General features: G+C 47.4%; 1 protein-coding gene across 1 annotated transcript; it reads right to left on the minus strand.

Annotated features, from left to right (window-relative positions):
* Positions 1–23,287: 23,287 nt before the first annotated feature.
* On the minus strand, positions 23,288–31,085 carry LOC142578465 (prolyl 4-hydroxylase subunit alpha-1-like). Its single transcript, XM_075687848.1, has 2 exons — positions 30,078–31,085; positions 23,288–23,782 (listed from the first exon to the last, which is right to left on the minus strand). Exons 1-2 carry the CDS (start codon positions 31,083–31,085, stop codon positions 23,288–23,290), a joined length of 1,503 nt encoding a protein of 500 aa, XP_075543963.1.
* Between the last annotated feature and the right edge of the window lie 41,004 nt (positions 31,086–72,089).

Consider the following 72,089-nt stretch of genomic DNA (forward strand, 5'->3'; position numbering starts at 1 on the left):
TGCTGCGCGTTATGGGAGGCAACGCTGCTGAATTTTAATACGTCTGTCTTTATAGGTGCTATATTGTCCTTACTAACAGCGCATGCACTTTTCTTGGAATAACGAAACTTTAGGGCGACTTGTTAGATATCTGCTTACTTACACGTGACCAGATGGGGGTGACGTCAAGACAAGCTTACTCCTCGGCTCTCTGTGACGAACGAAACGTTTGCGCCTACTTAATGGCTCGGTCGCACGGGGTCGTATTTTTTAGTTCGTAACAGTGAAACTTTTTCCTCCCTTGACTGATTATTTCGCGTGCTAGTAGTGATAACCGTGTCGCGTAAACTTAAGTACGTGTGCTGTTGGCGTTTGCTTTGCGTAACAGCGATTGCTAAAGTAATCGTACGTAAAACTGCCTACGTTCGGAATAATAGAACTTTGTTGGCGTTTGTATCGCGATCTGAGAATTTGCTGCCCGTGATGGCTGGTCGCGCTGCTGAATTTTGCAACGCCTGTATTTACGGCTGGTATTGCTTTTGGCTAACAGTGTCGTGCGCGTTATCGTAATAACGAAACATCTGGGTGACTTGTTAGGTTTCTGCTTATTTACACGTGAACGGATGCATGCTAGTGTGGTGTTAAGGTCAACTTCACATCTCAGCTCTGTAACGACAAAATGTGCGCGCTGGTGAGCTCGTTCGCAGGGTCGCAATTTTATTGTAAGGGTTTGTGAGAGTTGACTCCATCACACGCTTGTAGTGAGTAAGCGTGTCGCTTAAGCTTCATCTGCCATTGCTGTTTTGTTTGCTTAGCGATCGCGATAGCAATCGTAAAAACTGCGTTAGGGTGGATTAACTGAATTTTCTTATTTCAATACTCTGAATGTCTCGCAGGGCGTTACATAGAGGGGTGGGATTCTATGCAATAAGTGGAAATCGTGGTTTTGAAGCATGATGGGACAGCTTGTCGCTGACCTTAGAATGAAGGAATAACCGTGCAGGTTTGTGCGTGAACTTGGGACATGAAATACAGATGTAAGCATCTGTACCACGATCGGAGCACTTGCTGCATGTATGTGATGGCTAATTGGCAGGCCGCACTGCTAAACTTTACCAGGCTTGTGTGTACGGCTGGTATACCAGTCGTAAAGACAAGGGTGGTAAAGTTTATCAGTGCGGCCGGCCAATTAACCATTACGTACAGCATATATATATATATATATATATATATATATATATATATATATATATATATATATATATATATATACATACATACATACACACACGTGCCAAACAGTGGCACGCACATTTTTCGAAATAACGAACTTTTGGGCAGTGGCGTAGCAAGGGGGGGGGGGCGTGCAAGGGGCCAGTGGAGGGGGGTGGGGGTCATTTACTTCTGAAGACACCCTGAAATCGTCTATATCCTCACCTTCCTCGACTACACCCGGGGGGGGGGGGGCAAGGGTGACAGAAGACCTATGGGCCCCGGGTACCCGACGACCTAGCTACGCCACTGCTTTTGGGCGACTTGTTAGGCTGCTGCCTATTTGCGTGTGTGGTCGGATGCATGCTTGTATGAGGGTAATAAGATCAAGCTTTTAAGATTAAGATCAAGTAATAAGATCAAGACATTTACGCTACTTATACTATATAGCTCGTTCGCACGTTGTCGTATTGTTTCGTATTAGCAATGGGGAACGTTTGTCGATCTTCGATGACTGCTAAATTTGCGTCACGCGCCCGCCCTCACCGATTAATCCGTGTCGCTTGAGCTTCGTTTGCCGTTCGAGTTTTTTTTTTTTCGTAACCGCGACTGCGAGAGTGATCGTAAAACGGCGTGCGGTTGAAATAACTAAAAATTTGTGGGCATTTGTATCGCGATCGCAGCACTTGTTGCACGTGATGGTTGACCGGCCGCGCTGCTGAATTTACCGACGCGTTCCTGTCATACAATACCGTACACGTTTGTTTCTGAGAATAACGAAATTTTGGGCGACATATTGGGATCTGCTGCTTATTTACACGTTCTCAGGTGCATGCTAGTATGTTGGTAAGGTCAAGCTTACGTCTCAGATGTCTGTCACGATCGAAACGTTTACGCCTATTAGACTATTGCTCCGAATTCGCACGTTGCCGTATTTTTAGTAATGGAGTCCCGGCCACGGCGCCCGCATTTTGACGAGGGCGAAATGCGAGAACACCCGTGTACTTAGATTTGGGTGCACGTTAAGAACCCCAGGTGGTCCAAATTATTCCGGAATCCCCCACTATGGCGCGCTTCATAATCAAATCGTGGTTTTGGACGTAAAACCCAACAATTTATTTTTTAGTAATGCTGGACGCTTGTCTCTTTTGGTGGTGGTGGTGGTAACAACTTTATTAACAATCCGGCAAATTCGTGGCCTGGGCCTAGGCCGCCCCTGAGGAGGTCCGGAGACCCTGTCTCCTCGCCGCCTCACGGGCTTGCTGGATGGCCCATAGTTGATGTTCGAGGTTTGAGCTGCGCAACGCGGCCGTCCATCGCGCCGCAGCTTCATCTGGGGAAACTGCATTTTCTTCGCATATAACGTCACATTCCCACTGTTAATTAAATTTCTCTCAGGTTGTTTGCCTTGTCGCTTAAGTTTCGTCTACCGTTTGAGTTTTCCTTGCTTAATCGCGTTTGCAATCGCGGAAGTTCCGAATGACGGAACTGTATTGTAGGCTTTTGTATTTGAATGGCAGAACCTCGCACACGGGGCTATTGACCAAACGTGCTGCTCGAGCTTTCTTCTCGCATTTGCTATCATTTGGGCCAGCGTGTATGTGCTTACATGTGTGCGCGACGCGCTGGATAATATTACGAGACTGTTGCATCCCCATAGTGTCATTGTATATTTACTGGAGTTATGTAGTCGACATTCGCCTAATTTTTGTTTATTATTGCGATAGAAATTGTAAGGACACTCCTGACGAAATTCCGCTGACGCAGACGTGCGCTGCGGTGGGCTTCGTGGGCGCTGTTCCCGAAGGTGGCGTAAACTTGGCTCTGGAAACGCATTGTGGCTGAAAGCAGAGAGAAGCGATCGCTTGTCGCTGCTGCCCCGCTTCATCTCGCCAGCGTTCCTACAGCGTGTTACCGTCAGGGAGATGTGTTCATGTTTGGCTTTGCGCAATACACCGTTTGTTAATTTAACAAGGAAGCGAACGTTTACTGTAAATTACAGTGGCGATAATACGTACAGCTGCTTAATTATAAGCGTCTAGTAATTTGCTCTCCCAATCGCTGCTTCGCTTTTCGGACGATACTGCGGCATTATTTACTGTTATCAGGTCGCTTGACATAGCTATGCTGACGTAGAGACCAGGAAAATTCCTTTTATCTTTGTACAGAGTTGAAATCATTACTTCTTTTCTGATAACTGTTAGCTCAACGAGTTTGTATTAGGCCACAAGGAAGCAAAGTTGCTGTCAGAACCTGCAGATTGCTGTTAAGCGTGCACGTTGTTAACATGCACATGGTGGCCGATAACAATTTTCGTACACATTTCTTACACGTTTCTATTGCATACTTTATAGCCATGCTGTGTTCCTGCAATGAGCCTGGTGTCACTTTGGGTCGACATCATTCTTCGTTGATGATCAGCACAGAAACAAGCCCACGGAAATCTGCTAACCTTCTTAGTACCTCTGATCTCAACAATGTATTTTCGTGCCTGCGACCACTGGAACCGATCCTTCAGGATTACTAGTAAATTGTGTAGCGTACCCCGGATATCTTCTGTTCTGCATCAGAAACTATGGACGAAAGACTTCACCCAGCGTGTGGCGACTTACTTATTGGCCGATGTACCTGTGAACTCTGGGTTAATTTTTGTCTCTGGGACAATTCAAGCAAGCCCACAGAAATGCCCCACTAAATTTCTTACTACACGTGAACTGCAGTGTAGTTGTCTTCGACCGCTGAGCCAGCCTGCAGTGAGCCTTAGTGCAATGTTTAGTCGCCAAGATACCTGCGATCTTTTCAGAAGTATTTGTATCTGCTGTCATGGAAGAACAGCCACGCTCTGCCTCTGGTAACTTCCATCGAGGCTGTCTGATACCCGGGAATTTTTAGGATGAAATTGTGTTTATGTGTGGCCGTTGAAGCAAGCCCACTCAAATTCTCTGCTAGCTTTTGGTACGGGTGAACTCATATAATGCATTTTTCTGTCTATGACTGCTGAAGTGAGCATGCTGCAAGCTTTTAGTGAATTGTGTAGTCGCCAAGGTACCCGTGACGGCTTCAGCAATATTTGGCTGTGACCACGGAAAGGTCACATTCAGCTTCTGTTTATACTTGTTTGGAGGCCTTCAAACCTATGAACACTCATGGTGAATTGGTGCTTGTGACCACTCAAGTACAGCAAGTGTCTTGTAACTTCTAGTACCTGTGAAATTAGTTTAATATTTGGGGTTTTACGTGCCAAAACCACTTTCTGATTATGAGGCACGCCGTAGTGGAGGACTCCGGAAATTTTGACCACCTGGGGTTCTTTAACGTGCACCTAAATCTAAGCACACGGGTGTTTTCGCATTTCGCCCCCATCGAAATGCGGCCGCCGTGGCCGGGATTCGATCCCGCGACCTCGTGCTCAGCAGCCCAACACCATAGCCACTGAGCAACCACGGCGGGTAGAAATTAGTTTGGTATTGCGTTGAAGCAAGTGTCTTGTAACTCCTTTGTAATGAAGCAGACGCGCCCCTGTGTATGTGCCGTCTGGAGAGGAAGACGAAGGGCCGTGCCGTGATCTCGAGCGACCCCCGTGCTTCGGAAAGCCCTTGCAGTGCCTTGATTTACCTAGCGTTCCACAGCGTTGTGAACGAGAATAAACCTCATCGCACCTTTTGTATCTAACTCTGCAGTAATGTTCAGATTTGCAACTGCTAAGTGATCCTTCAGTAATTTGAATGCCCATGTGTCTATAAAATATTCAGTACTTTTACTGTGTGCGACCACTGAAGCAGGCCTGCAGAAAGTCTGGAGTAGCTTCCTTCATGGCTAAGACACCTGTGAACTTTCCAGCAAATATTGCATTTATGTGCCTGCGACCGTTAAAGTGAGCCAGCCCACAGTAGCCCTCCTACTAGCTTCCTTTGTACCACCTTCCCCCCCCCCCCCCCTTGCAGAGGGCTTTTAATGTTCTTTTACTGGCCGAGGTGCATGGGCAAATTATTAGCTCAACTGAAATGGTGTCGTCACTACGCGAACGTGTCGATGTTTGCTCTGGTGACCTTTACCAAAACTTTTTATGGATGCATAGCGCATTTGCGCTATAAATGGATGTTCATGCAACTGTCTGTCTATATATGACCGCTGAACTAGTCTCAAGTAATTTTGTTAACGCCTAATGTCGTTGTGACATCTTTAGCATAACTCGTGTTGGTGTTTGTAACTACTGAATATGGCGTAGGGAAAGGCTGTGACAACCTAAAGTGGCTAACATATATGAACTGTTCAGCAAGTTTTGCATTTATGTGCCTGCGACCACGGAGAGCCCACAGCGAGCCTCGTGATAAGTTCCGTAGTGGCCCCACTGCGAATTCTTAAATTTTCTTGCTACCCAAAGTGCATTTGTAAACCGTTTCATTCATGTGCACTTTTACTAACCATGGTGCGGTATAAATAACTCCTAATGGCTGCGCTTGTATGGTGAAATTATTGAGTTTTATTTGTTTGCATTGATGGGCTTTACTGAAAACTGCTGAGTGCATTTAAGAGTTGAACCAGTGGTCTTCCTGCAACTGTTTTATTGAAATAAATGTATTTTTAATGAGATTGTCAAATGATTCAGCAGCCTGCAGAACTTAGTTCTGTAGCTTCGTTCCAGTTAGCACAGAAAAGCATAGCTTGCACGTCTATATGTTTTGAATAATTGCATTTTTATCGAGTTGTATGTAATGTATTTGCTTAGCGTAGCAAGGAACCATGTGTACAATGCTTAGCTGCACTGCAGCCTTCATTTAACGTGCTTTGAGATGCGGTGGGCTATGTTCCTGGCCTGCTTCCTACTTCAGCTTTTCCACGACAAAAAGCATTTGGTTGCCTTATTGGACCACTGGGATGGATCTTCAAGAGCCATGCAGTTCCTTTACATCATTGCCCACAAGCCATCACAAAACCAGGCCAAGCTTACTTTGTTAATGGTATGTAAATTGCAGCAGGCTTGCTGCACTGCTAGGGCCCATACTGAGGAACGTCCCAATTATGGTCATTTATAATCAATATGGACGCCCTGTAGACATCCTAAATCCACAACCAAATGTCCCACAAACGTCCTTTGTACGATTGGAAAAATGTCCCAGAAATGTCCTACATCCCGACAAAAACGTCCTTAGGATGTACTCGGGATTATGCAACAAGAAAACATCTCTTGGATGTCCGAATATCCCAGGGACGTTCGAGTGTCCCGCTTTGTATCTCTGCTGGACGTCTGTAGGACGTTGGTGCTCCAATGAGTTATCTTCAAAGGTCCTGTGGACGTCCGAATATTTGATTTTGATGTACGATGGACCTTCGTTGGATGTTCAATTCTCTTGCGTCGTACGATCCCATGGACATCCATAGCACATCAACGGGACTTCTAGGGATATCTGACGAACGTTAAAATATCCTTTGTGGGACGTCCTTTGGACGTTCACTGGAGATCTGTGGTCCAATGATCGTCGGTTTGGATTACGGCGCTTAGTAAAAACACCGCGCGGCAGCCCTCCTGGACATTTCTATGTGTACTCTCAAAACGAGGCAAGTATTTGACTGTCGATATATTAATCTCGGGAAAACTGAAAGCACAGACTCGTTTACAGATCTGTTTGCCGAATACGCAGTGAACGCCAGTGCGCGCGATCGCCGCGATGGAGTCTCCCGAACCGGCTTCTTGTGTGAAAGGTAGGCAGACGGCTGAGGGCAAACTGTGTGAAATGTGTTCTTATAGTGGGCTGTCTGCATAACCAAACGGGGCATAGCAGAATGAAGCCTCAACGCAGCGATAGCACGGGTTCGCAGCGACCGACTGGGCGTCTGCATGCATGTCCGCGCACAATGTTTCGCTTTCGCTGCGAGCGCGTTGTCGCGCCGTGTCGTGAGCATTAGGCCGCAGAATATGAGCATTTGACAGCACACAAGCCACCATTCTTTTAGTGGACGCTATTCGAGCTGTTCAAAAATAATTTCGTTATAGAGACTTCGACGCCTACGGCGACTGTGATGTGCCGTCGCGACGATTCAATATGTTTTTTTTTTCTAAATTCTTGGACGTTTCGATATTATTTCTCAAGTTGCGTCGCAAAGAATATTTACCGGTATTCTGCGGCGTGCGATTTCCCGCTGCGTCTGTATCGTAATCCAGTGCATTAATTCATAACACGAACATGACCATATGCCATGCTTCTTTTAATGTGCTTTTTACCGCACCTTTCCATTCCCGCTGAACTTGCCAGTATCTAGCATCAACAAGTTCATAGACCAAACTGTTGTGACATTAGCCGGACAGCGAGCGCGGGCGGGCGTCTCACTGGGCGTTTTCTGCTACTCGCAAAACATGGCAGTCCCGGCGCCGTAGTAGAAATCTTCCTCGCGTCTGTGCTTGCTGCATACCCGAGTTGTGGCCGATGGCTGTAGCCGAAGCTTCACGCAGCTTCTTGTCCTGCGGCTATGTGTGAATAAGGCTGACAACGGGCTCGGTTGCGTACGTCCGGCACAGCGGCACCGAACAGCAGCCTACCATGCTGCGCGCTTCCAAAGGCAGCCACTACCGATTATAGTGCTTTCAAATGTCAAGCAGACACCCAAGGCGGGAAAGCTTCCCCACTTAATCAGAACCGCTGGGCAGGCGGGCTATTTGAAACGTTATTTGAATTTGTGTTTATGTCTTGCAACTATGTAAAATATCAAGATGAAGCAGAGACAAAGAATGGGGGGCGCCGCCCCCCCCCCCCCGAAATTAGGACGCATACCTCCCCCCCCCTGCCCCCCTTGCCCGACCACGCCACCAATTCTCACACACATTCCTAAAGCACCGCCAAATCAATGTTGAGACTTGACAGCTCTTCGGCGGTCAACATTTTGCTGCGTTTTTCACTCCTTTTGTATGGCGGTAGTTATCGGCGTCTCCTGGGATGTGAAGGCCACTTTCCTCGTCAATTCGTTGCCCGCGCGCTTAACTCGAGATGCATTCAGTTGTCACCGTCTATTCAACGGTCACGCGCATCATTGTTGCTTCGTTAGTTCAACCTTCTTCGTTTAGTCTGATCCAGGGACCAGGAAAGGGATTTGGTTCGCAGTCAGCTGGTCTTTATGCACGTGGAACGAGTTGAGGCCTGAGAAAATGCCAGTTGTTTTTAACTCTTGTTTTTGTTTCATTATTTACTCGAGTGACGGCTCGCCGCGACGCTGACAGATCCCCGGAACAATATGCCCGTGATATTGGTTAGCTAAGGTGGAAAATAACATAATGCGAAACAGCTTATATCATCAGACCCTGCCATAACCGTTAAAACCAAAAGCAATATGACTGTCACCCGTTACCTCGTCTGGCGTCTCCCCTAATTGCGCAGCACTTTTCGTGCAAAATTGGCAACTGGAAACAAGAGCCGCAAGTATTTGAGAAATTAAGTGATCGTATACTAAGGGAGAGAACCAAAGCAACAGCCAAACAGGAAGGAAAAGCGAAAATTAACAAATTTAACCGTTGTTTAGGAAAATATTTATGAATCAACATCGTTTTATTTAAGAGGGAAGTAGAGAAAACGCCGCCGGAAGTGGAGGACCATTCCGTGTCTTCTGAATGACTCTTCTACAGGTATCATTAGAGCCGCCTAACGTAGCCACTTCTCTGCTGTGCTTATGTAGGTGTATTTCTAACCTTCCGCGGTGGGCGCAGGACGTCTAGAATTGCAGCTTCCTGCGCCATACGCGGTTGTACGCGACTGGCGGTCACGCATCGTTACGTAACTTCCCAAATAACAATACAAGTTGGTTGTGGCATTTGTTAGAGCAGTAAACGAGGGATCAAAAAGAACTGTACGTGATTGTTCCGAAAATATATATATCTGTATAATTCTTCCAGAGCTAATTAAAAAAACGCTGCTATATATAGTCGGATACAACTTAAATCGACACTAAAGAGAAAAATTATTTCTTCTGCATCAGTAGATTGCCTTTCTACAAGATCAAACACACCACTCTTACCACGATAAAACTCTTGGTAAGCCAGAAAAAGCGCATATTATTGGTTATGTCTGTGTTTCTTAATGAGGTTATGCACATGTTGGGTTTATCACATTGTTTATTTGTAATGCCACACATCGCACTTTGCAAGATCACGATCATGGAAAGTGCAATGGGGGGCGGGGGGGAGTGGTTCATTGCGTTAATCCAGCGGGTCCATCAAAGTCTTTCTGAATTATGTTACGCACTTGTGTTTTGTAATGCGTTAATCATAATGTTTATGACTCAGTTATGCACTGTAGTTACCAAGTGACACAACGGGGCTGCACATTTCATTTAATTAAATACAGGGACACATTTTTGAACCTATTGGGAAGTCGGAGAGAGACTGCTGCACGCGCGCGCTGCTGCCAGAGCTGCTGCTGCTACTCGTGAATTCATTAACTATATTGCAACAGAAATACGATGGATAAGAACGAAGTGAACACACAGAGCGCTTCGTTCTTGTCTGTTGTCTATCTGTTTCACTTTAGTTAATAATGAATACACACAAACTCATCTAGTTTTCAGTTATTATGTAAGGCTTATAGCCCTCTTGTGTCCTGGGATATCTGCATGGCTATGTAGCCTGTAATTTAATTTCCGGCCATGTGCTTACAAGTCGCATGTCAATCTCCTGATTTTCCTGACAATCTTGCGTATTGTGCAGACCCAGACAGTTTCTGGTGAATCCATGCAGGGTGTTGTGCAGGGTGTAATCTGCACTACAACTGCTGCTTTGATTGCTTTCAGTTCAGCTTTTCTAGGTGTAGGATGACCTGGAATGGTACTCACTTATATGGGGTTTAGTTTTATGTAGTGTCATACTACTGTTACACTGCTATTGCCATGCCATATGTGCCTTATGTTTGCTTGCATCTTCATGATTAGCAACCTCCTCTGTGTGTTTGGCAGTTGCATATAGTCTCCTGGCCTAATTGTTTGCCCCCATATTTCACGGTATGGGCCAGTTGTGTTTCAAGTTCAGGTACTCTCGAGGTTGTATTTCTGAAGGGAGGGGTAGTCGTCTTTGCATCTCGTATGCTAGCTGGCATAGTATCTTGGAACAAGGTTCTGAGCTCTTGAGACAAAGAATTTGTGCTGCAGGCTGCAACTCTACTCTGTCTAGGTACTTGTTCGTTAGCTCTTTCTCATAGAGGTCTTCAAGCATGGTACAGTTGGAAAGACCTGTTATTACTACCCGATGCCTGTATTTGATGAGTTGTCTTTTTTGTGTGCTGCTGGTAATTCACACCGTACCATACCTTGGACACGAGCACAGCATCTGCGATTTTCTATAGTATCCACTCGTCCACCCCCATTATTTCGAGATTATTCTTTTCACCAGGTGTGGAAGTTGCGTCCAGTCATTGCATAATTGTTTCATCCACGTGCTGGCTCTGCCGTCATGGGCTTACACTAGCTGAGGATTTGTGGATGTTGACTTGTGGGCATATTTGTCCAGCTATGTGGATCACAATGTGCAATCTGGGGTAGTTCTTGATTCTAGTCTTTCTTTTTTTTCCGACGTAGATATGAGCTGACTTATCAGAAAGCGAGAGGCCAGACTGGCCAAGAAAGTCTGCAGTGTTGTCGAGGGCTTGTTGCATCATTCTTGATTTCTGTATAACATAGCTTTCCCATAGACTGTAATACACCATAGGCTGTAGTGTTTCTTGTAGTATGCCCGTGTTGTTGGTGTGTGTGGGCCAAATGTACCTCCTACTCTCACCTGGAATTTTCTGTCTTTCAGAAAGTTACTGTTTAAGTGCTCTACCAGAAATGTTTTTGCTCATCGTTCCTCTTATTAGAGCAGCACGAGGTACTGCTGTTAAAAGCCTCTTCACTCTCATTCTTTCATAAGCGGTACTACACAATGTCCTGCAATAAAGTTTCTGCTGCTTATGGCCCACTCATATCTGCCAGACGGAACAACTCTTGAAAAAGGTTTTCTTTGTGCTATGTGTGCGACGTAGTATGAGCATTCATGCCTTGACATTTATACATCTGTAGAACCAGCTTCCTGACAGAGTACTTGCTATACCTGATCATGCTTATTTGTGCAGAGCTGTTGAACAATACATATTGATGCAATGAATATTTACACACTCGAATTATCACGAAAGATGGTTGTTTGACAATTCTGCCCTTTGCTTTCAATTGGTGTTAGATTTTGCATAAGTATGCCCCCCCTATGCAATAGTATTTGGAAGTTTAAGGGTTCAATAAAAGGTGATGAACTAAATCTAAGTGCAAGAGCTTTTTTTTTACCTATGACTTCCATCGAAATGCGACTTCCATGGCTGGCAAATCAACCCCTCGCCTTGTGTTAGTAGCAGAATGCTATAGCCACAGTGGCAGGTGAACAAATTGAAGAACAATATTTCTGTCTATAATTTTTTTTCTTGCCTGTATGTAAGTAAAGTTTGGAATAAGTTTGTCATTGCAAAAAAAGCCCAGTTTGTGGTCCTTTATTGAATAAACCACATATTGTGTGTAGTTGAAATGCAGAAATTTGTTCTAAAATCCTCGGGTGATATATGAGGAGTTTTTTTTCGCAATGAGCCAAATCCACAAACCGAAACTAGGTCAGATAAAACGGTAATGACAAGAAAATCTAGGCAACTTTCTCATAGAAAAACCGTTGCAACGAAATGGGTCAAATACCGCCAGGCGAACGTGTTCGCAGATCGTATTTCGTATCGAAATTGAGCCAGATCCAGCTGTTGCACGGATCAAAATGAGCCAAATCCATTTGCCCAATAGGAGAGCGCTTTTAGCGTGACGTCATTTAGCCATGGCAGCCTCCTTGTCAGTTCCCGCTATAGTGTACTAGAATTATTCTAGTACACTATAGTTCCCGCCAAGGAGTTGGTTCCCGCCTGACAGCTCAGAGTGTTTCGTTCGTGTTTTCGCGAGTTCTTCGCTTTTCTGATATTGTTGTTCATGGATTCGGATGGCAATGAAGAGATCGGCGAAAGATCTATCCCTAGACGTCGACGACGAAGTGAAAAGAAGCCGCATCACCACCGTAAAAGCAAGAAAGCGCCGTTGCCAAAATGTAAACACGCCAAAAAGACTCTCAGGTGTGCGCTTGTGACAGAAGCATCCACTAAACGTTTCAAGGAGAAGTTTTACGAACTGTGCAGCGCGGAACAAAAGGCGTTCGTTTTGATGTACTGCACGCTATCAGCCGTAAAACGTAGGAGAGGAAAAGAAGCGGAACCTCGTCGGAGCCTGGCTGTTGTTTACAAGGTACGGATAGAAAATGGCCAAGAGATTCGTGTTTGTCGCGATATGTTTTGCGCACTGCTTGATATTAGTCACAGCACAGTTACTCGCTATATAAAGCACAAGCATGAAAAAGGGGAAGTGAAAGCCGACGGTCGTGGAGGTGACCAGAAGATCAAGCGCTACGGTCGAAAGCGATCGGCTGTTGTGGGTTTCATTAAGCGACTTCGGGCAAGAGAGTCGCACTACACCCGGAAGAAGAAAAAAAGTGATACCTTCCAAGTGAGCTGAAGAGCATCCGAAACCTGTGGCAGATTTATAACCAACAAGCACCCGAAGATGTGAGGGTGAAGTATGGCTTCTTTCACCACATTTTTCGAGCGAAGTTCAATCTTTCGTTCAGAACACCCAGGACAGACATTTGCTCTGTATGCCTGAAAAATGCGTATGAGATGAAAACTTGTGGAGATGTTTCACAGAAGCAGCGTGTCATAACCGAGCAACGTGTACACAAGTTGAAGTATAAGGCTTTTTATTCCCTGCTGCGTGAGAAGAGGGAAGACTTGAAAACTTTCTCATTTGATTGCCAACAAAATCAAGTGCTCCCCAATGTTCCGGACCAGGAAGCCTACTACAGCTGCCAGCTCTATCAGTACCGCCTCTGCGTCGTGGAAAACCAGGCAGATGGATCAATGCCCAAAGAAGCCATCCATTCCTACACATGGAGCGAAGATGAAAGCTCCAAAGGAAGCAACCAAGTAGCCAGTGCGGCACATAATACACTTCGAAGCGCTAACTTCGAAGGAATTAGAGAGGTGCGGTTAATAGCCGATGGCTGTGCTGGACAAAACAAGAACAGTACTGTGCTTTGCATGCTTCTTTGGTGGCTCCAGAATGAGGCTCCAGCAGGTGTCGCAGTAGTTTCCCTTGTGTTTCCTGTCACAGGACACAGTTTTTTACCCCCAGACAGGGTATTTGGCAGAATTGAAAAAGATGTCAGACGACACGAAGAAATCCTGAATCCACAAAGCTACCAAAGGATTTTTTCAAATCATGGCACTGTGTTAGAGCTTGGAAAACATTGGCATGCATACGACTGGAAGGCCTACTGCACGGCGGTGATGAAGTCGACATCCAGCTTGCCGTTCAAGATAACTGAAATGAAGGTCTCTACATTCAAAGAAATGCAGCTGGTAGGAGTCCTCAAATTAGAGCAGAGCCTCACTATAAAGTTTCTGTGTCAAATTTCGTGTCAGTGCTAAAGAGGGGAAGGTCCCTTGCACAAGCACCCATAAAATGTGCACTGTACGCACACCACGTCAACGAAATGAAAGTCAGAGATGTGACCAGCCTTCTTGTGAAGCATTTCGGAGATTCCTGGCAAGACAATGAAGAGCTTGCGTACTTCGTTAGTGTCTTCAGGCGCGCCCAAGGAAATGATCCTGCGGAACAATTCGAAGAGAGCTGCTTATGCTGCCAAGAAGACGCACCTGCTCTTCATATATAGTTCTATTATTCTTGAAGCACAGTAGTGCCCTGCTGCCAATGTTATTATAGCTTTTCTGTCAAAATTACATGATGCCATTCTGGAAAGCCAATTTTAATAAAGTTTTCATAGCAATACCGCCTAAAATGCAGCGTTTCAATTCAATACGAGCCAAATCCAAAGTTCTCACCCTAATATTGGGCATATCTGCCGCATAATTTTTCATTACTTGCGGTCGTAAACTTGCCCTAGCTGACATGTAAAGCATATCATATAATAGATTTGATAGCGTTCCATTTAGGTCCGGTAACAAATTTTTGCTTTTTTCTCAACTTCTGTTTACGTGGATTTGACCCATTTCGAAAAAAAACTCCTCATATGTTCTTGCAAGTAGCATGGTATTTCATTACTTATAAAGATAGTAATCGCAGCGGATATCGTTACATGGGTTTACACACTAATATATGTGATCACAAACTTATTAGAAACTTACTAGAAACATGTAAGGCATGAATGTTTCTGCACACTTGATCAGCTGTGAACGTGCAAGAACTGCTTGTACTGGCTGAACTGGCTGACTTCACTGCACAGTTTTGATTTACTTTTCTTCAGCGTGTCGTTTTATGATGCTTTATCCCCACAAGAACAGGCCGTTTGCCTGCTTTTCGCATTGTTGCACGAGTTCTACATGATTGTGCAGGAGGGTACGTTGTCACTGTGCCACTATAGCAAGCAATTTACTTAATCTACTAGCTCTAGAGTTAATTACCTTTCAAAGCAAGTGTTAATACAGATGCAGTAAGGATAGAAAGTCCGCAACATAGTCAATGTTTATTGGTTTCTGTGCAAGAAAAAAAAAATTCTCCAGAGAAGAGGTGCAACTTAACGTGCATGTAATATTTTATTCAAGCCACGGATTTAATGCTATCGTAGCAAATTCATTACGATAGCCGACACTTTTGCTCTGTCAAATTTAATACGAGGGTAAGGTAAGCTTTCAAGATGCATCAGGAAATTCACGCTTGAAAACCGACAAGAAAATGCAACTGAACGGTACCGCGTTCAGCGCAACGTTGAAACCTCGGGTACTTTGCTGTCTTGTCATTTGCCTTTGCCGAGGTTGAAATAATTCAAGCTGCTCCGTAAGCGCGATTTTTGCATGCTACTCAACAAAAGAAAATTGTGACGACCTCGTCGTCTGCTGGGGATCGAACACCTCCTAGCACTGACAACTCGCAAAGGCGTACGAAGCAAACGTGAAAATGCACTTTATTTGCTGCGTAGCATGTCAACAAACGTACATAAATGGGAGAATCGAATATGCGGTACAAGTTATTTATTCTCCCTTCGCGTACGTACCGAATTCTACGATCCACGTCTCCGCGCATTGCACTTGTCGTGCGAGACGCCATTTTCCAAAACAAACCGGCGGAATAGCTCCGCTGACATCTCTCCGCGTAATTTCGACGGAAAATCGCAGAGGTGAAAAGTCGTTAGTGCTAACCGCAGGTTTAAATTCCGAAGTCTTTCGAACTCTTACGAATTTGTCTATTTTCATTTTTAACTGCGACTCAAGCAAGTAAGGCTTGAATTTTGTAAGCGCGACACCATACACTCTTAGGCAAAGTTACACCCTTTGGCTTGCCCCTTCTGCCACACAACAATAATCGTTATCTGCCTTGATGCGTTTCCTTTCATTAACGCTGCGAGCCCGGAACTTTCCAGTAACGAACGGCACGCGCGTTATCAGAAGGGGCACTGCAAAGGGTGTAAACCGTTCTATGCTGATAACGCGCGTGCCGTTCGTTACTGGAAAGTACCGGGCTCGCAGCGTTAAAGAAAGGAAACGCATCAAGGCAGATAACGATTGTTGTTGTGTGGCAGAAGGGGCAAGCCAAAGAGTGTAACTTTGCCTAAGAGTGTAGTGTGATTGCGTAATAATTATTCAGCGTTCATCTATTCACTGATGATTGAGTTATCTATAGGAGGTATGCACATGACGTCATCCGCTAGGAGAGCTAGCGACATCCGCGGAGGCCGCCATAACTGCGGTTGCAAGTTCGCGCTGCCTACGCGAGCAGGTCTGCGTCGCCAAGTGGCCCACCGATACGCGCGAACCGTCAAACGACCTTTTCAATGTGCCTTTCTGACTTGGCTATCGAGTAGTACGTCTTAGGTCAACGATGAGTCTAAGCACGTACGTGCGTGGGTTGAGTGAACCAGAAAAATCGTGTTATGAAAACGAAGTGCGCTCGTGCGACTGTGGTGACCAGCTCTAACTCAAAGATCATCAGCTTCGGCGCGATGTCGGACTACTGCCTCGCGTGGACGTCGCAGACATCAAGGATTACAATGCGAATGCAACGAGCTTCGCGACCCGCGAGCAATCGAAATCCTACATGTCGATGGAAGGCCACAATAATCTGGCGAGCGGCTGGGTGCAGCAGCCGCGCGTCAAAGTGCTCGCGTAACATGATCGCCTTCATTACGGAATTTACACCGCGTTGTCCACTTGCGTCGTCAAAGGATAGCGTTAAATTTGCTTCAATGAAAAAAAAGAAAGACCCCCCCCCCTCTCCGAGAACTAAACACTGATTTTACACAGCCTTCGTAATTTTTATGTTACGTCAATTATTCTGGTCTTGCCAAAGCGGTTTTTTTTTGCCCTCCCAGGTTTGTCAATCACAATCATTCGATGAAAAGCCCACTCGCACCATGGCTTCTCGCAAAATAAAACGGCGAGGTGCTGGCGGCACAGTGCGCCTGCAAGGCAGGCCTGGCAGAGGCGTGCTCGCACATAGCTGCTGTGCTCTTTTACATTAAGGTTGCAGTTAAGAAGAGAAATAACCATGTGTCGAGAGGAACCCAATATGGACAACATATTCCTATCACCGAGTTTCTTTCTTGTGTGACTGCTGCATCCGAACATAGCACAGTTCACCGCGACACCGAAGCTCAGTTGACGCACGGCCAAGCCGGAGCGTAGCCTGTCCGGATACGTAAACATTGTACGTAGACCTTTTCGTAGACGTAGAACAGCACTGCGCTCGAGACACTGAAACGTCCTGCTTATATATCAGCGACTGGATAAGAAAACAAGGCGAACGGCGGGCCAAAAGATAGGGATGAGATGTTCGCGCGAGTAAGACCGCTGCCATTTTTTTCGATGCTCCCCGACCGTCAATATGGCGCTGCTGCCCCAGCGACACTGTCGCCGCCTCGCGGGTCGAGCTCAGTGCATACCTCCTATAGAGAAATAAAAAGAAATGTTAAAGATATTATTACAGCCTTCTCTGACCTCGATTCCGTAACTAATTGGTGTACCCAATGGTTCATGGAATTAAACGCCACCAATGTAAATTTATCTGCATGTTACATATTATTTGAGAGAGGGATAGTGAGAGATAACAACTTTATTGTTTGCCCGACATGGGGTCAAGGGAAGGGGAAGAGGTGGAAGATCCTCTTCTGTCTTCTTCCCTCTTTCGGCGCCAGCCAGGAGCCCTTGGGCCCCGGTAGCGTTTGCAGCCATCCGGATGAGTCGGACTTGCACTTCCGGATCGGAGCTGAGCAGCACGGTCTGCCACTGCTCCACAGACCTGATTTCTAAAGAACAGTGATCTTTCTGTTGGATGTGACTACATTTGAGGGGGCACGAGCAAACCATGTGCTGAAGGTCTGCTCTGCCTTTGCAGATTTTGCATTCGGCTTATACAGTCCTGGGTAACAGCGGCTGTAAGCTAGAGGGTTAGGGAAGGTGTTAAGTCTGGAGCAAACGCCATGCCACCAATTGCCACTTAGCAACAAACCAAATTTCTGCTGACGCAGACGCCCCTGCGGGGTGCAGTCGTATTTGGCTTGGTCTCAGGGGCAGTGCCAATCTCTGGTTTGGTCACTCATGATTGCGAAGGCTCCAGCGTTTCTGAAGGGAAACGACACCACAATTCGCTAAATTCAACTTGATTGTCAGGAAACACCCGCCTATTTAACTGTGCATGGATTAAATAGGTGGGTGTTTCCTGAAAATCATGGGTTTTGTTCGCTTTTGCTTGGGGCTGAATGCGCGTGAGAGCTGTATCCTGCTCAGGCCCGAACATGAGTGCAGCTGGCGTTTCGCCCGTTGATGTGGAGATGGTGGTGTGTTTCTTTAGCGAGAACCGGGCCAGCCTGCACGCGAATGTTCCGTCCTTGTTTTTGGCTAATGCTTCTTTCGTTTCAAAAACCATCCTTTCTACTTGGCCATTCGTTGTAGGATGATACACTGGCACCCTTCCTGTGCTGAAAGGTCTCTTTCTAGTTTACGGTAGGATGAAATCTGTTCTTTTGGCAGTTTATTAACTTCGCCGTTTGAGACAGCCTCCAGCACATAGGAAGAAAGTGAGTTCTCTTGAGTCGTTCGCGCGAGTTGACACGCTGAAAGCTCGAAGCTGGGCGTGGTAGCCAACATGAGCACATCTAGAGGGACATAAGGCTCATTAACTTGTGTCGGTAGCGGAAGTCTGCCGAGAGCGTCCACAGTTTGGCGCCGTCGGCCAGGCCTGTACACCAACTTGCAATCGTGTGTTGCTAGTTTAAGGCAACATTACGTCATCCTTGGTAAAAGGACCCGGGGTACTTGCTTTGTTTCACCCATGATTCCATTGAACGGCCGGTGACATGTTGTTATGGTCATATGCCGGCCAGCGATGTACTTGTGAAAGTTACTGATGCCGTAGATAACTGCTACACATTCTCTGTTGAGCTAGGAGTACCTAGTTCTTTTCGGCGCCTCCCAGTGTTCACGAAGCGAATGCAACGGGCGCCTCTCGGCGAGTAGCGTCTTCCTGAGCGAGGACGGCACCGACGCCGTAGGGCGATGCGTGCACGGACGAAAGAAGGGGCTTCGCCTCGTCGTAGTAAGCGAACGCTGTAGATGCGCAGATCATCTCTCTAAGCGCCTCGAAAGCGGCATGATGCTTGCTCTCCCACTTCCAGGGCGTGTTATTCTTTGGAAGCCTATACAATTCCACTGCGACCGCCGCTCTGTTCTCCAAAAAGCGGTCGTCAAATGAAATAAGACCCAGAAAAGCCCTTAGATATGTCTTGTCAGATGATTGGGGCACTTGAAGCATAGCCTCAACCTTTTTCTCGGTGGTGCCAACACCATTGGCAATAATTCGATGTCCCATGACACTCAGCTGACGTAATTTCCAACCTACACTTTTCTTTCCCGAGGCGTAGGCCTTTCTCACTTAGCCTCGCCAGAACCTGATTCAGACGCTATGCAAGCTCATTTGCACCATTCCCGTTGACAATGATTTCGATAAGGTAAATACTCTCCCCTGGAATTTGAGCCAACGTTGTCTCCATCATGCACTGGAAGGTGCAGCGGAAATTTAGAACGGGAGGCATTCCATCTTCAATAGTCGTTTTGTTGCGTTCACTGTGAGCAGTGCTGGTGTTTCTTCGTCAACTTTCAGTTGTTGATATGCTTGATAAAGATCTAACATTGAGAAGAGGGTTCCACCATGTAGGTTTGCGAACAGTTCATCTGTAGTTGGTAGCAGGTACGATGCCTTCTTCACTGCTGCATTAACACTACTCCTTTGGTCGCCATAGACACCAAGTGTATACCGTCGTTCTTCCAAACAAGTACCAATGGGGCTGCCCATTCGGTATGCTGCGTTGGTTTTAGGATGCCTTGGCGCTGTAGAGCGTGCTGCGTCATTGGAGCCGCACAAGTCTTGCAAAACTTCACCGTTGCGCCATCTTCAAGTTCCAGGCGAACTAAAGGATCCGTATAATGTCTTCTTTGTAGAGATGTGGGTGTCATCCCAGGACATCTGTATCTCTGGTGCTGGCTCTCCAACGTCGTAGATCTCCTTCACGTGAATGTCAAGTGCCGAAAACCAATCTCTTCCTAGGAGGTAGCACCCAGTGCCCTTCATAACCGACAACGGCAGTAGATAGTCATTTGATCTCAACCTCACACGAAATTGTGCGGAGCAAATTGAGTGGCTCGCTTGAAATCCACGGAGTGTTTTCCTTCCTCGTTCTGTAGTCCGTGTCCTCGCTTATCAGGGAGCATGGCGCACCTGTGTCCACTTCAAACTGGAGCGGCTTTCCGTCCACTCTCAAGTCCACGAGGAACTTGGGGCAGTGTGTACGTACACTTACTGTGTGCAGCTCGCAGCAGGACTCACTGACAGGTAGTGGGTTAACACTGTGTGCCCGTTGCTGCTTGTTGTCGGAGCATGGTATGGTATGGTATGGTATGGTATTCCTTATGCGATGGCGCACACCCACTGTGGGGGATTGGGCCAAGATTTGGATGAAATTAGGCTATCTTTATTAAAAACTAAAATTGGTAAAGCAAACTGGGGGAAATGAACAAAAATAAAATGTTTAAGAATTCAAGACAATCTCTTTGTAGCAATTATAAAATCGCCCACGGTTGAGCAAATATCCCTGTGGAACTTTCCAAGAAAGCAGGCTCCTAGAGAAAGGATATCTATAACTGAATATAGCTCAAACCGAGCTGTGTAAATCTTGATTCTAGATTTTTTCTTAATGAAGTGAAACGGCGGCAGAATATGAAAAAATGATCTATTGTTTCATCTTCTCCACAGACTGGGCACAGAGGGGAGGGCACCAGACCAGCCCTGTGACAATAGAAGTATAATTTTGGTATTCGACGACGTAATCGGGCAAAGATGACTTCAGTTTTTCTGGTGTGAAAGGAATTTTTGGGCCAAGGGAATAATAGGAGGTGTCGATATTCTGAAAAATTAGCTACAGCTGGGTTCAAAAAGTCTTGAATGATTGTATATCTCCTGAATCTAGTAGTCGTCAGGTAAGCTATTGTAGGAAGTAATGGTAATACAGGGCCACTGAGGGCCGCTCTCGCGAGACTGTCAGCCATTTAGTTCATGACTAATCCTTTATGTCCAGGCACCCAAAGCAATCTAATTAAATTTATGTGGGCAGGCACTAGAAAATGAAATGTACGTAAAAGGTTAGTGACACCATTTGCTGTGAGCGAGGAACATAAGGATAAAGAATCTGTTATTATTACTACCGCCGATATTGACGAATTTAGTTTGCGTAAGGCTAGAACTACCGCTAGAAATTCAGCTAAAAATGCGGAATAGAAGTCCGAAATCCTGATTGCAAATGACCAGTCTAGAGCGTCTAGAGAGAGGTTCCGCGTTTTTGCTTTTCTTATAGTGCAGGCACGCTCGATGTGACCTTTCTTGGAGCAGAAACGGTATTCGGCTGTCTTGAATTTGTTGTTTTAGGGTCGTGCAAGCCGTCGCATCGATAGCAATGTCGTGCTGACGTATGCTTGCCTCCTGTCTTGATTTGCGACGCCCTGTTAATTTCCCCAAAGTTTGATACTCCCTTGATTCTTCGCTGATGCCTTGACGCACTTTCCACTGACAGGGCTATGTCCAAAGCGCGTTGAAATGTCCGGTTTTTTTCTGCGAACAGTCTCTGCTGAAGATGTTCATCCCAGACGCCACGGACGAACCTGTCTCAGAGCATCCCATCTTGGGGCAACATAGTTGGGTTCGCTGCTGAAGCGGTCGTTTGGGTGTCAGGTGACGTCGTCAATACTGCAGCAGAAGGCAGCACTCCAAAGTTGCAGTCGGCTGTCAAGGTTCTGAGGGCCGCAGCGTAGCTGCCGACCGACTTGTCTGGCCATTGGCCGCGTCTTTGAAACACGTACCGTCCGTAAAGTTCGAATGTCCTGGTGTCGAAGTGCCGCCTGAAAAGTGTCACTAAATCATTGAAATTGACTTCTCCCGGGTTCTTCGGTGCTATCAGCGCGCACACAGTCTCGAAAATCTCGGCTCCACAAAGCGTGAGGAGAAGTGTCCGCTTCTTCGCTTTGTCTCTGACGTCGTGGTTTTCGCACGACTTTCAATTGTCGTGCGATAATAGTCGAAGTGCAGGGTGATGTGGGCTGGACAAATTTTGAAACGAGGGAAGCTCACAGTAAGTTTAATTACGAAGAACGACTGAGGAATATGGAAGAAAGTGAATGGGTGGGGAGTGTGTTGAGGTATTTTAAAGGAAGGACATTGATTCGCAGTGGAGGAAAAGAGCTAAGAAGCTTACCAGCAAGTATGCGGCCTGTAGGATGGGCAACACAGCAACAAAGAACGTCAAGCGGAAAATCAGAGAGGCTGAAATAATCTCATGGGCGGTGGCACTGGAAAAGAAACCTGCCATGAGTAACTACTTAAGAGGAAAAAAGAAATCAGGAAAGAAACAATTTATGATAACTCAAAGAGAAGCTCATTACTTTTTGAAGCGAGATCGGGATGCCTTAGAACACGCACCTATAAAGCGAGATATAAGAAGGAAGAAGAAACATGTGCTTGGCTGCGGTAAAGCTAGGGAAACTATGGAGCATGTTTTATTGGAATGTGAAGACGTCTGCCCAGCGGTCGATTTCGGCACCAGTAGCCTCCTTCAAACCCTTGGGTTCAGCGAGAGCAGTGGAAAAGTAAACATGTCCGCAATAGGGATAAGTAAGAGGTGATTGGAGGATTGGAAAAGCAAAGTTCGCAATAGGGGACCAGAAAATTTGGTGGTGGAAGTTCATAGTGTTTTTTCTTTTTTTGTTTAACCTATGTAGGCCATTAGACAATATAATAGCAAGGGCTAGGTGGCGCAAGCAACCGCCCCCTTCCAAAGGGGACGCTCTTAACATCCATCCATCGATTCATCCACCCAGCACCGTGCGGTTTCAGCATAAATGCAATTTTGTGACCGATCGCGACGACCGCCCGCTTTTTACGTACCGCCCGCGTGCGGTGCGGCTTGCGGCGATGGGCCGCTCGATCGGCCCTTCACTGTTACTGCGGTCGCGCGCAACGTTTCATGGGGTAAAATATGAGGTGGAAAGGGAATTCGTTCACTGATGCGGCCGCTCATGACGTCAGCGTTCTGACAGCGAGCGTCCGCATTCATCGAGTGAGATGCGTTCATATTTCCATGTGCTCAACGCTTGTTGATTTAGTAAGCAAATGTTTGCAGCAGTTTATGCAGCTGATAAAACTACTAAACTTATGCGTATGGCTCTCTAATAATTACCTATCTCAATCAATGTTTCGCCTTTCAGGAAACCCTCCCTTACCCTCCCTTCTCTCCCTTACCGGTTACTCAGTGCGTTCCATCAAGCAAAGGGCGGATCTGCTCGGCTCATTTCTCTCTTTAAGAAAATGAATTGGCACTCTAATCAATTCGGCGAGGCGAGGCCTTTCACGTACGTTGAACTCGTAATTTCAAAAAGGATGAAATGTGTATAAATTGATCGAGTCACACCCAAAGCGAGGTTCTCGATTTTGTTAGGCGCTCATAACCAAGGCGTCAGCCGGGCGTGTTGTAGTGCACGACGAGGTTGTTTCGCTCGTGCATCCACTTGGTCACGATCCACTTGGAACCCGACAGAACGGGACAGCCAACGTGCGTCGTGAGCTCGTCCGCCTTCCTTTTCTGGTGCCAGAAGGAAAGCTCAGTGGGGAACTCGTCCCCATCATACGGTTCCACGTCGTACCAGAAGAGGGCGTCGCCGACGCGCGGCTTCACCGCGACGCCCAGCCTGACGAACGCGGTTGCACCTCCCGCGGCGACGTCTGTGAGGTACATGAGCATGGTGGCCAGTCGGTTGCCGTCCCTAATGTCCACGTGGTCGGCCACCTTGTCGAACCCGTGGGCGTCCATGTGGGGCGTGTAGTGTCCGCCGATGCCGTAGTTTGCCACCTGATACGCCTCTGCAGATTCCAGCGACACACCAGTAGTGACCGCAATGCGCCGAGAGAGGCGCTGCAGAAAGTTGTGGTCGGAGTCCCAGAGCCAGGACACCTGCAGGTGTATAAAATAGTGAGGAAGAATGAAATAACGTTCCAATTATTAGGGTATTCTCATTTTTTGTTTAGTATTTGTTGACTTGTTCTCAATAAGCCTGTGCGCTAAAGCACGTAAAGGATATGTTGAAGCATAATTCATGTTCCTAGCATAGAATATTTAGTTTAGTTACTCGTAGTTTCGAGGCCCTGTATATATTTTTTGGCCCGAAATATAGGATTTTCTCGTCTCTTGTTTAGCCAGGGCACACGCAAGAGGTTCAATTCCAGTTTCATGACAACGGTTATTCATCTCTAATTGTTTTATCTGTTGTATAAATAATGTAGATGGATTTTTACGTTGTTAATGATGTTTTAAATTTTGCACTACTAATTTGGAATGTAACTGTAGCTTTCAATATCGGTTTCTTGTTTCAGAGCAGAAAATGAAATAAAACGAGCCATGCTGGCGATCGAGGCTTAAAAATATTGCTACCGAACCCACTTCACCATGTCTGTAAACGTTAATGCGATTAGCATTCAGGAAATGTAGCGATACTGGGCATTGCTGAAGGCATCTTTATTAGCAATCTGTGGAGGTCAATCTGGGTGTGCCATCACTTCGGCTGTGCGACACACTCTGCCCGGGATCCGTCCACTTTGCTAAGATACTGGCTCACCAGGGTCGCCCATAAACATGACGGCATCTTCACCACCGCATGATGGCAGGGCAGTGACGACGATGGAACCACGAAGGCGGTATGAAGCCAATGGGACGAAGGGTGATTCTAAAATGCGGGACGATGGTAGAACGACGATAGGGTGACGACGACCGCTTTGTGACGGTAATGTCGAGACGACTGTACGGGGTGGTGGCGACGGTATGAGAATAAACGGGTCGAAAAGGTGGAGGGATGGAAAGACCGTGACGGCATAAGAAAGAAATGACAACGAGTGTACGAAGAGGAGGGAATGACGCCAATAGCATGATAAAGGCGACGTACGCTCATGACGACAGTATGAATGCGAAAAAAAAAAACGGCGCCGATGAAACGACGAATGCAGTATGACGGCCACGGCATGGCGACAGTGGGATGACGACCATGACCCTACAATGAATTAGGAAGGAACAGCGCCAACTACGACGATCGCGAGAGGGAGAACGACACAGGACAAGCGCCATCCTGTATGCACCATCTAGCCCAAATGAATGTTGTCCTGGACCTGATAGTGGCAGCACGTGCATGATTGAATGACGGCTGCATAATTACGGCGATGTGGTGACGCGGGATGGCACAAGCTAGTAGAAAACTTGGATCATTATGTCGGCGTATGAGACTTCAGAAAAATATCTACTCAAATTGTGTAAAATAGGCAAATAATAAGATATGAAGGGAAACTAAGGGAAGTGATTTGTTGTTCACTACAACGATATAATCCAATAGATAATGAAGCAAAGGAAAGCATTTGTTGCCTTTAGTTGATGAGTAGAAATGATAAACTTACGGGAATCGAAAGTCGACGATGGAACAGTTTGCCGCTGGTGGTAGGAGAACCTAATGAAGATTCTACTTTCATCGGCGGCAGGTCGTTGCTTGAGTCAAGTTGATTTTCCTTTGGCCTGTCAATTCTACGAATAAATTAGGTAATTTCCCTCATGTTTTCCTTGTTATCATTATCTGTTGGCTTCACATGGTTATGGCTAAAGGTTGATACAGAATGCTGTTCACATCAAAATTTAGAGCTGCATTAACCATCGATGATTAACTTTGAGATCACTTCTTTGTCACGTGTTTGGCCATGTCTGAACCCATTTGTCCGAAACCTCTAGCTCCATCTATTGCTTAAGGGACAGACGACTTACAAAGAAAGGTTATAGGATTTCAAAGATATTTAAAGTTGAAGAATGGAACTTCAATTTTGTATCGCTTATGACCACATGACAAACTTGGACTGCAGACACTCTTATATTCCTTCTTTGTTTTCCTCATGCACGATGCGAAGTAGGGGCTGGTGATGTTCAAACTTCCTTTCTTCCCAGCATCTCCTCCTCTTTGCTTTTTATCTGGTTTGCTTTCTGATGACGTCAGTGCCTCTTCACACCCTTTGACTTCATGTTTTAAATTCTGCACTATCCTGTTCGCACTCGTTCATTTATAGGTGCAAGACAACGAGATTTTGTCCAGAAGGTATACCCGAAGAAATGCTAGTGAATTTCATGCTGCATAAATTCTAAGAAAAGAAAATACAACGGATGCTGATTGGGATCAATATATAGCGAAGCTTTGTGGGAGCGCACAAAGAACCGACATGCGAGTAGATGCGCGCCCGCCACACACGCGCACGCAAGCACGTGCTAACACAAATTTTACCGAGCCGTTTATTCAGCAGTGCTGTTGACTACAAGCGAACGCCTTGAACGCGTCATGGTTTCAGTGGCAGTATGGGCATTCGTGCGTAGCGTAAGTGCAATCCATTCTATCTGCAAGAAGATTTTACTTCCTCATTACGTACAGCTGCGGATGCGCGGAGGCGAAGCGTTGAGCTTCATTTTCTCTTCATTTCTCCGCACGACCGGCGCCCCCGCTGGCGCGAATGCATACAATGAATGGATGGATGTTATGAGCGTCCCCTTTGGAACGGGGTGGTCGGTTGCGCAACCAAGCTCTTGCTTTTATGCTGCCTAATGTCCTACCTAGGTAAAAAAAGAAAAAGAAAAAACCGCACTGTGAATTCCCATAACCAAATTTTCTGACCCCTTAATGTGAACTTTGCTTTCGTACGTCTCCGTTTTTTGCCGTTTCCCTACTTCCACCAATCTCCAAATCGCCTCTTACTAATCTCTATCGCGGACATGTTTACTTTTCCCCTGTTCTCGCTAAACCCACGGGAGTCCATTGGGGGCTAAATCAACCGCTGGGCAGATATCTTCACATTCTATTAAAACATGCTCCATCGTTTCCTTAGCTTTACCGCAGCAAGCAAATGCTTCTTCTTCCTTCTTCTATCTCGCTTTCTAGGTGCGTGTTCTGAGGCATCCCGATCTCGCTTCGAAAAATAATGAGCTTCCTTTCGACTTATCATAAATTGTTTCTTTCCTGATTCCGTTTTTTCCTCTTAAGTAGTTACTCCTGGCAGGTTTCTTTTCCATTGCCGCCACCCCCGAGATTGTTTCAGCCTCTCCGACTTTCCGCTTGACGTCATTTGTTGCTGTGTTGCTCACCTAGAGGCCGCATACTTGCTGGTGAGCTTCCTAGTTCTTTTCCCCCACTGTGAATCAATGTTTTTTCTGTACAAATACCTCAACACTCTACCAGCCCATTTACTTTCTTGCAGATTCCTCAATCGTTCTTCATAATCAATTTTAATGTGAGCTTCCCTCACTTCAAAACCTATCCAGCCCATATCACCCTGCACAGCTTCCCTTGTAGTCTTCCCGTGAGCGCACAATGCGAGGCGTTCCACTGACTTTTGGTTTCCATCGAGTCCTGATATTACCCCTGATTTCAAGCAAACAACCACATTTCGAAAAGTAAGTCCTGGAAACATTACACTTTTCCACATACCCCGGATCCCGTCGTACCTATTGTATCCCAATTGCGCTCCGTGCTTCATTTCATTTCCCCTTTTCTGTTATTGTTTTTTCCTGTGTTTACATATATCTATTGCCTTTGTGTATCCATATACCAAGATATTTATATTCTTTTACCCGAGGTATTTCTTGTCACTGTATTGCCACTGTCTGTTCGCTGTTTTCCTTGAATAACCTGATTTGCTAACGCTAAATTACAATCCTAAATTCTCACCTTCCTGTCCATTGATATTAGCCAGAAGTTGCAAATCACTTTGCTTGTTAGCTAGCAACACAATGTCGTCCGGATAAAATAAACCTGGAAACTGCTGCTCTAGTACTGTACTCGCCTGTTTGTATGAGAGATTAAACCCGATATTACTTCCTTCTAGCGCCCTCTCCATCCTCATCATGTACTTTATAAAGAGCAGTGGGGATAAAGGGCACCCATGCCTCAGGGCCTTGTTGATATGAACTTTCTCCTCGCTCCTCATCCCTTCCCATTCAACGCAAACGGTGTTCTCTAGGTAAAGCTCTGTCAAACTGTAGGTAATCGTCGCCTAAATTAGCCTTCCCCTTCCTGAATATCGCACAAAATGTTGCGGTCTGCGTTGTCATACGCTCCTGTAATGTCTAAAAAGGAAACATATAGCGGCGTGCTTTCTACTCTTGATATTTCAATACACTGAGCAAGAACAAATAGGTTATCATCCAAGCGCCTACCTGTTGTGAAGCCATTCTAAAGTTCTCCCAAAATGCCTTTATTCTGTGCCCATGCTTGCACCTTTATTTTGATTGCTTGCATGGCTAAGTTGTATATTACCGATGTAATGGTGAACGGTCTATACTAGTGAATTCTATCTTTCTACCCCTTAACGTTATTAATTACATTCATTCTGCTTTGTCGCCAAGTGTCTGGTACTCTTCTATCTATTGAAGCCTTTTTCCAGTGCTTTCACCAGAGCTTCCTTGCTTTTTGGTCCTAGTCCATTAATCAGCCAAACGGGAACCTCGTTTAGCCGTGTGGCTGTGTGCTTAGGAATTTTCTCTTGGCCTTCTTCTAGTTGAAATTTGTCAGCACCAGCTCCTTTTCCATCTGGTTCTCTTTCATGTTCTATTTTCTTCAAATACAACCTCGTCATTGCCTTGGAAATATTTAGCTGCTATTTTTCGTATGTAATTTAATGTGGCTTTCCCTTTCAATTTGTTTCCACGTTCGTCTAGGTTATGTTGCTGATTGTTGTTGACTTTTTGCCTAGTAATTTTATTTGGTTCCAAAATATTCTAGGTGCGGCCTTCTTTTTCTCACGTATTTCTGAGAACTAACGTTCACTTTCGCCTTTTATCTTTGCTTGCACCAGTATTTGAACAATACACTTTTTCTCCCGGTGTATTTCCCATTTACTGGCTACTTCATCCTGCGGCAACTGCGCTTTCTCTGCCTGCCTGTGCTCTCGGGATGCTTTCTGTCGTTCGGCGATCGCTTCTCGTATCTCACTGTTCCACCAGCTTTTCTGTTTTTTTTCCTTTCCAACGAACATGTTGTTTCTCTTTCCGTATTTCTGTCGTTATTACACTTAGAAGCTCATTATATTCCCACTCTTCATTTGGCCATTAGCCAAGTTCTTCCTCGACTCTTCATGACTATATTTGTTATTTGTTCAGCGTTCAAATTTGGACTGGCCATTTCGCACTCCTTGCTCTCTTTCCCAACTACTTAAGCCATTTTCAAAATGATGCGTTTATGGTCACTCCTTATGCTGCTTATGCTGCCCTTCCTCGCCAATGACCATTTCTTTCAACTCGTCATGAATTCATTCTGTCATCAGACAGTAATCAATGGCCTATTGCCGGTTTCCCACTTCCCACGTGATCTGCCCTTCACACTTAGGCCCTGTATTCACGATAACGAGGTTATGTTGCTCACAGAGATCGAGCATTGACTTCACATTCTTTTCGGTAGAGCCATCTAGGTCCTCTATGTGGGCATTCATGTCACCTAATAGGATAATTCCGGCATCATTCCAAAAACCCTTATTATCAGCGCTTATGCATTCCATTAACTCTTGATTCTTCTCTGTGCAATTATTTGCTGTCCGCAAATACGTTACGCCTAGCTGTTTTCTTCCCACTCATTGTACCTGATAACCAAAGATGCTCATGACATTTCGAATTTACTCCTTTTTCCATTTGGCTCCCTGGTGGATGATCATTCTGACTCCCCCGCCATTTCTTTCCGACTTAGTTCTGTTGCACCCTTCCCAAACATAATTCTCAATCACTGGCGACCCTTCCGAGTCTCTAAGGTGCGTTTCTGTAACCGCATATTTGTTATCTGTTTAACTGCTCCTCAATCTCTGCCCGCTTTTCTTGCGCCACCCTGCATATTGATGTAGCCTATTTCATGGCGAGCTCGCTTTCTTCTTTTCCTCCATTTTCTGTTATTGACGGCGATGTTATTATGATGTTCCCCTACGGGACCTTCTTCATTGCTACCTACTCTGGTCTCCTGAGTGCACGTGGGCCTCTTAAAAGATACGAATGCTTGGAGGTGAGCGCCATCTGGCGCTGCTGCAAGGAATCCGGCGGAGAGCGCGGAACTCGCGCTCTGGCGTAATTGTGCAGCCTATTCGGCGATTGAACAGGTGCTCAGCTCCCACGGCCAGGAAACTCGACGAGGTTCGCAAAGAAAAGCCTCGCTTTAAACCACCGCGAGATGGTGACAAAATCAATGCGCTGTTACCTTGCCGATCCGTTTCCAGCTTGGCATTCCTTCAACGGCAGTCGGGGAATAAATTCCTGCACGCTCGAATCCCTTCTGCGCCGCTGATCGAATGAAATGCACTTCCGATGGGGAGAGGAAGTCGCTGATGACCACCACTCGTGGCTTGAGCGACAGCACCTCTAACTTGAGCGGCTGAAGAATCAAGCGTGGGTCTCCAAAGTTCGTGGACATCTTGCACACAAGTCTGCTTCCAGGCGGCCTCAAAAATCCTTGTTGGACACAGACATCCTTGTACTCGTTGATATCCGACTCCGGCGAAGAAGGGTAGCCTCTTCCCGCCTTTGTGTAAATAGACTTTGCCCATCGCTGCAACCGAGGCCAGCGCTCGTCGTTTGCCTGTAACCAACCGAGGCCTAATCGAAGGCTCCGGAAAGAGCCTCTTGTTGGGGACGACGGCGTCTCTGAAAGCGCTGCTCGAACCCAGGCGGAGGTGTTTCCATACTCTGCTTCAATCGAACAGCCCCTGGCCACGCAAGCGAAGTCTTCGGGTGAAGCGGCTGGCAGCAGGCGCGACTTCATGGCTGCCATCTTAGTCGCGGGGATATTGTACAGGTGCTGCAACTTACAGATTCCAATAGCGGCTCCTGCGACATCACTGTCCGTCGGCCACCATTCCCTGAAGGACGGCGAAAGGAAAGCGGTGCGAAGGCTTCTTAGAGAGCGACGCGCGGCACTCAGGGTCGCGTACGAATTGAAATTGGTGAGCTCGCTCAGGAAGAGGAACGTTCCCAAGGCGCCCTGACCGGTTCGCAGCGACTTGGCGTTCCTTAATCTTTCGTAGCGGCTTACGGCAGCGGCCAGCTGACGCTCTTGCGACAGGATGTAGAAGTGGCCGTCTTCGAGAGCGACGTGTTCGGTGCCCACGGACTTCTGCATGTCTTCCGTTGCCGTGAACAGGTCGGAGGCGCACGAGGCGACGTGGAAGGTCAACGCGAGGGAAACGAGGCTTCGAAACGCAGGCGACATTCTTGTGCATTTGTGTGCCGCCCTGTCACTGGCTCATACCCACTATGCGGGATTGGCCAAGATGCGGGTGGAATTAGAAGTCGATTGGTTGATTCCACGAAAACAACGGAGGTAGTTGGGAAAGAATCAAAATAAGTGAAAATAACTACTGACTATAACTTTATTGAAGAAAACTTTTTGAAAGTATTATAAACTCTTTAGCGGCTGAGAAAGCATCCTTATGACATTGCCCAAGAGAGGTGGCTCTGAGAGGGAGAATTTCAGGAATTGAAAAAAATTCATTCAAAAATTTTCAAATGGTGTTTTTAAAATGCTTTTCCTTCCATGTGTAACTCTTCTACGCAATAAGAAAAAAAAACGGTCGATTCTGTCCTCTTTACCCCAGAACGGACACAGCGGGGAGGGAGAAAAGCCAGCTTTGTGCTGATAAAACTTTAAGGTATGTATACGACACCGTCACCGAATGACTGTTACCTTAGTTTCACGAGTTCGAAACAAACTTCTGCGTCAAGGGAATAGTAGGTGTCGACACTCAGCAAAATTTGTTATGGCTGGGAATACAATGTCATTTCATGATAGTTGATGACCTGAATCTCGCTTACTAATTATGTTGACACTGGAAGTACCAATAGAATTGGACAACTGACGGCCGCTCTTGCGAGGCTATCTGCCATTTTAATTCATAAATAATCCTTTATGCCTAGGTATCCAGACAAGCCTTATAATTTTTATTGAGCAGGCGCAAGAGAATGGAATGCTTGCATCATGTGAGATACTATGTGGGCAGTGAGTGGTGAACGTAAAGATAACGAATCTGTTATTTTGATGACTAGTCAACGTGGTGAACTAAGCTTTCTGAGCGCTAATACCACCAGGAGCTTTAAAGGAGAAAGGTCATTCCAGAGCAGGGAAGAAAATGCCAATCTCCCACTTTCCGTTGTCATTATATTCACTTGTTGATTCGTCTGCTTCATCGCCTTCTGAAAACATAGAATATGATCACACACGAGGGAACTTCCTAAAGTATAATGCATACAGATACAATATTGCAATCTTTAGGAAGGTTACATTAATACAAATTTTCGAATAAGCGCATAGATGCGGCAATTTGCTTAGTCGAGTGGGATCTGTGATGCTTGAAACAGTGGCAATGCAAATGAATATAAGCACATTGTGCTTGCTGCCTTTAAATAATGTGCAGCGCTTACCCTTGAGGGGGGATTCGCCGATTGAGCCATGTGACATGAAGCTTTTCTTTGTTCTAGAACCACAAATTGTGTTTCTGTTCTGCCTAACGAATGTGTTTAACGAGAGAAAAAAAAAACAAGGGAGGCCGAATGCTTTTGAAGTAGCTCAACAAATCAGTTCTTTCACGTCGCGTGGCTCTTAAAACATTCGAGTTCATACCGCCCCATCACAGGGACGGGCGAGGTACTCGGCCAGAAAGGCGGTAGTAGCAATTTCAAGCTCATCTTGCGCCTGTGAACAGTAAGTCACGTACTCAAGGTCGCTTGAAAGCTCTCTGGCAGCAGATTCAATTGCGAATGGACAATCAGGATCATCATTGCCTTGCACTGGAAGGCTGAAGATAGCATTGGACTCAGAGCTGGACGGTGCGTTGTCTGTCTTTGTGGTACGTAAGATCCCGCCCTACACAAAGAAGCACGAACAGAATTATGGTTTCCTAATATTTATTTATAACATTTTCGCACCTTTAGAAGATTCTACACAGAGAAGGCAGCTGCCCGAGCGTCGACTTTGTCGTGGTCACCGTTAAATTGTCTGAGACAAGTGACGAACGACTCTACGGAGTCGCTGTTGAATCTTCGAGCCAGAGTATGGCGGAAGCTGGGAACAGTCGACAGGGCCGAATGAATTAAATCGCAACTGAGGCAGGCAGAAATTCGATGCTGATGCGATATAAACTTACTTGGCATAATCTAGGAGGTATTAAATTACTGCCATGGCGTACCATTTAGCTACCACACACACAAACACACACACACGCACACACACGCACACGCACGCACACACACACACGCACGCACACACACACACACACACACACACACACACACACACACACACACACACACACACACACACACACACACACACACACACACACACACACACACACACACACACACACACACACGTACACACACACACGCACTCGCACGCACTCGCACTCACCCTCGCACGCACACTAAAGGTGGCGAGGCAGTTCTGAAATTCTCAGGCGCCAAGATGGCGCTTTGGGTTTACTTGGAGGAAATTTAGCGTGGCTATTAGATCTTCCATGATGACTCGGAAGGAGTGGCACTTTCTTGGCACTTTCCGTTTTTCCAGGTTATTTGGCTCAATAGGAGCACGCGTGGGGGAATTTTACTGGCTTCGCGAGCAGCTGAGACTGTATTTCGAACACCTTATTAATGGAGACCCTTCGATTAGCTGATCCCCGTCTAACAGTGCTCTTTCCAGGAAATTGTCGCGGAGATTCTTTATGAGATGGATCTAATCAAAGGAAAGAAAGAGCGGATCGCCTACACGAAAGCGCGCCGTCATCAGAAAGGCTCTTAAACGGCGAGATATTGGCTTGGTGGTTGTCGGTCACAACCCGCACAAGACGGAATCCCGAGAGCGAGGAGCGTCACTTGATGGGCTGCCGGTGAACAAACCTATAGAAATCGCAGAACTGAATCTGACCCACGAGTTTTTAGCTGTCTTGCTCAGGTGTCGGTGCTGGTGGTACGTACCACTTGCGCATCCACGCTCCACTCAGTTTGAAGTATCTGTAAACGTTGTGTTCTGCGACCAGCGTAATTTTCTAAAACAATCTGCGAGATAGCTTACGGGCGTAATTTCGACGAAAAATCGTGGCGATATGTGCCGCGTATGGTTCGGCGTGGCCATCGCATCCGCGCGAAACAGGCTGTAGGCGGCGCGGCGAACGCTCATAGCAGTTGAAGGCGTCGCGCGCATAGAGTCACTATAACGAACTCTAGAGGAAAAGCTGGGCCGAAAAAGCGGGAACCGCTAGGGCGCCGCTACGGAGGAAGGAAACTAAGGAGAGGTTCTGACGTCACTCTTTGTGAAGCAAAAGTGAAGCCGGAAGTTGGCGTTGGTCATGGCGATGCTCCGCCTTTTGGGCCACCCTCCTCTCTTGTTTACATCTTTCGCGAAACCACGCCGCGCTGCGCGTGGTCTCGCGCGCGCAGCGCGCGCGCTCGCTCCGCAGCAATACTAAACAATCGTGATGTCTCATTGCGTTGCCATTGCCGAACCCATGTTAAAAGAAGTTCATAATGAACTTCGCAAATTGGGCCGTGAGGTCGAATCGGCTGCTTTTACCGGCTTTTATGAAAATAAACATGCCTTAAATATAAGGCCAACCAACTGAACTGTTCTCATTAACCGCAATTACCGGCCGCTACCCAGCTCTTGCGTGTCTTTTAAAAAAAGGTCCCCTTTATCGCTGCCTTCTACTTGCTTTTCTCTCCTTGGGCTTCCTGGGGCTCTCATACGGTCTTGCGAGCTAGGCGTCTGGCGATGCGAAAAAAGATGTACGCATTCTTACTGCACTGCAAGAACGCACTGGAGACACCTACGACACACCAACCCATTTGCGATCCATTTGGAGTTTATGAGCACAAACACATTCTCGCTTGAGGAATCGTCGTGCTTTATTGAACAAACTTCGGGTGGCCGTGCATCACTTCGACAGCGCGCCGGCGAGGAGGCAGAATGTCATTTCTGACTCCGCGTTTAGGTTCATTGACTGCGGCTTGAGGTGCCTTCTTCGCACGGTAAGTGAAGCGTCACGGAACCAAAGTTTTGCGATAGCCGGCACACAATGCAGAACAGTACGCTCGTGGAACCGGCCTACCTGAGACCATGGAACAGCCGTTTGCTGTGTTCGCAGGTACGTTCTGTGGAGCCTTCCTCACCCTTGCGGCGCATCCGCTGACCTTCCCTGCGCTTCGCGCGCGCACAGATAAGGTACGCCTGCGGTAGGGAGGATTATTTCATTAATAAGTCAAAGCAGCCGCTTCTTTCCCATCTTCCCAGATGAAGAGTCGACTGGCCGGCGCACGGTGCCGAACAATACGCGCGTGGACCCGGCCTACGTGGGAGCATGGAATAGCTAGCCGTTCGACGTGTTCGCAGGTGTACGTTCTGTGGAGCCTTGCATATTCTTGCAGCGCATCCGCTAACCTTCACTTCCCTGCGCTTCTCGCACGCACAGATGAGATAAGATTGTGGTAGGGAGGATTCGTTCCTTAATTAGTCAAAGCAGTCGTCCCGGATGAAGAGTCGACTGGCCATGACTGCTTTTTCTGCGTTTCTTTCTCAGCGAACGATGCGCGAAAGGCACCGTTTTTTTCAGTTTTCGTTGCGCGCACGAGTTGTGCGGACACTTGCCTAGGTATCCGCTCATCTAATGCCTTGTCGTTGTGTGCCAGGATGCAAGTCGCGCACGTCGAAAAGTGGACCGCCCATATCTTTTCACGTGTAAGTAAATTTCCTTATGTGGTTGGTGTTTTATCGGAGGAAAAACTAGAATTTATGATACACGCATTCACATAGCGATAATAATTCTATAGTTGTAGTATAACAGTAAAATATTTTATTCGCACAGTATAAGTTATCATCTAATACACATGCGCGTGACTCTTCATTATCAGGTTTCCCGGTGACACCGTTCGTCGGAAAAAGTGGATAGAGGCAATTTGGCCATCCTCCAGTGTTGATCGAGAGCCTAAGAAGCAAGCCCGTATTTGTTCAGCTCACTTTAGGGATGAACATATAGATCGCACGTCGCTAAGTAGAGTCCGTCTGCGGGAACATGCAGTGCCGAAGCTCTTGGTGAGAACTGATGCTTCTTATGGGGCATGGCTCTTTCAATACATACACACATGCATATAAGGGGGGGGGAGGCTTTCTTTAAACTGGTAAACAATGCTGATACCTGTATGCGAGCAGAATTTTAGTAGAGGATGGAATTTTAGAAAGCAAGTTTACACACAATCAACCAACTTACCGAAACAAATAAATAAATTTTCAGCAGTATACAGTACTCTACTCACTATACAAGTTTTCCAACTTTAACACGAGTTAAGAAACTATATGTTTCTCATAAATTTTAATTATGCGTATTGTACCTGCTTCTCTGGTTATTCGTGGCACCCAGTACAGGAGTTGGAGTGATGGAAAAAATTAACTGCATGCATTTTAAACTTTCTACTGCAAGCACCAATTTCAGAAGTAATTTTGCCAAACCATGCCAAATAATTTTGTGAGAGCGAACAAAGGATATGTTGTTAGCAGTCCCAAAGTGGCCAAGCACATATTCAGTTACTGCTATTTGACATTCCTTCCTTATCATGTGCAATATTAATAATATGAAGTTTGCAACCTCCCAGCTGCCTCATCCAGTTTACCAAGGTGACAGTGCATCTGATGCAACAAGCCATGTTGCACACTCGCACTCTGCATCCTCTCAACTCACGCAAGGATATCATGAAGGCTTGATGGTGCTTGCATAGGTTAACATTTCAATTCACTAATAATAGTCAGCAGTTGCTATTGAACACAAAATTGTATCAGGCCATTTGGTGCATATCAGTTTCAAGTAAGACTGCACAACGCATAATAGGGATGAATGCGGCTATTGCACGCTCATCCCTGTAAATTCCACGTCTCGCTTAGTGCACGTCATGCTGCACAGTTTTACTTGAAGCGGTTATTTACTCACTGATGTCTTTCCCTCAGGTTGCCACAAGTTTTGATAAACGCACAGCTCAGGCCAGCCTACCTACCCCTGGTTTGTCTGGCTTAGGTGCTGGTCTCTACAGTCAGACTACATTTGAACAGGTGCACATTATTTCCTTCTGTGTTGCACTTTTCCTACACCTTTGTAGTACTTCAAGTAGGCAGTTTACGACATACAGCTGATTACAATAAGCACTTTTGTTTTCAGGCTGCCATGAATTTGGAGTATGAAAGTGCAGTCCAGAACAGCCTCTCTGAGCCCGGTCCATCCGGCCTAAGTACCAGCCTTCCTATTGAGCCACAACTTGCGCAGGTGAGCATCTATTCTATGTGCAATTCACCCAACACTTTTATTGTGTTATAAGCATACAGTGGTTGCAATTGAAGTTGCTCTTGCTACCAGGCTGCCATAGATACTGGAGACAGCAGTCAAGTACAGGAGAGCCTCTATGTCACCGACCCATCCAGCCTAGCTGCTGTTCTTCAATTGGAGGTGACACCAGCGCAGGTAAACACGTCTTTTCTGTGAAAAAAGGCTATGCTAACATAGTTAGCACTTTCCATTTAGTTCTGTGCTTGCATTATTCTGATGTTAAGGGGTGCATGAACTAGCCTAGCTTAAAGTATTCTAGTCACAAGACACTGGTTTAGTGACTGTGAAGTTCTGTGCTCCTCCCGTTTGATCACAATGAATACAGAAATGAAAGTAGAACAGGTTTGTGGGCCCAACTAATTTTTGATAAAGCTATTACCTAATAAAACCTATATGATTGCTATTACTCTCGAGAAACTGATTCAAGCTAGCAAGAGCATACATGCAAGCTTACAGATCTGCTTTGAAAACATGGCTGATTAGTGCTGACGGTTTGGTACTCATGTTTGGAGGGCGTTAGCCTGTTACATGCAGTCACGCACTCGTGATAGTGTGGTATGGGCTAATATGGAGCACCTACAATACACACCTCATGATTTGCCGACACTTCCCCTTTTTCCATAGGATAAACTTAGCATGCAGCTTTCATATTGGTTGCAGTATGCTTCTACAGGTTAACAACAGTAAAAAATTCTGTATTGTAATGTTTTTAAGAAACTTCAGGCCACATCTCATGATCAATCACGTTGCTACCTTGAGGTGCATTGCTCATGTAACAACTAGTGCTGTGCATTCATTGTAACAGGGTCACTAGTGTTATCAGTCATCATCTCACGTGTTAGTCAAATCGCATTAAGGGTACAGTAGTGTCTGCCATAACTGGCTATGCAAGTCCCAGTAAATATAAATACTTGTGCTCATTGCAAATCATTTAACCATTAATTAATGAGGTGCTATCAACTGCTTCTGCAGAAATTGCAAAGGTCATCGAATGTGGAAGCTGCTCTAACAACGCCAAAAAAAAGAAGCTGGCAAAGGCAAGGGAGATCTAAAGATGGAAACTATCTTACCAAAGCAATGTATGTGCATCCAAGTAAATGAATGTGAGCAGTTCTAGTAACCGGGCGTCCTTATTTTGACATTATCATTTTTTTAAATCACGTGTGGCGAAACAGCACAATTATACTCATCGATCTGGATGGCTTGGAAGAGTTGACAATTAATTACATAAGACATTAAAAACCATAATTAAATAATTAACAAATTCCACTAATAACCTTTCGGGCTAATAAGTTTAGCCTACATATTGCAATATACAAACTGAAGCCGGTGATTTCACAAGGCACATCCACTTGGAATCAATTTTTAAACTTGCACACCTTTTGAAAAAAGCACTGTCAAACTTGCGATGAAAATGCACTGTTCGTCTGCTTACTTTTCTTAACTATGTCTCTTTACACACAGAGGCACAAAAAAACTGCTGGAACACCAAAGCAGTTCGTCATGAAACTTGAGAATGCATATCCCAAAACTGGCGTCTTCATAATTCACTTGGAGCAGATGACTTCCGAAGGGATCGGCTACCAGTGATAAATTGCAACGTGTGCTGCACAGTAATTAGATAAAAAACCTAATTAGTTAAATATTAATTTTAATTCCTTGTACAATTATAGTCTGTCTGTGAGTAATCTAGCCCAAGATGAAGAACTGTGCTCCGTGTCATGGGTGATATAAAAAAATTATGTTGATAAAAATAAGCATTTATTGAGTTCAGTGTAATGCAACAACAGCAGACAGGGATATGTATGTAAGGGCATAATTTGATTCCAGTCAATGCATACTAACTACACATGCTGTATTTATCTGCATGATGTATATATCAATAAATGCATGTAATATTAAGTGTTTTAATATCTGTGCTTTGAGCTCACAAAACTGGTTGGCTAGTCCTGGTAAGATGTTCTTTGAGGAGACCATGATATGATGACAGAAGGTTGTCATGCATGTGTAAGTTTGACGTATTTTTTAGCATGTGGATAGAAAGAACGGGAGGGTTGAAATGTGGGCTTGTTGGTAATGCATATTCAAGGGATGTACGGTAGCGCGATTAAAAGACGGGACAAAAGAAGACACACAGGGACACACACAGAGCTGTGTGTCCCTGTGTGTCTTCGTTTGTCCAGTCTTTTAGTCGCGCTACAGTACACCACTTGAATAAAGAACAGGAATGCAGGAAAAATATAGCCTGAAATCTGTCCTTGGGCTTAGTTATATCATTGTTAACAGCACTTTAAGTTTGCACAGGTGTCACAGTTACTAGTTGATAAATTGGTTATAATATAATAAATTAGGCTTTCCTTGTGACACTTAGTTTTTCATTGTAGGTCGACACCCCTGAGAAAGCTTTCTTGCGAGCTCGTGCAGCAAGACTTGCTTCAGAGCAGCAACAGTAAAGAAAAGCGATCAAAAGACTGCAGCAATCAAGGCAGCGTCTTCAAAAACGGAACGCCGAACTAAAATCAGTTCTCAAGGCACTAACCACACAGAACATTTTGCTCAGAGAACAGGTTTCTGTGCTAGACAGTCTTGGTGCTGCAAATCAACAGCTTTTGCAACGACAGATAGCAAAGCAGACAGGACAACAAAAACCAAAGGAGTACTCGCCTGAGTTGAGAACTTTTGCTCTCACTCTCAACTTTTATTCACCACGGACATACAGTTATGTGAGGAAGGTATTCGACGCATGCTTACCAGATCCTCGTAATTTAAGGAAATGGTACGAAAGCATTGATGGGAAGGCAGGGTTTTCTAAAGAGGCTGCGACAGCTCTAAAGCTGAAGTGTTCAGAGAACAGCACCCGAGGCCATCAAACGGTGTGCAGCCTCATAGTTGATGAGATGTCAATCAGACAGCAAGTGCAATGGCAAGGGCGCCACTTTGAAGGCTGCGTGGAGATGGGCACAGGAGCCGAAGTTGACTGCTTGCCACAGGCAAAAGCTGCCTTTGTTATAATGGTTGTCTGTATTAATGGGCACCGGAAGGTTCCTCTGAGTTACTTCGTTGTAGATGGACTTGTAGGTGAACAGCGAGCAAACCTAGTGGGCCATGGTTGTCTCAATAACTTGTGTTGGTGCACCAGCAAACATAGCAATGCTTCAAGAGCTTGGCTGCAATTTTACAGATATTGACAATCTGCAAACAACCTTCCAGCACCCAGCAACCAAAGAACCAGTTGCAGCCTTTTTAGATCCCTGCCATATGCTGAAGTTGTTGAGGAATGCTCTTGCTCATCACAAATACTTTATCAACCAAGATGGAAGGGTCGTATCCTGGGCATATGTGGAGAAGGTGCACAATTTGCAAGAAAAAGAGGGTGTCCATTTGGCAAACAAGTTGCGAACGGCTCATATTGAGTGGCAAAGGCAACCGATGAAGGTTCGCCTGGCAGCCCAAGTGATGAGTCTGTCCGTGGCGACGGCACTTGCTGAATGCAGGATCATGCACGTGGAAGGGTTTGCCAATACAGAACCAACCGAGGAATTTTTAGTCATTGTCAACAACCTCTTTGATGTGTTGAATTCCCGCAGTATGAATCAAAGAGAGTGGAAGAAGCCGCTATGCAAAGAAAAAATAAATAATGTAAAAGATATGTTTAATACTGCAGTACAGTACCTTTCCGTTTTGAAAGAGTCTGTAAATATAAGAAACTTGATAGAAACAGCGCGAAAGACTGGGTTCTTGGGATTTATTATATGCATGAAGAGTGTGATAGCCATGTATAATTTCCTTGTTGTTGAAAAGAAAGTACTACAGTACATTCCAGTGCACAAGATTTGCCAGGACCATTTGGAATTACTTTTTGGTTTAATTAGAGCACATGGCGGTCACAACGACAACCCCACATCAAAGCAGTTCCAGGCAGCATTCAAGAAAGTGATAGTCCAAAATGAACTTTCTGATGTCTCGGGAAATTGTCATGTCCTGGACAGTATTACAATATTGTCATGCAGTTCAGCCATAAGACGTTCACCAACCGATGTGCAGAATGCAAGCATACAGAGGAAGCAGCTTTTGACCGAGGAGTCGGTGGTTGAGCAGAGACAAATAGCCAGTGAACATGATTACTCTGCATCACTGGAAAAAATCAGTGATTTTGGGAGTCGTGTTGTGGCATACAAGCTGGGCCAAAAGCTGATGTGAAGGCAGTGCACAGCGGCATTGTTTAGTACACCTGGAACAGCAGACACTGCATTTATACAAAGAAAGAGCAGAGGAAGGCTTCACTACCCATCAAAGAGTGCCATTTCAATTTGCCAAAAATCAGAATCTCTTCTTCGATGGGCTGTGCATATGAAAAAATTGTCATCAAAAACACTATTGCAGGACTTAGTACACCAAGTGCTTGAATCACTGCAGCAAAGAGAGCTGTTTGCAGAGCTATACTCGCACATGTTTGATAATTCTCCCCTGGAGAATCATTATGTCCATCTTTTAAGAAGTGTAGCAGAATGTTATTTGAATGTACGCCTCTATCATGTCGGAAAAGAGACAACTCAGAGTTTCCACAGCAGTCAAGTGCGCCCAATGTTCACAAAACTGACTCAATTTAAAGGGCGATAAAATTTTGTTGCAACATTTTATTTACTAAGGAAAGTAATGACGTCATTTCAATTTTTCCAGTCAAGGTAATGCCAAATATGTGTTTGTGTTGAATGTGTACTGAAACCTTCAATGTGTTTTTTTTTCTCATTTTCCTGCTTATCTTTTCATCAAGTTTTGACTTTGCTGATATTCCAATGCGTATGCACCGGTGGCGTTATTTAGAGCTTCATTAGCCCTGCATTCACTGTTCTTCATACATGCATGTTGAAATGTTCTTGTTAATTGCAAGATTGTTCCTATATCACAATTCCGTCTATTGTTTTTGTTCACAAGTGTCTAAAAACATTCCCCTATGCAATGTGAAAGCACTGAGGGTATAAAAAATGAAATAATGGATTAGCTACTGAAGATGAAACTAATACTGAGAAATGGACTTCAGCGTTTTGATGAAGCATACTGTTTTTGTAAACAACAATGTGTGTTTAATTTGTGTTGCCACAAATTCATGCGCTACTATACAGTTGAGTATTCTGACATGTTCTGTGCGTGCCTCTCTTTTCGATCTGCTATTTGTTAATAACAGTGTCCATAACATGGCCATGGATATACGGCAGTTTGCTGACGTTTCAATCCTGTACCAGGAAATCATTTTGCCTTAAAATGGGCTCCATTAAACACATTTGTATCCCATGCTAAAAATAAAGAACTCTGACTGACCAATACCTAGAAGAACCTTTTGCCCATTGCATCAGTCATCATCTACTATCCGTGGTATCTAGTTATAAGTGCCTGTCAGATATTTCTGATAGCCTTAGGAAGAATAATTCACACTTGAAAAACCATAGTGGAAAAAAAGCAAGGAAGAAACTGGTGCACTTAAGAAGAGCTTCCGCAAGTCTCCAAAAAATAATATATCGGGCTAGTGCTAGAAGATGCTGCTGTTGTATGGGACGTATACAATTTCATACGCATTTATCTTGTGGTGCGAGTTGCTTCTTTGAACGTTTACTTTCTCCACCACAATATAAGAAATAAGCAAAACACACATTAGTTCCATTAGGCATTGTCCAACACAGTCACATAATTTTAGGTGATTTTGTCACGTGATAGCAACATATTAAACATTTTTTATCCAGGGACTCAATGTCTGCTAGTTAAAACGGTAGGAAACCAAAAGAAATTGAAGCATAGGAGAAATCAACACTTAATTGATGTACATGAATAAGAAAGGGAAATAAAAATGGATGAAAAGAACGGATTGTGTTGCCAATCTAAGTTGCTTTAATGCAGAACATTTTTACTGCATGGTTTAAATGTTCTATTGAACTGATTATATGAATACAATTGCCACGCCTTTCTCTTTGATTCATACCAGTACACAGCAGTATCTTATGCGTATATTCCTTATAAGATTAGTCCCATTTATATGGCGCAGAACTCCTTACATTCAACTTGTTTATTCAATGGTTTGCATTTGCTATGTTGTATTTAAATGATAATCTTTAACCCCTCCCATGAAAGGCTTGAAGATAAACAAACCTTTTCTGGACTTAGGACACAGGGTGTGCAAACTCTTATAGTTGCCAGTCACAAGTGCCTATAGAAAAGGTGACCGAATTAAACTAATGTTTTTTTTCTCTACGCTCAAATCGTATTAGACAAAGACGCAATTTGGAGAACTTGCTTAATAAACTCATTATGCAAACTGGCTCGCGAGGATTATGCATTTCTTGCTCATTGTGCACTTTGAAATTTCACTTCCACTTGTACATGTCATGAATGCCTTCCAAATAGTTTTGTACAGTATTGGTATTATTTAGCTTTTTTTAAAAAAAATTAGTATACCCGTGTGCTTCTCTGTATGGTGCGCCGTTACATGAATGCAGCGCTTTAACGGCTACTGTACACATCGACGTGCCAATCTAGGTCATGAAACACTACATGTTCGTATAAAGCAGGCGTGCAGCTTGTGAAAATGTCGATGTCGAGGGCAGCAAAATGCACATATTCTGTGTATATCTCTATCAGCATGTGTGTATTAATTGTGGTACACCTGTGCAGGTGTGCATGACCCTCGAACGTGCTCTGCCTAAAAGAGTCGGCGCTGTCGCGAGTAATGCGAGAAACAAGCAACAGTTGAGCAACGCGTGTTTTAATATGCACAAAAGCAAGTTGTTACTAAACACGAAGTTCTGAAACTAGGATTATGCATTCTTGAATAACGCACGTTCTACGTGCCGCAAATGGAACATGCGCTGTCAAAAGCAGGAATCACTGACCTGCAAGGCGTTCACTGTACAGATTCTGAAACGCATCGGTTTCGGTCTGCGATGGCACGTTAGCATGATTCCTCTGAAATGGAGGCAAAATTTTCCGCGGATATTCCTTCGTCCGTTGTCAGTGCCGTGGTGCGGTACATTGCGTACAGCGTTACATATGCGCGTTCATTTCACGAGCTTTAGTTCCTCCTGTCCCACATGGCCACAGCAACATCCGGCAGAGCACGGTGCAGGTAACACAGCGCAACAAGACAGGGTGACTAACGCAAACCCGCCCACACAGCACCTTCGCCACGACACGAAACCTACCAGAGCAACAAGTGTGAGCGCTCGAAACCATAACAACGCCGCCATTGTGGCCCAAAAGGCGTGGCCATACAGCAAAAAAAGAAAAGCAGCAAAAAATGAGAACCTACTACGTCATTTCCGCCACACTTTTCTCGCTGCGCGCGAAGGGGGTAGGGCCTCTCCTTAGTTTCCTTCCTCCGTGGGCGCCGCCCTGTTGCTACTCATCAATGTGGCCAGCAGAATTACTATTGAAAGAACTGAAAACAAGTACAGTCGCCTTATGCGTTGTCATTAAAAAACGCATGCCTGATGGCTTTATGAAGGCCATGTGTATATATTAAGTTTACAGAAAGCGCTGGCTAAGTGCGTGACTTGTACGTATTCACTCAACAAAGCATGGCGCGAATTTCGGTTTCGAATCTCGGTGTTTTCGGATGCGTAGTAGTTTCGTACAGTTTAGGTTTGACATGTGATCGCGCGATGACATCGGACGCTATGGCACTTTCGTGGCTTTTTTGCCGCACCCAAGCCCCGTAGGGCTGTGAACGAATTAGTGCTTTTTATTGGTGCAAGGGTCAGGTATGGCCAAAGAGCGCCACGCCAGTGTTAGTGATTTCGCAGTGTAGTGGTGGATTCTATGAAGTTCATGTGACGTGGCGGTAAAGGGGCCTAAAAATAGTCATTGGAAAGTGCGTAAAATCCACGTGTAATAAGATTATGGCGATGACTAATGACATGTACTATGAACCTTAAAGTACATAGCGAAAATAATATGATGTACAAAACATGTCAGAATCAAAGATTCGCCACAGCACTACGGCCTCACCAGAGCCCTTGAGACACAAGGGCCTGGAGGTATGTGCTCTACAATACTGCTATCGCAGCCGCAAACTCTGAAGAGAGGAAGCGCTAAGAATGTATAGGACTAATATAATGTAGGAAAACATCACTCGAGAAACCGAGGACCGCTTTGGCGTTAAAAAGCGGTTCTTTGCCGAGAATCAGCAGGGTGTATTGGGGTACAATAGCGGTATGCCAGAGGAAAATGTTTTTTTCTCTCAGCTTCGGCTTGACGACACTCCAGTATTACGTGGAGCACGGTCATCCTCTCCCCGCATCTACCACAGTTTGGTGGTTCATTTCCAGAAAGTAGAAAATTATGGGTGCTAAATGTGTGTCCTATTCTGAGACGACAGGACATCTGTTCGCCGTGATTTTGTTACAGAGGGCCAAAAACCTAACTGTGGCTTTATCACGTGCATCTTATTATTTATTTCCGCGTCCCACAAGCGTTGCCAGTGGCTTCGCAGTTTCCTTCGTAAGAAAGTCCGCATATCTGTGGTAGGGACAGCAACGGTAGGTTTAATAGCTTGCAATGCAGTTAACGTGGCCATCTCGTCCGCCAGAACATTATCCTCGATACCCCATGGCCAGGCACACAGCATATAAAGACATGCTGGTTGGATATATAAGCTTTACACAGGATGGAATAGAGTTCATTGAGTACTGGATTGTTGTGATTACAGAACGACATCAAGGCCTTCACGACACTTAGAGAGTCCGTATATATAACTGCTTTTTGCAGTTTCGATTTACTCATATGCTTCACAGCCAACAATAGTGCGTAGGCCTCGGCCCTAAATATACTTGTTTCCGCATGCAGTACATGATATTCCACGAAGGATGGACTGATCGCTGCATAGGACACCCCGGTATCTGACTTGGAAGCGTCTATGTAGAACCATGATCGTATCATGATCGCATTAGGCTCTTATAAAGATTCATCAAACACTTCCTGTCGCTACCCCATGTTGTGTGGGATAGAATCTTCAGCAAGTTCATTGTCTTTAGATATTTTGGTTTAAGATGTTTAATGTGTGGAAAGAAAGTAAGCCTGGAGTCAAGTATAATACCTAGAAATTTATGTTCTTTGTTGACAGGCATTTGTTGTCCATACAGTTCCACACACGGATCTGGAACCAGGCCTCTCTTTCTTGTAAAAAGAATACAAGAGCTTTTGTGGGGTTGATTCTAAATACATTTTTGTCTGCCCTCTTCGATACCTTGTTCAAGCCCTGCTGTACCTGTCTCTCGGATACTGCGAAGTTACAGGATTTGAAGCATATTTGAATGTCGTCTACGAAGACGGAATAAAGAATGGCTGGTGGTAAGGAAGCCGAAGCGTGTTCATCGTCACGATAAAGAGCGTGCAGCTAAGCACGCCTCCCCGTGGAACACCACTTTCTTGCATAGTAGTTCGCGACAATACGTTGCCGACTTTCACGCAGAAGATACGATTCGACAAATAGCTTTCTATTATGTTTAGCATATTTCCACGAACGCCCATTTCCCACAAGTCTCGCAAGATCACGTAACGCCATGCTGTGTGATACGCCTTCTCCATATCGAGGAATATTGATAAGAAAAACTGTTTATGTACGAATGCATCACGAATATATCCTTCAATGAGCACAAGATGATCAGTTGTGGACCGCCATTCTCTGAAGCCACACTGACAAGGATCAAGTATATTGCTGAGTTCAAGGAAATGTATGAGTCTACGGTTAATCATTTTTTCAAAAAGCTTACACAGGCATTTTGTAAGTGCTATCGGGCGATAACTTGCCGTCAAGGAAGGGCCTTTACCTTGCTTCAAAACAGGGACCACATTCGCTTCTTTCCATGCGGATGGAGGGTATTCGGCAGCCCAAACAGTGTTGAAAACTGCGTGAAGTGTAACTTGTGTTTTAGTGTGTAAGTTTTTGATCATGTCATACAGAACCCTGACAGGTCCTGGTGCAGTGCTTTTGCATGTGTTCAAGGCAGCTCTCAACTCGGCAATACTGAAAGGCCGGTTGTACGGTTCGTTCTGTCTGAATTTGCGTAAGACTGGTTTTTTGTAAGTGCTATCGGGCGATAACTTGCCGTCAAGGAAGGGCCTTTACCTTGCTTCAAAACAGGGACCACAATCGCTTCTTTCCATGCGGATGGAGGGTATTCGGCAGCCCAAACAGTGTTGAAAATTGCGTAAAGTGTAACTTGTGTTTTAGTGTGTAAGTTTTTGATCATGTCATACATAACCCTGACAGGTCCTGGTGCAGTGCTTTTGCATGTGTTCAAGGCAGCTCTCAACTCGGCAATACTGAAAGGCCGGTTGTACGGTTCGTTCTGTCTGAATTTACGTAAGACTGGTTTAAGTTCGTCTATTTGTTTGCATTTAAGGAAAAGTTCAGAATAATTGATTGAGCTCGGCAGACGCTCAATGTGATCCCCAAGAGAGTCTGCCTGGTCTTGCAGGGTATTCATTTGGTCGTTCACCAGAGGCAACGGATTTGTTGCCCTTTTAGCATTCTTAAGCCATTCCACGTTTTCGCCTCCTGCTTGTAAGAATTTATACCTGAGAGGAACCTTGCGCAGCTTTCTCTCTTTACCTGGCGTCGTGTCCGCCTTCCCTGTGATTTTATTTGTTTAAATTGAACTAGATTTTCCGCATTTGGCGCTCTGCGCAATACGCCGCATGCCTTGTTCTCTCTCTTTCGCGCCTCTCTACAGTCTTCGTTCCACCAGGGAACACGTCTTTTAAGTGAACCACCTTTCGTTTGCGGGATAAACTTTTGAGCAGCATCAATTATAAAAGCGGTAAAATATGCAACAGCATCATCTATACTAAAATTCTTTATAAAATCGGGTGATAAATGAGTTGATTCTTTAAAATGCTCCCAGTCAGCCCATGCTAAATTCGAAATGGCAACACGGGGAGGGTTGTCATGCTGCATTATTAAGCTTAAAGTTATAGGGATGCCGTCACTTCCAAGAGGATTATTAACCACATTCCATTCCAGATGAGGCAGAATAGAAGCAGAGCATATTGCTAAGTCTATGGATGATTATGAATTTTTTGGATGCTGTAATATGTTGGCTCCTGCTTATTAAACAGGCAGGCACCCGATGTAAACAGGAAATTTTCAATAAGTCGACCTCTTGCATCACATCGCGCGTCTCCCAATAGCGTGTTGTGGGCGTTTAAACTACCCTTAAATATGTAGGGTTCCTGGAGCTGATTTATAAGGTTATAGAAATCTGTTTTTTTTAGGTGATAGTTTCGGGGTACATATATGGAATGGACAGGTTACCAACTGATCGAATAGAACGCCTTTAACTGACACTGCTTCAAGGGGTGTCTTTAAGACTACGTGTCGACAAGCTACAGACTTCTTTGCAAGGATTGCTACACCACCGCACGACGTGTCGTCCTCGTCACGGTCCTTTCGGAAGATGGCGTACTGAAGAAGAAAGTTTGTGTGCGTTTTAGATGTCTCTTGAAGACACAGCAACTTGTCATTATGCATGTGTAGGAGTTATTTAATATCGTCAAGGTTATGAAGAAGACTTCTAACATTCCATTGTAGTATTTGTGTATCCATTATGATAGATGTATTTAGTGCTGTGTGTTTAAGAGCCGAAGATTATTTCATGGGCCCTTTCCAGGCGCCATGACGCGATTTTTATCGATTTGACGATTTGTCGAGAAGCAATCGAGAGAGGCTCGTTGCTCCTCAGGCGGTGGTGGCGCCGTCTGGCTGGTCGTTGTCTCCATTGCCTCTTGCGAGACGCTGGACACGCGCTCTTCCGAGCGCCATGGTTGACGTGAAGGCCTCGGTACGTTGGACGAGATCTTTGAGGGCACCTGCCCGGAGGTCAATGGTCCCTTCTTCTGGTGTGGCGTAACAGGACAAGCCGTAGCCGCCGGGGGGTCGGATGGCGTCACTGCCGGCTCACTGTGTGTGGGCCGGACGGCTGCGGGAAGCTGTTGTGTCGCCGCCCCCTGACGGGTCACATCGCCGGATATGTTCTTAGGCAGGTAGGATACCCGCCTGCGTGCATCCTTGAAACTTATGTTTTCGTTTGCTTTTATGGTCACAATTTCTTTTTCCTTTTTTCCAGGATGGGCACGACCGCGAGTACGCGGAATGCTCCCCATCACAGTTTACACAGTGGAGAGTGTTCTCGCAAGCTTCAGAGGTGTGTTCGTGGTGTTGGAATCTCAGTGCTGACACCCGTTGTTGCACCTGGGTCGCAAGCCCCAAGGGTAGCGTTGGCCTGGCGGCCTGGGGCACAACTGGAAGCATCCGAAGGTCCCGGCAAAGCATGAGTCGACTGGTACAGAACATCTTGTTTATTCTAGCATCGCAAAAGAGCGGGCGGTCAGGTCGACCGAAGTGGAGAGACGGGAGAGCACGTAACTCAACTGAAGAAATCGGAGCCTCCCTCTTGGCGTCCGGGGGCAGCTGCTTTTATACTCTCGCAGTTGAGGGCAAGAAGGAACGCCTCGATAGAGGCGCACGTGACGGCGCCGCTCGGGCACGTTGGGACGAGTAGGTGACGCATCCGCCGGGCCGGCGCCGGTCAGACCTCCTCGCTTCACAGTTGGGGGAGCTCCTCTCCCCGGCTGCCGCGCTTTGACAAGCGTGGGCACCAACATGCACACACACACGCACGCACACACGAAGACACGTGGCATTGGAACATGCCTGGACGCGCTTGGCGGGGAGGCGCAGCGGCGGCGCCGAACGGGCCAAAATGTCCGCCGCTTTGAACGAAGCCCCGGCGTCCGCTGCATCCGCGCCGGCTATACCGCGCGTCGTAGGCGAAACGTAACAGTGGACACTGCATTTCGCACATGTTTGGCGGCCTCGGCAGATCTGCGAATTGTGGCCAAAACGTTGGCAATTGAAACATCTGAGGGGATTGGGCACGTATGGCCTAACACGGAGCTTGATGAACCCTGCCTTTATAGACTTGATGTACCCTGCAGGACACTTAAACCGAAGGTGATTATGAAGTGCGTGGTTTGGATTTCTTTGCCATCGCGCCTTATCTTAATTCCATTGACATTGATAAAATTCTGCTTACTGAAGCCCTCCAAGAGTTCGGCCTCGGTGAGCTCCAGCGAATCATCGTCCGAGACAACGCCGCGGGTTGTGTTCATAGTGCAGTGCGGGGTTGCAGCTAGTTGAGTCGCCCCAGTCTTCCTATAATTTAGGGAGTTTGTCAAATTGCTTCTGATCGCGGAGTTCCAAGAGGAAGTCACCGCTTGCCATCCTCGACGCCTGATAACCTGGACCAAAAACTTCGGTAAGAGATTTCGAAACAAGGAATGGTGAGATTTTGCGCACTGGTTTATCTGGTTTTTCAGAATGAATGGCGTGGATACGAGGGAAGGATTCTTTTTGCCGAGCAAAAAACTGGAATACTTCATTGGTACGCCCTCTTTTCTAAGGGCGATCAGGGAGGGGGGTGAAGGAACTAGCCATAAGGATATGTGGAGATTTCGGCAGCAACGCCAGTCGCCCCTCATGGAGAGCTACAAGGAGACGCTGCAGGAGATGTGAAACAGGTCCTGCAAACGCCAGTGGTACGTTACCACTTTAACAGAATATGACGTAGCCTAGGTAGGCTAACCACACAGGGTTAACATTTGCTGCTAGGAAACTTGGAAGTAAGAAGTGAAAAGAAGAGAGGAAAGATGTAAAGGCTAGAGAGAAAGACGAAGAGTGGAGAGGAGGATAGGAAAAGGCAACTGCCGATTTCCCCCGGGTGGGTCAGTCCGGGGGTGCCGTCTACGTGAAGCCCAGGCCTGAGGGGTGTGTTGCCGCCGCCGAGGGGCGGCAAAGGTCCAAACACCTGGCACTGGCTCGACCCCCAGGACGCCCTTTTCCCCGGACACGGCTAAGCCGCGCACGGTAAGACGCGGGAGAGTTCCACCCTCGTGTGCTCGGGTACGTGGTGGAGCGACACAACAAACACCTGCTGACGCAGACGCCCCTGTGGTTCCCGTAGGGCTCTGACATTTACCTTCGCTTGTATATAAACGCATGTATCTTTTTGTTCAGGAGATCATGCAACTAGACAGCTCTCGTGATGCATCGCAATCGATAGAGAAGCGTCACAGTAGATCATCCTTTTACATGAGGAGTGGTGTTTTTGTTTGCAGGTTTTCCTTCAGTAATATTTATTGCAATACTCCTATTCCTTGTATCACATTTCCTATTTTTTCTTGTTTTGTATGCCTGTAACCACTGCCCTGTCCAATGCCAATGGCCGTGAGGGTACATGAAATAAATAAATAAATAAATAAATAAATAAATAAATAAATAAATAAATAAATAGAAAACTGCTGGACAGGTGAATCAGCGCAACCGGAATTGTAGCGGTAAATCTAGAAGCAAGTCATCAAATCTGTTTAATTGTTGTACTTTGAACGATCATGCTTCTACAACGGCCACAGCAGAAAGAGAGCCTGATGGTGTGCCGAGTATTTTTTGTGCCAGGAAGCAAGAGGCGAGTGCCTAATAAGGACGAAATTGAGTGCATGAAACCAGATATTAATAGCGTAGGCGTGTTATTAACTGTGGAATATTTTCAAGACTTCCTTGGATGCCATTTCATGTGACATATACCTTCTGGTCACAAATGTGTGCAGCGAATCTATTTGCATGGTTGACTCCGGTACTGCGGGACCGTTCACTTGCACTTGATGCTGTCTTCTACACCTACCGATAAACTGCAGATATGCACATCAGATCCCTATAGGTATTTTCAAAATTCGATTGTTTGAGACAGCACGCACATATGCTATACTGACATAATCTCAAACTACCACTAAGCAGGTGGGACTCGCATTTTTGTTCAGTATATTCGCAGGTAATATAACCAGATCATGTGTACCACTTCAAGCTCCTTTTCCATAAATAAGTGTCCACGAGGAGCATGCAAATATATTTTTTTCGCGTACCGATTATATTGCTGTATAAGTAAGAGAACCCACCACATGAGTGTAACTAATATGTGCTTTAAGTTATGAATCAATGGATATTTATTTTGACAGAAAAAATACAAAGAATCTCTGTCAAAGAGGCTGACAAAAAGACATGAATGGCTGACTAAGTGTCAGTCCCTTTCCCCGACCCGTTCCCAGTGCACAAAACACTCAAGCACACAGTGTAAGCATGGTACACAAAGTGGATACATATACAAAAAATGATAAGTACATAAAAAACGTAACAGAAACATTGAATGCGATTTGTGTACAAAAGAATGAACAGTCAAACCTGAGGCGACAGCAAATACATATTTACTTTTTTTTAAAGTGCTTAGGGACGGTGGTCCATTTATTATAGTGAGTGTGCTAGGGTCATGATTAAGAAAGTCTGCAACTATGAATGCCTGCTTTTGCATGCCGTAATTTGTAGGGTTCTTGCCTTCTAAGTTAATTGCCTTGTGTTGTACTTATGTTCATTCGGAAGGTATGCTATAAAAAAGGCGCTTTCTTTGAGTTTTACCTCTTTAAATTTCAATGGCAGTTTTTTCGTTACTAAGGTTTTCTATTGTTAAAATACAATTCTTCTTGAAAAGCGGAGTGGAGTGGCTTCTATAGGGCGCATTCTCTATTACCCGAATCATGCGTTTCTGCAAGGTTAGTAAACTATGGATGTTGATTTTCGTCGTACATCAGATAGATAAACAATAATGGAGGCACGAATGCACTAGGCTATAGTGTAGTTGTGTTTTCAATCTAGAAGGTACTATACGCTTTAATTTAATTGTAACACCGATGGATATTGCAATGCTGGTTTTAATGTTACCGACATGACTGGACCAGTTTAAATTTTCTTTAGACGTAACACCAAGGAACTTTCGGGACGTAGAACGTATAATGACTTTTTCGCAGAATTGTAATACTAAGCTATCATCACTACCCTTGTTACAAGGCCGAAAAATAATTTATTTTGTCTTTTTGTGTTTAATTCCAAATTATTTGCTCTAAGCCAGTCTGAAAGATTACTGAGCCAAATATTTTCTTCTTGCTCGAGAGTAAGCAAGTTTCCACCAGAAAAGAAGATATTAGTGTCATCAGCATACATGATTATGTCAGGTGTTAGATGCACGTTTGTGATGCCATTATTGTATAATAAAAAAAAGAAGTGGCCCTAGGATGTACCCCTGCGGAACACCGTATTTGATTTCACGCATTGCTGATTTGGAATGACAAATGTATGTGTACTGTAGCCGGTTGGTTAAATAATTCTTAATTAGTTGAAGAGCACTTCCCCTAATGCCGTACTCATTTAATTTTTGTAACAAGATATCGTGTTTAATGGAATAGAATGCCTTTTTAAAGTCCAGAAATATTGCTACGGCACAGCCGCCACAGTGTGTCTGCACTGAGGAGAGAGAAGACGACGTGGCCACCGCTTGATATAGCGTCGCCATCCTTGCCACCGTTTGTCTACGTGTAAATATATTGTAAATAGGCTTGTACATCAGCTACACTAACATTAACTTGGTGGAGGTGGACGTTCCCCGTACCCGTCATGGAGCTTCGCAGCGGTCGCAACGGCGAAGTGCAACTTCGGCTCCTGCTGGCGGCACTTCATCTACGCAACCGTCTCCGCCTGCAGCCCCGACCTACGTCGCCGTTTCCCCCCTTGGGATCCTGGTGTTTTCAACAGAGTCGGCAGTCCTGATGTTGACGACTGGCTCCGCTTATACGAACGTGTCAGCACCAGTCACAGGTGGGATTCGACTATTATGCTTGCGAACGTTCTTTTCTACCTCGACGGAGCTCCACTTGCATGGTTCCAGACTCACGAAGAGGAGATCTCGAGCTGGGATCTCTTCAAAGAGAAGCTCCGCGACCTTTTTGGCAATCCCTTCGGTCGTCAAGTCAATGCCAAGAAAGCCCTTGCCACACGTGTACAGACGTCGACCGAATCCTACGTGTCCTACAATCTCGACGTCTTGGCCCTTTGTGCCAAGGCTGACCCGACCATGTCTGAGGACGATAAGGTTAATCACGTCCTCGAAGGCATTGCTGACGACGCCTTCAATTTACTGGTGTTTACGAACGTCACCAGCATCGATACGATCCTCAAGGAGTGCCGCCGTCTTGAGCATGCTAAAAGCCGCTGGGTATCCCAGCACATCACGCGACTTCCCAACACAGCTGCTACGTCATCCTGTGACGACCTCTTCCACCAGCCGTCGTGTTGTGACAACTTGACGCGCATCATTCGTCGTGAGGTCGAAGCGGCACAACCGGCGGCCCCTTCATTCCCGTCACCTGATCATTCCCCGGTGACAATCTCCTTGATCCAGGCCGTCGTCCGTCAACAGTTGTCCAATGTCGGCCTGTAATCCATTCGTTCCTTTGGCTCGGAACCTCTTTCTCCACGCACGTCCCCACCGCGCCCTTCTTACTCCTCTTATGGACAGCGAAACCCCTCCGAATGGCGAACCGTGGACGACAAGCCGATCTGTTTTAACTGCCGACGCATAGGACATGTCGCTCGCAACTGCTGCAGCCGCTGGACTTCTCCGGTGCGCTATTCTCCTGTTGCCACCCTCGCCCCTCTAGCGCGTCCTTTCCCTTCGCCCTTCTATGCCCGCTCCATCATCTGACCCTGCGACACCTTTGACACGACCCCGCTACACCAGCTCGCCTTCTCCCTCCCGTCGTCAATCTCGTTCGCCCCCGTCACGCCGTCCTCCTCCGACCTACTCGCCGCACCCCTGACCGGAAAACTAGACAGTGCAGCTTCTGGAGGTGAAGCTGCAATGACGAAATTGGCACGAAATCCTCGCTTCACTTTACCCACGAACAAGAATCTTTTGGACGTTCTCGTCGACAATGCTCCTGTGTGCGCGTTGATTGACACCGGGGCGCATGTGTCCATTATGAGTGCTGCCCTTCGCCGTCGGCTCAAGAAAGTTCTGACGCCCGCCCCGGACCGAGTTGTACAAGTCGCCGACGGAGGGACTGTCGCTATTGTTGGTATGTGCTCTGCCCGCCTCACCATTGCTGAGAGACAAACCGTCGTTCTCTTCCCCGTGATCGAGCATTGCCCTCACGAACGCATTCTCGGTCTGGATTTCCTTACCAATCATTCTGCCCTCATTGGCTGTTCGGCCGGCTCACTTCACCTTGACTTGCCTCTTCTTGCCGACCATGTGGACCCGCCTCCAAGCCGTTTGAGCTGCATGGATTTTATTCGCCTACCGCCTCAATCTGTGACACACGTCGACTTGTTGTCCTCACCAGCTGTACCTGACGGTAATTACGTGGTCGCACCAATTCCGGCAGTTATACTTACACGTGGTGTTACCGTGCCACACACTGTGCTGACAATTACTGGTAACCGCACCTGCCTCGCCCTTGTCAATTTCGCGCTAACCGCGCAAGTTCCGCCTCAGGGGATTTCATTGGCTATAATTAGCACTTTGCAGGATGGTGAGATCGAGCCATTCACAGTGGAAGATCATCACAGCTCAGCCCATACAGTGACGTCATCGCACGCTACTGACGTCGACATTGAAAAGATGGTTTCCTCTAACCTTATACCTGTTCAAGCTGAAGCTCTTTGCCGCATTTTTGAAGGCTATCGCGACATTCTTTTGCTTTGACAATCGACCCTTAGGTCAAACGTCCGTCGTGACCCATCGCATAAACACTGGCGATTCGAACCCTATTCACCGACGTCCATATCGTGTTTCTGCGTCCGAGCGAGCTGTCATCCAACAGGAAGTCAAAAAGATGCTTGCAAAGGACATTATCGAGCCTTCTTGTAGTCCCTGGGCTTCTTCCGTCGTACTTGTCAAAAAGAAGGATGGCACGTGGCGTTTTTGTGTAGATTATCGCCACCTGAACAAAATCGCAAGAAAGGGCATGTACCCTCTGCCACGTATTGATGACGCTCTCGACTGCCTGTACGGTGCCACCTATTTTTCTTCTATTGGCTTACGGTCCGGCTACTGGCAGATATCCGTCGACGACATGGACCGAGAGAAGACTGCATTTATTACCCCTGACGGCCTTTATCATTTCAAGGTGATGCCTTTCGGTCTCTGTAACGCGCCCGCCACCTTCGAACGAATGATGGACTCTTTGCTTCAGGGGTTCAAGTGGTCCACCTGTTTGTGCTATCTGAACGACGTCATCGTTTATTCACCCAGATTTGACACGCATCTAGACCGTCGTTCAGCGATTCTTGACGTGTTCCGCCGCGCCGGTCTCCAGTTGAACTCGTCAAAATGTCACTTCGCTCGCCGCCAAATCACCGTCCTTGGACACCTCGTGGTCGCCAGAGGCGTGCGACCTGATCCGGACAAAATTCGCGCCGTTACGAACTTTGCTGTTCCGAAGTCTACCAAGGACGTTCGTAGTTTCGTAGGGCGGTGCTCTTATTTCCGACGCTTTGTGAAGGATTTTGCGACCATCGCCCGTACCCTTACCGACCTCTTGAATAAAGAAGCCCTATTTTCTTGGGGACCTGACCATGCCGCATCTTTTTCGCAGCTCACTACTCTCCTTACCACGCCTCCAATTATGGCCCATTTTGACCCGTCTGCTTCAACGGAAGTTCGAACTGATGCCAGTGGTCACGGCATAGGAGCAGTGTTAGCACAACGCCAGCGTGGACATGATCGCGTTATAGCCTATGCCAGCCGACTTCTATCACCCGCCGAGCGCAATTATTCAATCACAGAGCGCGAATGCCTCGCTCTTGTGTGGGCTGTTGCCAAGTTTCGTCCATACTTGTACGGACGCCCCTTCTGTGTCATCACTGATCACGCGCTCTGCTGGCTATCCTCGCTGAAGGGCCCCACGGGACGACTCGCTCGCTGGGCGTTACGCCTGCAAGAATATACCTTCTCCGTGGTATACAAGACGGGACGCTTGCACCAGGATGCCGATTGGTTGTCCCGCTACATCGTCGACGACCCGGCTGATGCGGACACCATCGCTTGCGTTTTCTCTGTATCCCAGTTGCTTGAAATCAGCAACGAGCAACGCCGCGATCCTTCATTACGAGCCCTCATCGACCATCTGGAGTCAACGCCTGGCGACGCCTCTCTCCGGATGTTTCTCCTTAAGGAAGGGACCCTATACCGCCGCAATCTCGATCCACACAGCCATGACCTTCTGCTCGTAATTCCATCACACCTGCATTCGACTGTCCTCCAACAACTTCACGACGCTCCCGTGGCTGGACACTGTTTGGATCCGACTGCTGGTACGATCTGTTGGGAACTCGGCGCTGACGCCCGTGGTTGTACCTGGGTCGCAAGCCCCAAGGGTAGCGTTGGCCTGGCGGCCTGGGGTACAACTCGAAGCATCCGAAGGTCCCGGCAAAGCATGAGTCGACTGGTAACAACGAAACAACTTGTTTATTTTAACATCGCAAAGAGTTGGCGGTCAGGTTGACCGAAGTAGAGAGACGGGAGAGCACTTCACTCAACAGAAGAAATCGGAGCCCTCCTTTTGGCGTCCGGGGGCAGCTGTTTTTATACTCTCGCAGTTGAGGGCAAGTAGGAACCCCTCAAAAGACGAGCACGTGAATGTACAATGGGCTAATGGTGACGCACACTGTCGTGGCGCTGCGCACGATCTCGTAGCACCCTGTCGTGGCGCTGCGCACGATCTCGTAGCACCTGGTCGTGGCGCTGCGCACGATCTCGTAGCACCCTGTCGTGGCGCTGCGCACGATCTCGTAGCACCTGGTCGTGGCGCTGCGCACGATCTCGTAGCACCCTGTCGTGGCGCTGCCGGTCGGACACAATGACTGTAATGAGAGGATGGTCCCAGCTTTGGCATCGCCTGTTTCGGGCACAATGACTGGAACGAGATCCCTGCTTTGGCATCGCCTGTTTCGGGCCCAATAACTGGAATGAGATCCCTGCTTTGGCATCGCCTGTTTCGGGCACAATGACTGGAATGCGAGGAGGATCCCTAGGCGGTCGCATCGCCGCAGACGCGCCTGGAAACACCTGGCGATGAGTGTTGCGGCGACGACGATCGGGCCAAAATGTCTGCCGCCCCGCCGCAGTCGCGCCGGCAAAACCACGTGTCGCAGGCGAAACGCAACAGACCGCCCCGCCGGGGGAAGGAGATCCCGATGGACAGGGGACTGCATCCGCTGTCCGGAGGGATGTCGCTCGATGATGCTCATAACCGAAGTCGGGCGTCCCTTGACGTTTCTTGAGCGCAGCGCACAGAGAAGGCCTCGTTCTCTCGTTCAGGTTCGCACGGGACACTGCAAAGTGACTTCGGGAGAGTTCACATTTTTGTTCTCGTTCCCGGCAAGCGTTAGAACTACGCTGAAAACTCAACCGCTCAGTCAGCAAGCACGGCACAACCCTCACTAAGCCCTGCCAGGCTCTTTCCCCTTTTTATACCACTGCCTAGTTCCTTACAGTAGTCTAGCATCACTCAGAACGCGTCCACAAATTGAAAAATTGCACTAGAAAGCATATCATCACTTTGAAACACTAAACAAAAGCAATATGTTAAAAAAAAATCCTGCCTCAGGAAGAAAAACATCAGTAACAAACAATTTTGAGGCTGATTCCTACGTTAGGGGCTTCGACTTAAGCCATCGGCGTTACCGTTGAGACTCCCCTTTTTGTAACGCACCTCAAAGGAATATTGTTGTAAAGCGAGGCTCCAGCGCAGGAGGCGGCCATTTTTGGGAGAGATGGTCTGCAGCCATTGGAGAGGGCAGTGATCCGTCTCAATGATAAACCTCGAGCCGGCTAGATAGCATGACAATTTCTGAACGGCCCACACGAGACATGCACACTCTTTCTCGGTGGCGCTATACGCCTGCTCACGACTGGTCAGCTTACGACTAGCATACAGGACGGGGTGTTCTACTTCTCCATTTTCCCGTTGGCACAGTACAACGCCCATGCCTCGCTCACTAGCATCGCACTGAACAATGAACCCTTTTGTATAGTCTGGCGATCGTAGCACAGGCTGGCTTGTTAGGGCACTCTTTAGGGCGCTAAAAGCTCTTTCCTTTGTCTCGTCCCAGACGACTGTTTGAGGCTCTGTCTTTCTTAGAGCATCCGTCAGGGGAGCCGCGATATCAGAGTACCTAGGGATGTACCTCTGATAGTAGCCGGCGACACCCAAGAACGACCGAATATCGGTCTTGGTGCGCGGTTGCGGAAAGTCTCGCACAGCGGCCACTTTTATTTCAGAGGGGCGGCGACGACCCTGACCAATCACGTGACCGAGGTAGACAACCTCGGCCTGTGCTAACTGGCACTTAGGAGCCTTGACTGTCAAGCCCGCTTCGCGCAGGCGGGTTAGCACTGCCCGCAAGTGTGCCATATGCCCAGACCAGGATGCGGAGAATATCGCTACGTCGTCTAGATACGGTAAAGCGAATTCTTGCTGTCCCCGCAACACTTTATCCATGAGGCTTGAAAAACAGTATGGCGCGTTCTTCAAACCAAAACTCAACACTTTAGGACGGAATGTTCCCATTGGTGAAATGAACGCCGCATACCTACTAGCCTCTTCTGTAAGTGGAACCTGCCAATAACCCCTGACAAGATCTAGGGTGGAAATAAACTGAGCGCTACTAACTTTCTCAAGGCGCTCCTCGATGTTAGGGATCGGATAAATTTGATCCTTAGTGATGGAATTAAGCCTGCGGTAGTCGACGCAAGGACGAGGTTCCTTGCCCGGTACCTCAACTAAAATCAAAGGGGAGGTATAATCACTCTCACCTGCCTCAATAACACCGAGCTGTAGCATTTTCTTTACCTCAGCCTCCATAATATCGCTCTGGCGGGGTGACACCCGATACGCCTTGGATCGTACTGGCTCTGGGGAGGTAAGTTCTATATCATGAGTAAGTACCGAAGTCCTACCAGGCCTCACAGAGAACAGACCTTGAAACTCTTGTAATAGCTGGTGTAGTTCGGTTTTCTGCTCAGGCGACAGCGGTGCTTTACTGATAAGGTCACTAATGACTTGACCGGTGTCTTCCCTGTTCGTCACTGAGCCTAGTCCCGGAAGCTCGACTGGAAGCTCTTCAGGAACGTTTATCATCATGCACACCACTGCTTCCCGTTGTCTATAAGGTTTGAGCAGATTACAGTGGTAAACTTGCTGTGCTTTCCGCTTTCCTGGCAGACTTACCACGTAGTTAACTTCCGACAGTTTCTGAACAATTCGTGCTGGGCCCTCCCACTGCACGTCTAGTTTGTTGTTTAGCGATGTGCGCAATATCATGACCTCATCGCCAACCTCAAAACGACGGGCCCTGGCTGTCCGATCATAATAAACCTTGGCCCTCTGCTGGGCCTTTGCCATTGCTTCACCTGACAACTCCTGTGCCCTTCTTAAGCGTTCGAGGAGCTTAAGTACGTACTCCACCACGACTGGGTCGTCGCCCCTACCTTCCCACGATTCTCGAAGCATGCGAAGCGGAGATCGAAGCGAGCGACCGTACACCAGTTCAGCTGGCGAAAACCCCGTAGCCGCATGCGGCGCGGTCCTTAAAGCAAACATCACCCCAGGCAGACACAGCTCCCAGTCAGTTCGATGTTCAAAACACAACGCTCTCAACACGCGCTTCATGACGGAGTGGAGCTTCTCAACGGAATTCGACTGTGGGTGGTACACTGAGCTGTGTAACAGCTTTACCCCACACCTTTCGAGAAAAGTTGTCGTCAAAGCGCTAGTAAACACTGTGCCCTGATCTGATTGGATTTCCGCAGGAAAACCAACTCGCGCAAATATGGACAGTAGTGCATTAACTATCTCAACTGAGCTGAGTTCTTTAAGCGGCACTGCTTCAGGGAACTTTGTCGCTGGGCAGATCACAGTCAAAATGTGTCTGTACCCCGTGGCTGTTACCGGCAGAGGTCCCACAGTATCAATAACGAGCCGTCTAAAAGGCTCCGTAATGATAGGTACCAATTTCAACGGCGCCCTCGATTTGTCCCCTGGTTTGCCCACCCGCTGACAAGTGTCACATGTCCTCACGAAATGGTCTGCGTCCCGAAAACACCCTGGCCAATAGTACTCTTGCAAGAGACGGTCCTTAGTTTTCTTAACTCCTAGGTGTCCGGACCACGAACCCCCATGTGACAAGCGCAACAGATCCTGACGATAGCATTGAGGCACGACCAGCTGATCGAACTCCACTCCTCGGCGGTCTAGATACTTCCGGTACAGGACTCCACCTCTTTCCACAAAACGCGCAGTTTTCCTGGCGATACCTTCTTTGACATTGCAGCGCACGTTTTCCAGGCTGCCATCCTTTTTTTGCTCGGCTATCAAAGCCGACCGGCTGACTTTTAGCAACCTATCAAGTCCGTCTGACGTAGGCGCGATGAGCAAATCAGTAGATAGCTCTTCTAACTTTCCCGCGTCGGGCGTTTCCTCTCCAGTATCTGGCGCCTTTAACGTTACAGACTCAAGTTTATTCAGTTCGGGCGTGCTCGGAATATCAGCTTGCTGCGCCTCTGACCCTTTTTCGTTGTTTGATAACGTCGGCCCCGCAACTACCGCCTTTGCAGCGAGCTCCCGAACCTTCGATCTGGTTAAGGCCTGAACACTAGCTTCACCAAACAAAAGCCCCTTCTCGCGCAGGAGGTGATCGGACCTGTTTGAAAATAGGTACGGGTACTGGGGTGGCAGCATAGATGACACTGCGGCCTCTGTCTCAAGCGCTCCGAAAGGTCCCTCAATAAGCACTTTTGCTACCGGCAGACACACGCTATGAGCTTCCACGGCTTGCTTGATCCATGCGCACTCGCCCGTGAACATATGGGGTTCTACGTAAGACGGGTGAACTACATCCATCGTAGCTGCGGAATCGCGAAGCACTCGGCACTCTTTCCCGTTTACGAGGAGGTCTCGCATGTAAGGCTCGAGAAGCTTCATGTTCTCGTCAGTGCTGCCTATCGAAAAAAACACAACTTTTGGTGTTGTTTCCGGACACTGCGCTGAAAAGTGACCCGGCTTCTGGCACGTATAACAAACGCCCGCTCGCCTCATCTCGAACCGCTTTCTGCGTTCGGCCTCGGCTGCCGCCGTCTCCTTAGGTTCGGTCGCACTGCTTCCACTCGCATCCGCACTACGCGTGTTCCCCTTTGCTCTCATGGGTGTGAACTTCGGCCTCTCGAACTTCGAGCCAAATTCACCCTTTTGACCGTCCTTAGCTCCGCGAGCTCGACGCGTCACAAACTCCTCGGCTAGCTCAGCGGCTCTAGCCACCGTACAAACGTCTGGCCTATCCAAGACCCAGTATCGCACGTTCTCCGGTAACCGACTATAAAACTGTTCTAGCCCGAAGCACTGCAGAACTTTATCGTGGTCACCAAACGCTTTCTCTTCTTTGAGCCACTCCTGCATGTTCGACATAAGCCTATACGCAAACTCTGTATATGACTCACTTCTGCCTTTCTCATTTTCCCGAAACTTGCGACGGAACGCCTCCGCAGACAGCCGGTACTTTTTTAGAAGACTCGATTTCACTATGTCGAAATCCTCTGCCTCCTCTCTATCCAAGCGAGCGACTACGTCGGCCGCCTCGCCGGGTAACAAAGTGAGCAAGCGCTGTGGCCACGTTTCCCGAGAGAACCCCTGCTTCTCGCACGTTCGCTCAAAGTTAACCAGGAACAAACCAATGTCCTCTCCAAGCTTAAACGGCCGCATCAGGTCAGTCATTTTGAACAATACGCGTTCTCCTGCACCGTGTGCCTGACTTCCATTACGAGCGCGTTCCATCTCTACCTCAAGACGCTTCATTTCCAAAGCGTGTTGACGGTCACGCTCTTGTTGCTCTCGCTCTTTCTGTTCTTTAAGTTCGCGCTCCTGTTTCTCTTTTTGCTCTTTAAGTTCGCGCTCCTGTTTCTCTTTTTGCTCTTTAAGTTCGCGCTCCTGTCTTTTTGACCTCTCCTCAATAGTCTCAAGGCATTCCGACAGCTCGTCATCCTCAGCCTCTAACTCAAGAATAGCCTTTAGCAGTTCAGGTTTTCTTAGTTTGTCTGAGACATCCAGACCCAACTCTCTTGCAAGCTCCAACAATTTCGGTTTGCGCAACGACTTCAAATCCATGGCTGCTCTGAATGCTGCTTTCTCTACTGCTTACTATTGTCTTGCCGCAAACTAACCCGGCAGCAACGACAACCACAATTACCAGCTCTGTTTCTGACACTAACAAAAGCCTGGCAAAGCTCAGAAGAAGAAAGTCCCGCACTCACCAAACCTCGCAGGCAGGAATTCCGCGCAGTCGTTCCGCTGCAGGCAACCAGTCGTCACACAGGGCTCGTTGCACTGCTCCCGGATCGTCGTTGAGCTGCTCAGCATACCGTCAACTGCATCTCTTCGCTGCTGGCCTCCGTTGTCGCGATCTCACCGCTGGCAGACAGTTGTTTGAAGTCGGAGGCGATCTCACCGCTGGCAACCAGATGTTTGGATCCGACTGCTGGTACGATCTGTTGGGAACTCGGCGCTGACGCCCGTGGTTGTACCTGGGTCGCAAGCCCCAAGGGTAGCGTTGGCCTGGCGGCCTGGGGTACAACTCGAAGCATCCGAAGGTCCCGGCAAAGCATGAGTCGACTGGTAACAACGAAACAACTTGTTTATTTTAACATCGCAAAGAGTTGGCGGTCAGGTTGACCGAAGTAGAGAGACGGGAGAGCACTTCACTCAACAGAAGAAATCGGAGCCCTCCTTTTGGCGTCCGGGGGCAGCTGTTTTTATACTCTCGCAGTTGAGGGCAAGTAGGAACCCCTCAAAAGACGAGCACGTGAATGTACAATGGGCTAATGGTGACGCACACTGTCGTGGCGCTGCGCACGATCTCGTAGCACCCTGTCGTGGCGCTGCGCACGATCTCGTAGCACCTGGTCGTGGCGCTGCGCACGATCTCGTAGCACCCTGTCGTGGCGCTGCGCACGATCTCGTAGCACCTGGTCGTGGCGCTGCGCACGATCTCGTAGCACCCTGTCGTGGCGCTGCCGGTCGGACACAATGACTGTAATGAGAGGATGGTCCCAGCTTTGGCATCGCCTGTTTCGGGCACAATGACTGGAACGAGATCCCTGCTTTGGCATCGCCTGTTTCGGGCCCAATAACTGGAATGAGATCCCTGCTTTGGCATCGCCTGTTTCGGGCACAATGACTGGAATGCGAGGAGGATCCCTAGGCGGTCGCATCGCCGCAGACGCGCCTGGAAACACCTGGCGATGAGTGTTGCGGCGACGACGATCGGGCCAAAATGTCTGCCGCCCCGCCGCAGTCGCGCCGGCAAAACCACGTGTCGCAGGCGAAACGCAACAACACTTGGGCGTCTCGTGCGCATACGACCGTGTACGCCGTCGATTCTTTTGGCCGGGTCTCGCCCGCTCCGTGCGGCGCTAGGTTGCCGCTTGTGAGGCCTGTCAGCGCCGGAAGAAGCCCTCCACACCTCCAGCTGGATGTCTTCAGCCGATCGACATCCCACCGGAACCTTTGTTCCGTGTTGGTCTAGACCTTCTTGGACCGTTTCCTCTCTCGGGCTCCGGAAATAAATGGGTCGCCGTCGCTACTGATTACGCTACGCGGTACGCAATCACCAGAGCCCTCCCGACATGTTGCGCTACTGACGTTGCCGACTTTCTGCTCTGTGACATCATTTTAGTGCACGGTGCCCCGCGCCAATTACTCACTGACCGTGGCCGCAGCTTTGTCGGTAGTCGTCGAGGACATCCTCCGTTCCTGCTCGACTAAGCACAATTTCATCACGTCCTACCACTCACAGACGAACGGCCTCACGGAGCGCCTCAACCGGACCATCACCGACATGCTATCCAAGTACGTCGCGACCGACCACCACGACTGGGATCTTCACTTACCATATGTGACGTTCGCGTAAAATTCATCGCGTCACGACACCGCCGGCTATTCGCCATTCTATCTCATATATGGCCGAGAACCCACGTTGCCCTTAGACACTTTGTTGCCCTCGACCACACGTTCAGCCACTGAATACGCCCGCGACGCGATCGCACACGCCGACCACGCGCGCCAGCTCGCCCGCACCCGTCTCGAGGCCTGACAGGAGCATCAGGGACGCCTCTATGATTGCCACCATCGCGATATACAATTTACTCCTGGTTGTCTAGTGCTTCTCTGGTCGCCCATTCGACGTGTGGGCTTTACCGAAAAGCTGCTGTCGCGCTACACTGACCCATACCGTGTGGTGCGACAAGTGACCGATGTCACGTACGAAGTCATCCCCGCCAACCTCTCAGCGTCATCGTCGGCTGCAAGTGACATCGTTCACGTGGCGAGTCTAAAGCCATACCACACACCTTTCGCCGCGGATGTGTAGATTAAGCACCGGGACGGTGCTTCTACTGCCAGGGGTGATGCTACGGAACAGCCGCCACAGTGTTATGCTAGGAGAATGCCAGCAAACTTGAGAGTAGGAAAAAATTGAGAGGCAGACATAGACAAAATGACAGGAAGGTGGCTGCCACCTTCCTGTCACTTTGTCTATGTCTGCCTCTCAATTTTTTCCTACTCTCAAGTTTGCTGGCATTCTCCTAGCATAACCATGTACCAACTAGCCCAACAGGCCACTCTCATGAACCGCCACAGTGTGGCTGCACTGAGGAGAAAGAAGACGACGTGGCCACCGTTTGATATAGCGTCGCCACCCTTGCCACCGTTGGTCTACGTGTAAAGATATTGTAAATAGACTTGTACATCAGCTACACGTAACAATATTGTCACCCAGCTATTACAACTAAAATAGTTTACCACCGACAGATTGGCAAAAAGGTGTCTGCCTTCAGCATTGGCTGGTCCTCGGAGACAGTGCGCGCAACCACGAACTTCGTCGTTCTCGCCTTAAGGGTCCCGTGTCATCACGTGCAAACTTATTTTGCGTCATTGCTCCCCTCTCAAAATCGACCGGCCCGGTCGCTTCAAGGGCAGCGGGCGCGCACTATGGGCAAGAGTGCCAACATGAAAAGAGTAAGAAAAAAGACATACAGGAATGTACACAATGCTGAGGCGGTTTGTGAGGGTTGCTTAGCTCTCGCGTGCGTAGTACGGCTTCATCCGTACTACGTGGATGACTTCAGCACGGGGACGGGGTCGGTTCGAACCAGGATCAGGGCTTTGAGGCACCACCTCGTAGTTCACATCACTGAGGCGGCGTACAATTTCATAGGGGCCGAAATAGCGGCGCAACAATTGAGAGCCCACGGTGTCGGATAGGTGTCCACACCCACACGCGGTCGCCTGGTAAGTACTGGACATTCTTTCGGGTCCGATTGTAACGGTAGGCGTCGGTATACTGCTGGGTGCAGATGCGATTCCGAGCAAGTTGGCGAGCTTCCTCGGCTTTCTCGACGAAATCTTCAGTGGTGTCATTCCTTGCGGTTTCGTGGTCTACCAGGAGCATGGCGTCTAAGGGGGTCGTAACGCGACGTCCGTAAACAAGCTCGAATGGTGTAAACTCGGTGGCCTCCTGCACAGTGGTATTGTAAGCAAACGTGACGTATGGCAAAATTTCATCCCATGTTTTGTGTTTCACATGAATGTACATGGAGAGCATGTCGGCTAATGTTCTGTTTAGGCGCTCTGTTAAGCCGTTAGTTTGGGGATGATAGGCTGCGGTCTTTCGGTGGTCGGTGTGCGTCAGTGTGACGACTTGTTGCAATAACTCCGCTGTAAACGCTGCACCGCGGTCAGTAATGAGTACAGCGGGTGCACCGTGGCGAAGCACGATGTTGTGGACGAAGAAGCTGGTGACTTCAGCAGCAGTTCCCCGCGGCACAGCTTTCGTCTCCGCATAGCGAGTTAAATAGTCAGTTGCCACGAATAATTTATCCACTTATTTTGCAAGGATGACGTGGGGAACAGCCCAAGAAGGTCCATTCCCACTTGCTGGAACGGCGCCGGAGGCGCATCCAAAGGCTGAAGGAGGCCGGCAGGCTTGACGGGTGGAACTTTACGCCTCTGACAGTCACAGCACGTTCCCACATAGCGCTGAACCGACGAAAATAGGTGTGGCGAATAGTATTTTTGCCGTATGCGCGCTAATGTCCTCGCGAAGCCCAAGTGGCTGGCACATGGATCGTCGTGACACGCCTGTAAAATTTACTCGCGCAGTGCCGTCGGAACGACGAGAAGGAACGTTTCCTGGCTGTTCTCGAAATTTTTCTTGTACAGGACATCGTTTCGCAGGAAGTACGACGTCAATCCTCGTGAAAGTGGGCGTGGGACAACGTCAGCTCCCTCGACATATCGGGTGACTGGAAGCAGCTCAGAGTCTGCACGTTGATAGTCAGCCATGCGCACCACGTCGACGACAGCAAGAAACGGCAAATCTAGCTCCAATCGGAGGATGTCAAGGGAATAGGAGAACGTGACAAGCAGTCAGCGTCGCTATGCTTATGGCCGGATCTGTAGACAACAGGTATGTCGTATTCCTGGAGGCGGAGGCTCCAACGAGCGAGGCGACCTGACGGGTCTCTAGATTGTCAAGCCAGCAGAGCGAGTGGTGATCACTGATCGCTGGAAATGGCCGGCCGTATAAGTAGGGTCGGAACGTGCTGATGGTCCACACGACTGCTAAGCATTCTTTTTCGGTCGTTGAATAATTAGCTTCTGCTTTTGAAAGACTACGACTCGCGTATGCAATTACACGTTCTGCGCTATCTTGCCATTGAACCAGAATGGCCCCGAGTCCTACGTTGCTGGCGTCGGTGTGTATTTCAGTTGTCGCGGTGTCATCAAAAAGCGCCAGCACTGGAGCGGATTGAAGGCGTTTAGGCGATTCGGTGAAAGCCTGCTCTTGGTCTTCCATCCACGCAAAGGGCACATGTCGTCGCGTCAGTCTCGTGAGCGGTTCAGCAATCCTTGAGAAGCCTTCAACGAAACGACGGTAGTAAGCGCAGAGGCCCAGCAACCGCTGAACAGCCTTTTTGTCTTTAGGACGAGGCAACTCGGCAACGGCAGCGAGTTTTCTGGGTCTGGTCGTACTCCTTGGGAGTGGACCACGTGGCCAGGAAACTTTAGTTCCTGGAAGCCAAAGTAAAATTTTTCAGGCTTGATGGTGAGGTTGGCCTTGCGTATTGCGGTAAGGACACTTCGTAGCCGGGCGAGATGTTCATCGAACGTGCTGGAAAACACAACAACGTCGTCTAGGTACACTAGACACGTCTGCCACTTTAGTCCAACGAGTACAGTGTCCATCATTCGTTGGAACGTAGCAGGAGCGTAACAGAGACTGAAAGGCAGCACTTTAAATTCATACAGCCTATCGGGAGTCACGAAGGCGGTTTTTTAACGGTCACGCTCGTCCACTTCGATTTGCCAGTAGCCTGACTTTAGGTCTGACGAAGTAAAGAACTGAGCATGACGCAGACGGTCCAAAGCGTCATTGATTCGTGGCAGGTGATAAACGTCGCGTTTGGTGATTCGGTTAAGCCGTCTGTAGTCAACGCAGAAGCCCGGAGTGTGTTGTCTTTCATTTTTACTAGTACGACAGGCGATGCCCACGGACTTGTCGATGGCTGGATGACGTCATCATTTAGCATTTCTTGAACTTGACGCTTAATCGCCTCCCGCTCCATAGGTGACACGCGATACGGATACTGACGAACAGGCCGCGCCGACTCCTATGTAACAATCCGGTGTTGCGTAACGGAAGTGCGCTGGACTTTAGATTCCGTGGAAAAACAGCCGGAGAATTCTGTCAGTAGGCCCAGCAGCTGATCCTTCTGTACATCTGCTAAGTCAGCATTAATGTGGACGCAGGTGTTCAGGCTGGCGTGAGTTGTTGCATCCGGTGAAGTCACTTGTAACGTGCCGATGTCGGAGAAGTCAGCGATGTCGTTCAGGAATGCCACAGCTGTACCTTGAGGAACGTGCTGATACTCATGGCTGAAGTTTGTCAACAGAACTTGCGAGCACTTATGCTGTATTCGAACAAGGCCCCGGGCGATGCAGATGTGTCTTTCGAGCAGCAGCGGGATATTTGCCTCGGCCTCATAGCCGTCAATATCCTCATAGCCGTCTAATGCGTCCCAGGTGACGAGGGTCACTTCGCTGCTCCTTGGCGGCACCGTGGTGTTCTCGTCAACAGTCATCAAGGCGTTGACATACGTGTCGTGAGTGCTGCTCTCTGCTAAGGCCTGCGCCGTCGAAAACGTTACCTGCGACTTTTGTAAGTTAGTCACGGCTCCATTAGCCTGCAGAAAGTCCATTACCAGAATTAGGTCCCTCGAACAGCTTGGGGGGATAACGAAATCTCCGAGGTACGTAAACCCACGAATGCTCATTCGCGCTGTGCATCTTCCTACCGGGGTCAGCAGATGGCCTCCTGCAGTGCGAATGTGCGACCCAGTCCACTCGGTAGAAACTTTCTTCAGCTTGCAGGCAAGGTCCATGCTCATAACTAAGGTGTCCGCTCCAGTGTCGATTAACGCCGTTATTTCTTCGTCGTCTATGGTGACGGGAATGTTCGACGTTACTACCTCTCGTAAGGTGTTTGACTCCGTCTGTACGTCTGCGTCGTTCTGTTTTCGTCGTTGTCGTCGTAGTGGAGGATCTTGCGTACGGTCGTCGTCAGCGGCCTCACCTCCGGAGGTCGCTGAATTCAGTTTTCCCAACCCACCGGGCTAGGCGAGCGGCGTCTCAGAGCGCCGCGAGTAAAGGTTTGGGTTGGTAATGGTGACCTGTAACGAGCAGGAGACGACTAATGGGGCTCCTGCCATCGCTAATCAACATTGCGACGATTCGCAACGAAACTCTCTATTTCTGGCGGCCGCTCACCAGTTCGTGGACGAGGTGCATTCGGCGAGAATCCACGGAGCCCCACATGACGATAAGGACACATTCTGTAGATGTGTCCGGCTTCGCCTCAATGAAAACAAAGGGGCTTGTAGTCTGTGGTGCGCCAGACGTCGCTCTTCCTAGTCCTTGCTTCGGTGATGTGCGGTGGGCTGCGAGGCGGCCTGAAGGTTACGTCCATTTGTTGAGTGGGGTGCGCCATACGCACTTGAAGGTGGCGGACGGCGTACTGCTTCAGCGTAACTCATTTCGGCGGGCGGTCCCTGCTGTGGTGCCTCGTACTGTCCAGGAATATGGACGACCTGTCGGACCTCGGCGCGCACCATTTCCGCAATGGAAAGTTGTCCCACAGGGGCAGTGGTCGTCTGCATCTTCTGCAGTTCTTCCCTGACGACAGCCCTGATGAGTTCTTGCATGGCGCCAACGACGTTACCGGGGGTGACGGCAGAGAGCTCCCTTGAATCATAGCGTCGCGGTTGTTTAGCCTGGCCCGCTGTTGAAGGGCCTTTTCCATAGTGGTGACTTCGTCATGGAACCCTGCAGGTGTCGTCGGCGGATTTCGAATGAGGCCAGCAAAGATTTCCTCTTTGACGCCGCGCATGAGATGGCGCACCATCTTTGTTTCAGTCATAGAAGGGTCCGCACGTCTGAAAAGCCGATTCATGTCTTCTACGTACGCCGTCACTCGCTCATTCGGGCCTTGAATTCTTGCCTCCAACGCTAACTCCGCCCTCTCCTTCCTGTCCGCCCTGGCGAAGGCGTTGAGGAACTGGCTACGAAATTCTTCCCATGACGTCAGTGTCGCCTCGTGGTTCTCAAACCATGTTTTCGCGGAATCCTCAAGAGCGAAGTAAACGTAGCGTAGCTTACGCTCGTGGTTCCAGTCGTCTAGGTTGGCAACCCGGTCAAAATGGTCAAGCCAGTCGTCGGCGTCCTCTGAAGCACTTCCGTGGAACACAGTCGACGTTCGGATGTAATTGACGACAACGTGCGATGCTGCAGGAGTGGCAGAAGGTGGTTGGTTCGTCTTTCTAGTTCGTTCGGGTAGCAGACCGTGCTGTGGCTGGAGTCCCTGGAGACGTCGGCTGGCACGTACGTGCACAGGGGTAAGCTCGGCTGAACTATTCGTCGGGCATAGGTCTGGGGTATGCTCCGGAGATCTTAACATCGACCGTACCCAGCACCTCCACCAGAAATGTCACCAAGCTATTACAACTAAAACAGTTTACCACTGACAGATTGGCAAAAAAACGTCTGCCTTTAGCGATATCTGGTCCTCGGAGAGCGCGCGCGCAACCACAAACTTCGTCGTTCTGGCCTTCAGGGTCCCGTGTCATCACGTGCAAACTTATTTCGCGTCAATATTCCTATTGTGTACAGCTTGTCCTCAAAGTTACTTATCATTTTTTCTTTTTCTTTAGCAACGCCATTTCAGTACATTGGTGCTTTTGGAAAACGTATTGCTTTTCTGTTATAATATTATTTTGGGTACAGAAATTTAAAGTTCTTTCGTTAATGACCTGCTCTAATATTTTGGAAAAGACTGAGAGAACTGAAATCGGTCTGCAGATGTTCACGTCATTCCTGTCTCCCCCTTTAAAAACTACCGATACCCGTGCAATCTCTTATTCATCGGGGAATGTGCCAGTACACAAAATTAAATTGCATATGTGTGACATTGCTTTACAAATATGCAGCGGCACAGCTTTTATTGGTCCTGCCTTTATGCCATCCACACCACATGCTGTGGAATTCTTTAGCTTTAGAAATAAGTCACTTATTTCAGCCTCAACTGTTGGTGCAAGAAATAGCGACCTGCTTATACTACATGGAATATGAGACCTGCAAGTTTGCCTTTCAGCATCAAATACACGAGACGCACCACATTGTAAGCAATGCTGATTAAACTTATCAGCCAGTGCAGTCCCTGTGAAAGATACGCCTTTATCCATAACCTCAAGAACAGAATTTCGGTCACTGTTCGGAAGCAGATCATTCAATGTTTTCCAGACTTTCTTTTGGATCATTAAGAA

This window comes from Dermacentor variabilis, chromosome 4 (assembly GCF_050947875.1).
Source record: "Dermacentor variabilis isolate Ectoservices chromosome 4, ASM5094787v1, whole genome shotgun sequence".
Lineage (NCBI taxonomy): Eukaryota > Metazoa > Arthropoda > Arachnida > Ixodida > Ixodidae > Dermacentor > Dermacentor variabilis.

Coding starts and splice junctions, on each gene's coding strand:
- LOC142578465 (XM_075687848.1), bottom strand. CDS start 31,085: ATGTCGCCTGCGTTTCGAAGCCTCGTTTCCCTCGCGTTGACCTTCCAC. Junction 23,783..30,077: donor GCTGGAAACGGATCGGCAAG/GTAACAGCGCAT, acceptor ATACACCTGCAG/GTGTCCTGGCTCTGGGACTC.